General features: G+C 46.3%; 1 protein-coding gene across 1 annotated transcript; it reads right to left on the bottom strand.

The window, feature by feature from the left end:
- Window positions 1-9470: 9470 nt before the first annotated feature.
- lnp1 (leukemia NUP98 fusion partner 1) lies at window positions 9471-58207 on the bottom strand. The gene is made up of 4 exons (XM_041869903.1): window positions 57451-58207; window positions 47001-47246; window positions 23435-23521; window positions 9471-10140 (listed from the first exon to the last, which is right to left on the bottom strand). The coding sequence occupies exons 1-4, from the start codon at window positions 57637-57639 to the stop codon at window positions 9961-9963; spliced, it is 702 nt and encodes a 233-aa protein (XP_041725837.1). The 5' UTR covers window positions 57640-58207; the 3' UTR covers window positions 9471-9960.
- Window positions 58208-72089: the final 13882 nt, after the last annotated feature.

Below are 72089 nucleotides of genomic sequence, written 5' to 3' on the forward strand. Positions count from 1 at the left end.
TGATTTGAAAAGGTGGGGTTGTGTAGTGCTAACCAGGGAAGACCCAACACAACAGGGAACTCAGGGGACAAAATAATAAAAAAGGTGACTTGCTCTCTATGGGTCTCGTGCGTAACCATGGTGACTGGTGCTGTAACTTCCCTATCAACCCTGACCCTAATGCTCGACTGTCAAGTGCTTTGATGGGCAGTGGAATGGATAGAGGGACCAATGGAATACCTAGACTATGCGCTAACGACCTGTCTATAAAGTTTCCAGCTGCACCTGAATCGCCCAGCGCCTTGCACTGAGAAACTACAGTGTAATCAGGGAAGGTGACGTTTATGGTGCCCTGCCTGCCGCCTCCAGACCCGGAAGAACCCTGACAGCAGCTAGCGACCAAATGTCCTCTCTTGCCACAAGAGTGACACTGGAGCTGTCGTCCTCCGTTCTCCCGGGGGGGGGGCCCTCCAGGACGTCCTCTTGCAGCTAACAGGTTGTCCAACCGGATGGCCATGTCCACCAGCTGGTCGAAAGTCAACATGGTATCCCGGCAGGCTAGCTCCCTTCGGATGTCCTCTCGCAGGCAGCACCGGAAACGGTCGATGAGGGCCCGCTCGTTCCACCCGGACCCAGCCGCTAGAGTACGAAACTCCAGGGCAAAGTCCTGCACGGCCCTCGTCCCTTGCCTCAGTTGGACCAGCCGCTCGCCCGCCTCTCCTCCTTTGGGTGATCGAAAACTGCCCGGAAGAGGCGAGCGAACTCCTCTAAATTGTCCAATGCGCCTCCTCCTTCACTCCAGACCGCGTTGGCCCAGTCCAGGGCTTTCCCCGAGAGGCAGGAGACGAGGGTGGACACCTTCTCCCGCTCCGATGGAGCCGGGCTTATGGACGAGAAGTAGATCTCCGGCTGCAGGAGGAATCCCTGGCAGCGGGCAGCTGTCCCGTCATAATCCTTCGGTCGGGAGAGATGAATCCCTCTGGGTGCTGTGGTGTGGGTGGCTGGATCCTGTCGCTCAGCTCAATCCCTCTGGGTGCTGTTGCTCAGCTGGTCCCCACAGGTCGGGTCCTCTCCTCTCCAGGCGTTGGACGACCTGGAGAACCCGATCCATCGCTTCTCCCAAGCTGGCTAACATCGTAGAATGCTCCCGGATCCGTGCCACGACTCCAGGCATGTGCTCTTCTCCTACTGACTCCATGGCGGGTGTGTGATTCTGTGGCAAGTGATTTGAAAGGAGTCAGGCAAAGGAGGGTAAATCACAGAATAAAAGGGTTTATTCCAAAGGCACAGTGGTACGCAGCAATGCGTCAAACACTCCAGTGTGTAATCAGGCGCACTGGTAAACAACAAGGCACCCGGGTGAAACAAAATACATATATAACCCGGCGATACTAAATACATGGAGCTCCACCGAACTAAACTAACCTCCACAATAAACAATCACACACAAAGACAAGGGGGCAGAGGGAACACTTATACAGGTACTAATGAGGGGATGTGAACCAGGTGTGTGTAATAAACAAGACAAAACAAATGGAATGATGAGATGAGATGAGGAGCGGCAGTGGCTAGAAGGCCGGTGACGACGAACGCCTAAGCCTGACCGAACAAGGAGGGGAGGCAGCTTCGGAGGAAGTCGTGACAGGATTGGTCCTAATCTCTCAAAGGCCCTGGGATACAGGTGGACAGGGGTGGTCTGGAAGGAGGAAGTGGTGACAGGATTGGCCCTGGGATACAGGTGGACAGGGGTGGTCTGGAAGGAGGAAGTGGTGACAGGATTGGCCCTGGGATACAGGTGGACAGGGGTTAGGGTTAGGGTTAGGGTCCACCAGGTGGACAGGGGTTAGGGTTAGGGTTAGGGTCCACCAGGTGGACAGGGGTTAGGGTTAGGGTTAGGGTCTGGGTGGTCTGGCAGTCACTGGGACTCAGTAGCAGTGCAAATACCATGGTGTAGCTACTGTATATGGACACTCAATCATTATGGTACTTTCTAATGGTAAGTTTAGAAACATATATTATGATAAATATAATTGAAACTTGTATCTAATTATGGTAAATGGTGAAATAAGTATAGCCATAATGATTGGCTTAGCAGATAATAAGAAAATACGATCTGTATTTACCTGGCTATGTCACGACTTCCGCCGAAGTTGGTGCCTCTCCTTGTGCGGTCGTCGTCATCGGTCTTCTAGCTGCCACCGATCTACGTTTCTTTTTCTATGTTGTTGTGTCTTGATTGTACACACCTGGTTCCCATCACGTATGATTAGTCCCCTATTTAACCCTCTGCCTCCCTCATGGTTTTGGGAATGATTGTTCTTTGTTTGGTGTTGTTACTGTTGTGAGCTGTTATGTTTCCCTGCGTGGAAATTAGATTTTGTTGTTTTCCCGAGTAAAGTTTGTTGTTTACTCAGTTCTGTGTCCTGTGCCTGACTCCATCCTACCGCTGCACACTGACACCTTGACAGGCTAAAAGAGAAGGAATATAATATATATTGTTCACAGCAAAAATGTATTCATTTTAGATGAATTTGTGTGGAAGAAGGACTGGGGGGGTGAAATATACTTCTCCCATGGGCAAAGAAACTATAAAGGGGTGATGATATTAACAATTTTGATCCGAATGTGCAAATCGTTCAAACAGATCTGCAAGGTGGATGGATTCTTTTAAATATATTATTGGACCATAATCAGATTTGGCTCATTAATCTATACAGTCCAAATAATGATAATCCACACTTCTTTGAAAATATATATAATAATTGATCAAGTCTACAAGCAATACAAGACTCTATTATTATGATGGGAGGTTATAATATGGTTTTAAATACCTCAATGGACTGTAAAGGAAATCACACTACAAGCTATCACTCTTATGCACTTAAGGAAATCACGAATATCATGGATATATTGGAACTAGTGGATATATGGAGGCTTAAATATCCTGACCTAGTGAGATATACATGGCGGAGACTCATCATGGATATATTGGAACTAGTAGATATATGGAGGCTTAAATATCCTGACCTAGTGAGATATACATGGCGGAGACTCATCATGGATATATTGGAACTAGTAGATATATGGAGGCTTAAATATCCTGACCTAGTGAGATATACATGGCGGAGACTCATCATGGATATATTGGAACTAGTAGATATATGGAGGCTTAAATATCCTGACCTAGTGAGATATACATGGTGGAGACTCATCATGGATATATTGGAACTAGTAGATATATGGAGGCTTAAATATCCTGACCTAGTGAGATATACATGGCGGAGACTCATCATGGATATATTGGAACTAGTAGATATATGGAGGTATTGACCTAGTGGATATATGGAGGTATTGACCTAGTGGATATATGGAGGTATTGACCTAGTGGATTTATGGAGGTATTGACCTAGTGGATATATGGAGGTATTGACCTAGTGGATATATGGAGGTATTGACCTAGTGGATTTATGGAGGTATTGACCTAGTGGATATATGGAGGTATTGATCTAGTGAGATATACATGGAGGAAGCTCAATCAAGCTCTTGACTACTTTCTTATGTCATTCTCACTGGCACCAAAAGTTTTAAAAAGCGTTGATAGGGGACAGAATGCGGTCACACCATCAAATAATTGGCATAAACACTACCGGTCAAAAGTTTGGGGTCACTTAGAAATGTCCTTGTTATCAAAAGAAAAGCAAATGTTTTGTCCATTAAAATAACATCAAATTGATCAGAAATACAGTGTAGACATTGTTAATGTTGTAAATGGCTATTGTAGCTGGAAAGGGCAGATTTTTTATGGAATATCTACATAGGCGAACGGAGGCCCATTATCAGCAACCATCAGTCCTGTGTTCCAATGGCACGTTGTGTTTGCTAATCCAAGTTTATCACTTTAAAAGGCTAATTGATCATTAGAGAACCCTTTTGCAATGATGTTAGCACAGCTGAAAACTGTTGTGCTGATTAAAGAGGCAATAAAACTGGCCTTCTTGAGACTAGTTGAGTATCTGGAGCATCAGCAATTGTGGGTTCGATTACAGGCTCGAAATGGCCAGAAACAAATAACTTTCTTCTGAAACTCGTCAGTCTATTCTTGTTCTGAGAAATGAAGGCTATTCCATGCGAGAAATTGCTAAGAAACTGAAGATCTCGTACAACGCTGTGTACTACTCCCTTCACAGAACAGGGCAAACTGGCTCTAACCAGACTGGAAAGAGGAGGATAAACGTAAATACTTTACTGGGTTTAACGGAATGTCCAAAGTAACACTAGGGAAACTACAAACACTAGGACTCGAAAACTACTCAGGAGACAAACGCACACGGCAAACAAATCAAGCTTCTGCAAGGGGTAACAGAAACACAACTCTCTTAAAAGGGAATAATAATTAGTAATAGCAAACAGCTGAGTGTCATGATAGTCTCTAGGACGTTCTCTGGTGCCAGGTGGAACCATGACAAAATTATGATAAGTGATATTACGTACTGGATCACAAAAATAATACAACTTTTACATGATCTTGTAGTTTACCAATAAAATGGTCTGACGTTGAAGTGGACTTAGAAAGTTGAATAGAAAGTTATCAAAAATAGATAAGCTCTTTCTACCATGGAAAGGAAAATATTAATATCCCAGATTACCTATTTGCTTATGGACTTGCCTACACCTAGCGACTTGTTTTATAAATTATGTGAGCACATATTTTATAATTTTATTTGGAATGGCAAAGCCAGACAAAATTAAAAGGCCCTATTTTTTATAATGAATATGAATTCAGAGGGCAGAAATGATTAAATATTAAAGCATTAGACCTCTCACTAAAGGCTTCAGTCATACAAAAGTTATACTTACAGTGCATTCGGAAAGTATTCAGACCCCTTGACTTTTTTCCAAATGTTGTTACGTTACAGCCTTTGTAAATAAGGTATCCATTTTTTATTTTTAATACATTTGAAAACATTCCTAAAAATCTGTTTTTGCTTTGTAATTATGGGGCATTGTGTGTAGATTGATGAGGGAAAAAATGATTTTAATTAATTTTAGAATAAGGCTGTAATGTAACAAAATGTGGAAAAAGTCAAGGGGTCTGAATACTTTCCGAATGGGGCCTTTAGTGAGAGGTCACTGTAAATCTGAACTGGTTCTCTAGCAGATTAGTAAGAATGTCTCACCCCGTGTTCTAGAATGGCCTTTTTCCCTTTATTCAGATTAAAACCTCTCACTCACCTCATATTGCTATTTTTAAATCAAGCCATTAAAAAGTTGGATGCAATTTCAGTTTACTCCGCCAGAAAAGACAGAATAAATAATACAACAAATATTATGGTTAAACTCAAATATACAAATTTATTAAAAAAAATAACAAAATGTAATGGTATAATCTCTGTAAATTAATTATGTCATAAATATTACTGTTGGAGTTATGTCACACATGCAGCTAACAATAATATATGGAAATGTCTGCGCTACTCTAAATTACAACCAAAATTACAACCAACTAATTGCAGCATTACGGCTAAAATGGAAGAGGCAAGTGGAAGGAGGAAAAAGTAAGGAACTTGTCTGTAATCCCTGCATTAAAGACCAAAATTGGTTAAAGAAAGTTGTGATCAATAAAAAAGTATACCAGTTTCATTTAAGGACCAAACAATTGACAGCTGTGCCACATAGATTGCAAAATAGTTGGGAAGAGATTTCCGATGTACTGATTCCATGGCAACAGGGTTTATGAACTGACAAAACGACGCCGGAGTCTAAACTTTTTTTATTTGTTGTTTAAATTATCATACAAAATTCTTGCAACCAATAGAATGTTATATATGGGGGATACAACCATCCCAGCTCTGCAGATTTTGCTGCGGAGAGACAGAATCATTAGATCATTTGTTTTGGTACTGTCCAGATGTAGCTTGTTTTTGGTCACAGGTTCAGGAATGGCTGAAGAATTGCAACATTTACCTGGAGCTAACTCTGCAAATAGCACCGCTGGGTGATTTAAAAAGTCAGTCAATCGATCAATAATATAATAATACTCTTAGCAAAAATGTTATCTTTAATTTACAATCTCTAGAAACTATGAGAATAGAAAGGTTCAGAACTTTTGTGAAACATCACTGCACAGTTGGAAAATATATGGCAAATAGAAATCAAAACTGGATGGTGTTCAGAGATAGATGGGAGGGGTTGAGTGGAGCTGAAGGGTGGGACTAAAAATAACAAGATAACTAATGTAAAAAATACTGTGTCCGTAAAATGTATATAGGTTCAGAACTTTTGTGAAACAGCACAGTTGAAAAATATATGGCAAATAGAAATCAAAACTGGATGGTCTTCAGAGATAGCTGAAGGATGGGACTAAAAACAAACAAAAGATAACTATTGTAATTGTAAAATATACTGTGTCCATAAAATGTATATAGTATGTATAAACTGGAAGTAGAAGCCTAAGTGTTGTCCACTAGTTTACTCCAATTATGGCAGGGGTGGTAAGGTTAGGGGGAAATAATAAAGGAACATATATAAATAATAATATATATACAGTAGCAGTCAAAAGTTTGGACACACCTACTCATTCAAGGGTCCTTCTTTATTTTTACTATTTTCTACATTGTAGAACAATAGTGAAGACATCAAAACTATGAAATAACACATATGGAATCATGTAGTAACCAAAAAAGTGTTCAACAAATCAAAATATATGTTATATTTGAGATTCTTCAAATAGACACCCTTTGCCTTGATGACAGCATTGCACACTCTTGGCATTCTCTCAACCAGCTTCATGAGGTAGTCACCTGGAATGCATTTCAATTAACAAGTGTGCCTTGTTAAAAGTTAATTTGTGGAATTTCTTTCCTTTTTAATGCGTTTGAGCCAATCAGTTGTGTTGTGACAAGGTAGAGGTGGCATACAGAAGATAGCCCTATTTGGTAAAAGACCAAGGACCGCCACAGGAAAGGAAGACCCAGAGTTACCTCTGCTGCAGAGGATAAGTTAATTAGAGTTACCAGCCTCAGAAATTGCAGCCCAAATAAATACTTCACAGAGTTCAAGTAACAGACACATCTCAACATCAACTGTTCAGAGGAGACTGTGTGAATCAGGCCTTCATGGTCGAATTGCTGCAAAGAAACCACTACTAAAGGACACCGATAAGAAGAAGAGACTTGCTTGGGCCAAGAAACATGAGCAATGGACATTAGACTGGTGGAAATCTGTCCTTTGGTCTGATGAGTCCAAATTTGAGATTTTTGGTCTTTGTGAGACGCAGAGTAGGTGAAAGGATGATCTCTGCATGTGTGGTTCCCACCATGAAGCATGGAGGAGGAGGTGTGATGGTGTGGGGGTGCTTTGCTGGTGACACTGTGATTTATTTAGAATTCAAGGCACACTTAACCAGCATGGCTACCACAGCATTCTGCAGCGATACGCCATCTCATCTGGTTTGCACTTAGTGGGACTATCATTTGTATTTCAACAGGACAATGAACAAAAACACACCTCCAGGCTGTGTAAGTGCTATTTTACCAAGAAAGAGAGTGATGGAGTGCTGCATCAGAAGACCTGGCCTCCACAATCACCCGACCACAACCCAATTGAAATGGTTTGGGATGAGTTGGACCGCAGAGTGAAGGAAAAGCAGCCAACAAGTGCTCAGCATATGTGGGAACTCCTTCAAGACTGTTGGAAAAGCATTCCAGGTGAAGCTGGTTGAGAGAATGCCAAGAGTGTGCAAAGCTGTCATCAAGGCAAAGGGTGGCTACTTTGAAGAATCTAAAACCTAAAATATATTTTGATAAGTTTAACACTTTTTTGGTTACTACATGATTCCATATGTGTTATTTCATAGTTTTGATGTCTTCACAATTATTCTACAATGTAGAAAATAGTAAAAAAAAAAAAAAAAAAAAGAGTAGGTGTGTCCAAACTTTTGACTGGTACTGTGAACCACTTTGTTCCTTGTAGGATATACTATTTATTAATTTCCAACCATTCATAACACGGCACCATAAACACAAATAAAAAAATGTGCAATCACAACTCAAGTGTTCCTGGCTCTTACGGCTAAATTGAAATGGTAACTAGCTAATTATTAACCAACAAAATAATGGGTCTTTATGAGAGTCACATCACAAACTATTATGGCATGCAATATAGAGTACAGGCTGTAAAACACAAGGTTGGAGTTTACAGGGAAGTATCAAAGTATTCAACAAATAATCTCTAAACATAATTTATACTACAGTAAATATACTTTCTATTTATCAAACTGTACTATTATTATAATACGGTATAAACAACCTTTATACAACCTGTGAGAATGTCAAAGTAAAATGACACAAAGGCAAACTTAATGTAATATTCTCTAGTAAAGCACATTGAGTACCACTACATTTACATAGTACTATTCTCTAGTAAAGCACATTGAATACCACTACATTTACATAGTAATATTCTCTAGTAAAGCACATTGAGTACCACTACATTTACATAGTAATATTCTCTAGTAAAGCACATTGAGTACCACTACATTTACATAGTACTATTCTCTAGTAAAGCACATTGAATACCACTACATTTACATAGTAATATTCTCTAGTAAAGCACATTGAGTACCACTACATTTACATAGTAATATTCTCTAGTAAAGCACATTGAGTACCACTACATTTACATAGTAATATTCTCTAGTAAAGCACATTGAGTACCACTACATTTACATAGTAATATTCTCTAGTAAAGCACATTGAGTACCACTACATTTACATATATTTTAAATATATTTTAAAAAACAATCAGTGGATTACTCAGTGATGTCTGTTGTATCAGTTCTGTATCAGTTCTGTTGTATCAGTTCTGTATCAGTTCTGTTGTATCAGTTCTGTTGTATCAGTTCTGTTGTATCAATTCTGTTGTATCAGTTCTGTATCAGTTCTGTATCAGTTCTGTTGTATCAGTTCTGTATCAGTTCTGTATCATCAGTTCTGTATCAGTTCTGTTGTATCAGTTCTGTATCACGTTGTATCAGTTCTGTTGTATCAGTTCTGTATCAGTTCTGTTGTATCAGTTCTGTTGTATCAGTTCTGTATCAGTTCTGTTGTATCAGTTCTGTTGTATCAGTTCTGTATCAGTTCTGTTGTATCAGTTCTGTTGTATCAGTTCTGTTGTATCAATTCTGTTGTATCAGTTCTGTATCAGTTCTGTATCAGTTCTGTTGTATCAGTTCTGTATCAGTTCTGTTGTATCAGTTCTGTATCAGTTCTGTTGTATCAGTTCTGTTGTATCAATTCTGTTGTATCAGTTCTGTATCAGTTCTGTATCAGTTCTGTTGTATCAGTTCTGTATCAGTTCTGTATCATCAGTTCTGTATCAGTTCTGTTGTATCAGTTCTGTATCAGTTCTGTTGTATCAGTTCTGTTGTATCAGTTCTGTATCAGTTCTGTTGTATCAGTTCTGTTGTATCAGTTCTGTTGTATCAGTTCTGTTGTATCAGTTCTGTATTAGTTCTGTATCAGTTCTGTTGTATCAGTTCTGTATCTTCTTTTTAAACAGACATTATGGATCCATAGTAAGTCTAATCAAGAGAGTTATGTTGAAAGGAAGACATCAACCACTGACAGGTGAAGGATCCATGTTGAAAAGATGCAGTCAAAGACTGGGATCAGACCAGGCCTAGGTTATGTAGACAGAGGGGACCTGAGAACACTGCTCTGAGACACTGTGTGAATACGGGCCCAGACCTTTTGGAAAGTGAGTTCAACTGGTTCACTGTCTATGAGGTTGGAAAGGTCAAAAAGGAGCTGTTTGGTCCAAGGACAGTTGAATGTGTGTTAGGTAACTTTCCCAAAATTGCCAGGTTTTCCAGAAATCCTGGTTGGAGGATCCCCGGAATCCGGAGGACATTAGAAGGAAATCAGGAATCCTCCAACCAGGATTACTGGAAAACCTGGCAATTTTGGAAAAGTTATTTTTTCTTCAGCGTTGTCTCCTAAGGGAGAGTTGGCGTTGGGGGATACGGTAGTCCTCCTGCACCTTGCTGAACGGCCCCTCGACAGAGCTCCGCCTCTCCTCTCCTCCAATCACAGACTTCCTTCTATCACACACTCCGGCTGTGCTCCCGCTCCGGGGACGCCCCGCCTCCGATCTGCTGGCCACCTTCCAGCCAGCCAATCAGAAAACAGGGTTAGTTCTATGCTTTATGATGACAACAAGGCAGTTGGAAGACTTCATGCTGCACTGTGGTGGTGGGGATTAGCATCATCACTGTGGTGGTGGGGATTAGCATCATCAGTGTGGTGGTGGGGATTAGCATCATCAGTGTGGTGGTGGGGATTAGCATCATCAGTGTGGTGGTGGGGATTAGCATCATCAGTGTGGTGGTGGGGATTAGCATCATCAGTGTGGTGGTGGGGATTAGCATCATCACTGTGGTGTTGGGGATTAGCATCATCAGTGTGGTGGTGGGGATTAGCATCATCAGTGTGGTGGTGGGGATTAGCATCATCAGTGTGGTGTTGGGGATTAGCATCATCAGTGTGGTGGTGGGGATTAGCATCATCAGTGTGGTGGTGGGGATTAGCATCATCAGTGTGGTGGTGGGGATTAGCATCATCAGTGTGGTGGTGGGGATTAGCATCATCAGTGTGGTGGTGGGGATTAGCATCATCAGTGTGGTGGTGGGGATTAGCATCATCACTGTGGTGTTGGGGTTTAGCATCATCACTGTGGTGGTGGGGATTAGCATCATTACTGTGGTGGTGGGGATTAGCATCATCAGTGTGGTGGTGGGGATTAGCATCATCAGTGTGGTGTGGATTAGCATCTTCAGCGTGGTGGTTGGGATTAGCATAATCAGTGTGGTGGTTGGGATTAGCATCATCAGTGTGGTGGTGGGGATTAGCATCATCAGTGTGGTGGTGGGGATTAGCATCATCACTGTGGTGTTGGGGATTAGCATCATCAGTGTGGTGGTGGGGATTAGCATCATCAGTGTGGTGGTGGGGATTAGCATCATCAGTGTGGTGTTGGGGATTAGCATCATCAGTGTGGTGGTGGGGATTAGCATCATCAGTGTGGTGGTGGGGATTAGCATCATCAGTGTGGTGGTGGGGATTAGCATCATCAGTGTGGTGGTGGGGATTAGCATCATCAGTGTGGTGTTGGGGATTAGCATCATCAGTGTGGTGGTGGGGATTAGCATCATCAGTGTGGTGGTGGGGATTAGCATCATCAGTGTGGTGTTGGGGATTAGCATCATCAGTGTGGTGGTGGGGATTAGCATCATCAGTGTGGTGGTGGGGATTAGCATCATCAGTGTGGTGGTAGGGATTAGCATCATCAGTGTGGAGGTGGGGATTAGCGTCATCAGTGTGGTGATGGGGATTAGCATCATCAGTGTGGTGGTGGGGATTAGCATCATCAGTGTGGTGGTGGGGATTAGCATCATCAGTGTGGAGGTGGGGATTAGCATCATTACTGTGGTGGGGATTAGCATCATCAGTGTGGTGGTGGGGATTAGCATCATCAGTGTGGTGGTGGGGATTAGCATCATCACTGTGGAGGTGGGGATTAGTGTCATCAGTGTGGTGATGGGGATTAGCATCATCAGTGTGGTGGTGGGGATTAGCATCATTACTGTGGTGGGGATTAGCATCATCAGTGTGGTGGTGGGGATTAGCATCATCAGTGTGGTGGTGGGGATTAGCATCATTACTGTGGTGGGGATTAGTGTCATCAGTGTGGTGATGGGGATTAGCATCATCAGTGTGGTGGTGGGGATTAGCATCATCAGTGTGGTGGTGGGGATTAGCATCATTACTGTGGTGGGGATTAGTGTCATCAGTGTGGTGATGGGGATTAGCATCATCAGTGTGGTGATGGGGATTAGCATCATCAGTGTGGTGGTGGGGATTAGCATCATTACTGTGGTGGGGATTAGCATCATCAGTGTGGTGGTGGGGATTAGCATCATCAGTGTGGTGGTGGGGATTAGCATCATTACTGTGGTGGGGATTAGCATCATCAGTGTGGTGGTGGGGATTAGCATCATCAGTGTGGTGGTGGGGATTAGCATCATTACTGTGGTGGGGATTAGTGTCATCAGTGTGGTGATGGGGATTAGCATCATCAGTGTGGTGGTGGGGATTAGCATCATCAGTGTGGTGGTGGGGATTAGCATCATCACTGTGGTGGTGGGGATTAGCATCATTACTGTGGTGGGGATTAGTGTCATCAGTGTGGTGATGGGGATTAGCATCATCAGTGTGGTGGTGGGGATTAGCATCATCAGTGTGGTGGTGGGGATTAGCATCATCAGTGTGGTGATGGGGATTAGCATCATCAGTGTGGTGGTGGGGATTAGCATAATCACTGTGGTGGGGATTAGCATCATCAGTGTGGTGGTGGGGATTAGCATCATCAGTGTGGTGGTGGGGATTAGCATCATCAGTGTGGTGGTGGGGATTAGCATCATCACTGTGGTGTTGGGTATTAGCATCATCAGTGTGGTGGTGGGGATTAGCATCATCACTGTGGAGGTGGGGATTAGCATCATCACTGTGGAGGTGGGGATTAGCATCATCACTGTGGTGGTGGGGATTAGCATCATCACTGTGGTGGTGGGGATTAGCATCATCACTGTGGTGGTGAGGATTAGCATCATCACTGTGGTGGTGGGGATTAGCATCATCACTGTGGTGGGGATTAGCATCATCAGTGTGGTGGTGGGGATTAGCATCATCAGTGTGGTGGTGGGGATTAGCATCATCACTGTGGTGTTGGGGTTTAGCATCATCACTGTGGTGGTGGGGATTAGCATCATTACTGTGGTGGTGGGGATTAGCATCATCAGTGTGGTGGTGGGGATTAGCATCATCAGTGTGGTGTCGATTAGCATCTTCAGCGTGGTGGTTGGGATTAGCATAATCAGTGTGGTGGTTGGGATTAGCATCATCAGTGTGGTGGTGGGGATTAGCATCATCAGTGTGGTGGTGGGGATTAGCATCATTACTGTGGTGGGGATTAGCATCATCAGTGTGGTGGTGGGGATTAGCATCATCAGTGTGGTGGTGGGGATTAGCATCATCAGTGTGGTGGTGGGGATTAGCATCATCAGTGTGGTGGTGGGGATTAGCATCATCAGTGTGGTGGTTGGGGATTAGCATAATTAGTGTGGTGGTTGGGATTAGTGTCATCAGTGTGGTGATGGGGATTAGCATCATCAGTGTGGTGGTGGGGATTAGCATCATCAGTGTGGTGGTGGGGATTAGCATCATCACTGTGGTGGTGGGGATTAGCATCATTACTGTGGTGGGGATTAGTGTCATCAGTGTGGTGATGGGGATTAGCATCATCAGTGTGGTGGTGGGGATTAGCATCATCAGTGTGGTGGTGGGGATTAGCATCATCAGTGTGGTGATGGGGATTAGCATCATCAGTGTGGTGGTGGGGATTAGCATAATCACTGTGGTGGGGATTAGCATCATCAGTGGGTGGTGGGGGATTAGCATCATCAGTGTGGTGGTGGGGATTAGCATCATCAGTGTGGTGGTGGGGATTAGCATCATCACTGTGGTGTTGGGTATTAGCATCATCAGTGTGGTGGTGGGGATTATTACTGTGGTGGTGGGGATTAGCATCATCAGCGTGGTGGTGGGGATTAGCATCATCACTGTGGTGTGGATTAGCATCTTCAGCGTGGTGGTTGGGATTAGCATAATCAGTGTGGTGGTTGGGATTAGCATCATCAGTGTGGTGGTGGGGATTAGCATCATCAGTGTGGTGGTGGGGATTAGCATCATCACTGTGGTGTTGGGGTTTAGCATCATCACTGTGGTGGTGGGGATTAGCATCATTACTGTGGTGGTGGGGATTAGCATCATCAGTGTGGTGGTGGGGATTAGCATCATCAGTGTGGTGTGGATTAGCATCTTCAGCGTGGTGGTTGGGATTAGCATAATCAGTGTGGTGGTTGGGATTAGCATCATCAGTGTGGTGGTGGGGATTAGCATCATCAGTGTGGTGGTGGGGATTAGCATCATCACTGTGGTGTTGGGGTTTAGCATCATCACTGTGGTGGTGGGGATTAGCATCATTACTGTGGTGGTGGGGATTAGCATCATCACTGTGGTGGTGGGGATTAGCATCATCAGTGTGGTGTGGATTAGCATCTTCAGCGTGGTGGTTGGGATTAGCATAATCAGTGTGGTGGTTGGGATTAGCATCATCAGTGTGGTGGTTGGGATTAGCATCATTCTTTTGGACCAGTTCTGATCATGCTGTGAGAGTGACTTTATTGCAGTAATAATAGTCATTCATCCAGTATGTTTGATGTCCCACATGCTGGTTTACATTGTCATCAGGGGATAGAGGGGACATGCAGGTTGCTGGTGTACACTGTCAGCAGGGTATATAGCAGTGGGGGTCAGCAGGGTGTATAGCAGTGGGGGTCAGCAGGGTGTATAGCAGGGGGTCAGCAGGGTGTATAGCAGTGGCGGTCAGCAGGGTGTATAGCAGTGGGGGTCAGCAGGGTGTATAGCAGTGGGGGTCAGCAGGGTTTATAGCAGTGGGGGTCAGCAGGGTGTATAGCAGTAGGGGTCAGCAGGGTGTATAGCAGTGGGGGTCAGCAGGGTGTATAGCAGTGGGGGTCAGCAGGGTGTATAGCAGGAGGGGTCAGCAGGGTGTATAGCAGTGGGGGTCAGCAGGGTGTATAGCAGTGGAGTAGCAGGGTGTATAGCAGTGGGAGGTCAGCAGGGTGTATAGCAGTGGGGGTCAGCAGGGTGTATAGCAGTGGGGGTCAGCAGGGTGTATAGCAGTGGGGGTCAGCAGGGTGTATAGCAGTGGAGGTCAGCAGGGTGTATAGCAGTGGGGGTCAGCAGGGTGTATAGCAGTGGGGGTCAGCAGGGTGTATAGCAGTGGGGGTCAGCAGGGTGTATAGCAGTGGGGTCAGCAGGGTGTATAGCAGTGGGGGTCAGCAGGGTGTATAGCAGTAGGGGTCAGCAGGGTGTATAGCAGTGGGGGTCAGTGTGTTTAAGACAAGTGAGGACCATTTTCTATTTCTATTGCAGCATATTGGATGACTCTCATTCATATTCCATCCACCCAGTTCAATGTAACAGCGATAGGTTTAGGCTACTACATGAAACTCTAATTTTCCCTTTACCCATCATGAGGTTGCTACATCCTAGCCTATGAATGAAAGTTTACAACGTAGTTGCACAGGTCGAGAGACACATTAGAGGTGACAGACAGTGACACATGGACAGACAGTGACATTCAATGCCGCCTTGTTTCTATTGGACAAATTCAGGTATGTTTATCCCCTTTTTGTTCCGTTTGCTTCCGTTTAAGAAACGTTTTTCAACAGATTTGGCAGAATGAATACAGCCCTGATCACGGGTAAACACAGTTCACTTTCATAGCAGCCAAGTTGTATTCCTTCTCGCATCTATGCGATCTCCTCCTCTCACCTCGTCCCTTCACTTGTGGACTTCAATGCACATCAGCTGTATGTGACCAGGAGAAAAAAACCTTTCCAATCCAAACCGCTGCACACAGCCTACATCGCTGTCACCATATTAGCTAAAGTAACGTCATAGTCAGCATGGCTAATATAACTAACACGTTAGTAAACCCGCTATAATCATGCAATAACGTTAGTGTACAGTCAGTAAGCAGTTACACCGGCGGGCCCCGGTGGCAATACATTAGTAATACTAAAAGCTTACCTTGACTTGGAAGAGTTCCAGTGTCGTGTTGGAAAGTCAAAGCCAGCTAGCTAACATAGCATCTCTCTGTTTGAGCAGGGTGTTTCAGTAGGCTAAACTAACTAGCTGCATTTGCTAGCTAAGTGAAACTGAAAGTGAAAAAAAAGTAAGAAATCTCTCTCTCCATTTCTCTCTTACTTCTCCTTCATTTAGGAATAAATTATTTGTTCAAAACTGTTCAAACTTGTCTTTCTCTCTCTTTGAGTCAACTACTCACCACATATTATACACTGCAGTGCTAGCTAGCTGTAGCTTATGCTTTCAGTACTAGATTCATTCTCTGATCCTTTGATTGGGTGGACAACATGTCAGTTCATGCTGCAAGAGCTCTGATAAACTGGAGGACGTCCTCCGGAAGTTGTCATAATTACTGTGTAAATCTATGGAAGCGGGTGAGAACCATGAACCTCCTAGGTTTTGTATTGAAGTCAATGTACCCAGAGGAGGATGGAAGCTAGCTGTCCACCGGCTACACCATTGTGCTACCCTACAGAGTGCTGTTGAGGCTACTGTAGACTTTCTTTGCAAAATAGTGTTTTAATCCGCTTTTGGTGACATGTTTAACATATGTCTACCCCCCCCAAAAAATTGTAAAGTGGTTATCCCACTGGCTATAGGGTGAATGCATCAATTTGTGAGTCGCTCTGGACTAGAGCGTCTGCTAAATGACGTAAATGTGCCCTTGAGCAAGGCACTTAACCCTAATTGCTCCTGTAAGTCGCTCTGGATAAGAGCGTCTGCTAAATGACTTAAATGTAAAAAAATGTAATATATATATATATTATTTTTTTATTGACTGAGGAGGATGGTCCTCCACTTCCTCCTCTGAGGAGCCTCCACTGGTGTACTGTACAGAGGGTATAGAGGGGACATAAAGGTTGCTGGTGTACACTGGGGATAGAGGGCAGGTTAGTGGTAGGGTCAGGATTATCGGAGTGGGTATACAGTACAGAGGGGATAGAGGGCAGGTTAGTGGTAGGGTCAGGATTACAGAGGGGATAGAGGGCAGGTTAGTGGTAGGGTCAGGATTACAGAGGGGATAGAGGGCAGGTTAGTGGTAGGGTCAGGATTACAGAGGGGATAGAGGGCAGGTTAGTGGTAGGGTCAGGATTACAGAGGGGATAGAGGGCAGGTTAGTGGTAGGGTCAGGATTACAGAGGGGGATAGAGGGCAGGTTAGTGGTAGGGTCAGGATTACAGAGGGGATAGAGGGCAGGTTAGTGGTAGGGTCAGGATTACAGAGGGGATAGAGGGCAGGTTAGCGGTAGGGTCAGGATTATCGGAGTGGGTATACAGTACAGAGGGGATAGAGGGCAGGTTAGTGGTAGGGTCTGGATTACAGAGGGGATAGAGGGCAGGTTAGTGGTAGGGTCAGGATTACAGAGGGGATAGAGGGCAGGTTAGTGGTAGGGTCAGGATTACAGAGGGGGATAGAGGGCAGGTTAGTGGTAGGGTCAGGATTACAGAGGGGATAGAGGGCAGGTTAGTGGTAGGGTCAGGATTACAGAGGGGATAGAGGGCAGGTTAGCGGTAGGGGTCAGGATTATCGGGTGGGTATACAGTACAGAGGGGATAGAGGGCAGGTTAGTGGTAGGGTCAGGATTATCGGAGTGGGTAGACAGTACAGAGGGGATAGAGGGCAGGTTAGTGGTAGGGTCAGGATTACAGAGGGGATAGAGGGCAGGTTAGTGGTAGGGTCAGGATTATCGGAGTGGGTATACAGTACAGAGGGGATAGAGGGCAGGTTAGTGGTAGGGTCAGGATTATCGGAGTGGGTATACAGTACAGAGGGGATAGAGGGCAGGTTAGTGGTAGGGTCAGGATTACAGAGGGGATAGAGGGCAGGTTAGTGGTAGGGTCAGGATTACAGAGGGGATAGAGGGCAGGTTAGCGGTAGGGTCAGGATTATCGGAGTGGGTAGACAGTACAGAGGGGATAGAGGGCAGGTTAGTGGTAGGGTCAGGATTACAGAGGGGATAGAGGGCAGGTTAGTGGTAGGGTCAGGATTATCGGAGTGGGTAGACAGTACAGAGGGGATAGAGGGGACATGCAGGTTGCTGGTGTACACTGGGGATAGAGGGCAGGTTAGTGGTAGGGTCAGGATTACAGAGGGGATAGAGGGCAGGTTAGTGGTAGGGTCAGGATTACAGAGGGGATAGAGGGCAGGTTAGTGGTAGGGTCAGGATTATCGGAGTGGGTAGACAGTACAGAGGGGATAGAGGGCAGGTTAGTGGTAGGGTCAGGATTATCGCAGTGGGTAGACAGTACAGAGGGGATAGAGGGCAGGTTAGTGGTAGGGTCAGGATTACAGAGGGGATAGAGGGCAGGTTAGTGGTAGGGTCAGGATTATCGGAGTGGGTAGACAGTACAGAGGGGATAGAGGGCAGGTTAGTGGTAGGGTCAGGATTACAGAGGGGATAGAGGGCAGGTTAGTGGTAGGGTCAGGATTATCGGAGTGGGTAGACAGTACAGAGGGGATAGAGGGCAGGTTAGCGGTAGGGTCAGGATTATCGGAGTGGGTAGACAGTACAGAGGGGATAGAGGGCAGGTTAGTGGTAGGGTCAGGATTACAGAGGGGATAGAGGGCAGGTTAGTGGTAGGGTCAGGATTATCGGAGTGGGTAGACAGTACAGAGGGGATAGAGGGCAGGTTAGTGGTAGGGTCAGGATTATCGGAGTGGGTAGACAGTACAGAGGGGATAGAGGGCAGGTTAGTGGTAGGGTCAGGATTACAGAGGGGATAGAGGGCAGGTTAGTGGTAGGGTCAGGATTATCGGAGTGGGTAGACAGTACAGAGGGGATAGAGGGCAGGTTAGTGGTAGGGTCAGGATTATCGGAGTGGGTAGACAGTACAGAGGGGATAGAGGGCAGGTTAGTGGTAGGGTCAGGATTACAGAGGGGATAGAGGGCAGGTTAGTGGTAGGGTCAGGATTATCGGAGTGGGTAGACGGTACAGAGGGGATAGAGGGCAGGTTAGCGGTAGGGTCAGGATTATCGGAGTGGGTAGACAGTACAGAGGGGATAGAGGGCAGGTTAGTGGTAGGGTCAGGATTACAGAGGGGATAGAGGGCAGGTTAGTGGTAGGGTCAGGATTACAGAGGGGATAGAGGGCAGGTTAGTGGTAGGGTCAGGATTACAGAGGGGATAGAGGGCAGGTTAGCGGTAGGGTCAGGATTATCGGAGTGGGTAGACAGTACAGAGGGGATAGAGGGCAGGTTAGTGGTAGGGTCAGGATTACAGAGGGGATAGAGGGCAGGTTAGTGGTAGGGTCAGGATTACAGAGGGGATAGAGGGCAGGTTAGTGGTAGGGTCAGGATTATCGGAGTGGGTATACAGTACAGAGGGGATAGAGGGCAGGTTAGTGGTAGGGTCAGGATTACAGAGAGGATAGAGGGCAGGTTAGTGGTAGGGTCAGGATTACAGAGGGGATAGAGGGCAGGTTAGTGGTAGGGTCAGGATTACAGAGGGGATAGAGGGCAGGTTAGCGGTAGGGTCAGGATTACAGAGGGGATAGAGGGCAGGTTAGTGGTAGGGTCAGGATTACAGAGGGGATAGAGGGCAGGTTAGTGGTAGGGTCAGGATTACAGAGGGGATAGAGGGCAGGTTAGTGGTAGGGTCAGGATTACACTGGGGATAGAGGGCAGGTTAGTGGTAGGGTCAGGATTATCGGAGGGGATAGAGGGCAGGTTAGTGGTAGGGTCAGGATTACACTGGGGATAGAGGGCAGGTTAGTGGTAGGGTCAGGATTATCGGAGTGGGTATACAGTACAGAGGGGATAGAGGGCAGGTTAGTGGTAGGGTCAGGATTACAGAGGGGATAGAGGGCAGGTTAGTGGTAGGGTCAGGATTACAGAGGGGATAGAGGGCAGGTTAGTGGTAGGGTCAGGATTATCGGAGTGGGTAGACAGTACAGAGGGGATAGAGGGCAGGTTAGTGGTAGGGTCAGGATTACAGAGGGGATAGAGGGCAGGTTAGTGGTAGGGTCAGGATTACAGAGGGATAGAGGGCAGGTTAGTGGTAGGGTCAGGATTACAGAGGGGATAGAGGGCAGGTTAGTGGTAGGGTCAGGATTACAGAGGGGATAGAGGGTTAGTGGTAGGGTCAGGATTATCGGAGTGGGTATACAGTACAGAGGGGATAGAGGGCAGGTTAGTGGTACGGTCAGGATTATCGGAGTGGGTAGACAGTACAGAGGGGATAGAGGGGACATGCAGGTTGCTGGTGTACACTGGGGATAGAGGGCAGGTTAGTGGTAGGGTCAGGATTATCGGAGTGGGTAGACAGTACAGAGGGGATAGAGGGCAGGTTAGCGGTAGGGTCAGGATTACAGAGGGGATAGAGGGCAGGTTAGTGGTAGGGTCAGGATTACAGAGGGGATAGAGGGCAGGTTAGTGGTAGGGTCAGGATTATCGGAGTGGGTAGACAGTACAGAGGGGATAGAGGGCAGGTTAGCGGTAGGGTCAGGATTATCGGAGTGGGTAGACAGTACAGAGGGGATAGAGGGCAGGTTAGTGGTAGGGTCAGGATTACAGAGGGGATAGAGGGCAGGTTAGTGGTAGGGTCAGGATTACAGAGGGGATAGAGGGCAGGTTAGTGGTAGGGTCAGGATTACAGAGGGGATAGAGGGCAGGTTAGTGGTAGGGTCAGGATTACAGAGGGGATAGAGGGCAGGTTAGTGGTAGGGTCAGGATTACAGAGGGGATAGAGGGCAGGTTAGTGGTAGGGTCAGGATTACAGAGGGGATAGAGGGCAGGTTAGTGGTAGGGTCAGGATTACAGAGGGGATAGAGGGCAGGTTAGTGGTAGGGTCAGGATTACAGAGGGGATAGAGGGCAGGTTAGTGGTAGGGTCAGGATTATCGGAATGGGTAGACAGTACAGAGGGGATAGAGGGCAGGTTAGTGGTAGGGTCAGGATTATCGGAGTGGGTAGACAGTACAGAGGGGATAGAGGGCAGGTTAGTGGTAGGGTCAGGATTATCGGAGGGGTAGACAGTACAGAGGGGATAGAGGGCAGGTTAGTGGTAGGGTCAGGATTACAGAGGGGATAGAGGGCAGGTTAGTGGTAAGGGTCAGGATTATCGGAGTGGGTAGACAGTACAGAGGGGATAGAGGGCAGGTTAGTGGTAGGGTCAGGATTACAGAGGGGGATAGAGGGCAGGTTAGTTGTAGGGTCAGGATTATCGGAGTGGGTAGACAGTACAGAGGGGATAGAGGGCAGGTTAGTGGTAGGGTCAGGATTACAGAGGGGATAGAGGGCAGGTTAGTGGTAGGGTCAGGATTACAGAGGGGATAGAGGGCAGGTTAGTGGTAGGGTCAGGATTACAGAGGGGATAGAGGGCAGGTTAGTGGTAGGGTCAGGATTATCGGAGTGGGTAGACAGTACAGAGGGGATAGAGGGCAGGTTAGCGGTAGGGTCAGGATTATCGGAGTGGGTAGACAGTACAGAGGGGATAGAGGGCAGGTTAGTGGTAGGGTCAGGATTACAGAGGGGATAGAGGGCAGGTTAGTGGTAGGGTCAGGATTGGAGTGGGTAGACAGTACAGAGGGGATAGAGGGCAGGTTAGCGGTAGGGTCAGGATTATCGGAGTGGGTAGACAGTACAGAGGGGATAGAGGGCAGGTTAGTGGTAGGGTCAGGATTATCGGAGTGGGTAGACAGTACAGAGGGGATAGAGGGCAGGTTAGTGGTAGGGTCAGGATTACAGAGGGGATAGAGGGCAGGTTAGTGGTAGGGTCAGGATTATCGGAGTGGGTATACAGTACAGAGGGGATAGAGGGCAGGTTAGTGGTAGGGTCAGGATTACAGAGGGGATAGAGGGCAGGTTAGTGGTAGGGTCAGGATTACAGAGGGGATAGAGGGCAGGTTAGTGGTAGGGTCAGGATTACAGAGGGGATAGAGGGCAGGTTAGTGGTAGGGTCAGGATTACAGAGGGGATAGAGGGCAGGTTAGTGGTAGGGTCAGGATTATCGGAGTGGGTAGAGGGCAGGTTAGTGGTAGGGTCAGGATTACAGAGGGGATAGAGGGCAGGTTAGTGGTAGGGTCAGGATTATCGGAGTGGGTAGACAGTACAGAGGGGATAGAGGGCAGGTTAGTGGTAGGGTCAGGATTACAGAGGGGATAGAGGGCAGGTTAGTGGTAGGGTCAGGATTATCGGAGTGGGTATACAGTACAGAGGGGATAGAGGGCAGGTTAGTGGTAGGGTCAGGATTATCGGGTGGGTATACAGTACAGAGGGGATAGAGGGCAGGTTAGTGGTAGGGTCTGGATTACAGAGGGGATAGAGGGCAGGTTAGTGGTAGGGTCAGGATTACAGAGGGGATAGAGGGCAGGTTAGTGGTAGGGTCTGGATTACAGAGGGGATAGAGGGCAGGTTAGTGGTAGGGTCAGGATTATCGGAGTGGGTAGACAGTACAGAGGGGATAGAGGGCAGGTTAGTGGTAGGGTCAGGATTATCGGAGTGGGTATACAGTACAGAGGGGATAGAGGGCAGGTTAGTGGTAGGGTCAGGATTACAGAGGGGATAGAGGGCAGGTTAGTGGTAGGGTCAGGATTACAGAGGGGATAGAGGGCAGGTTAGTGGTAGGGTCAGGATTACAGAGGGGATAGAGGGCAGGTTAGTGGTAGGGTCAGGATTAGGAGTGGGTAGACAGTACAGAGGGGATAGAGGGCAGGTTAGTGGTAGGGTCAGGATTATCGGAGTGGGTAGACAGTACAGAGGGGATAGAGGGCAGGTTAGTGGTAGGGTCTGGATTACAGAGGGGATAGAGGGCAGGTTAGTGGTAGGGTCAGGATTATCGGAGTGGGTAGACAGTACAGAGGGGATAGAGGGCAGGTTAGTGGTAGGGTCAGGATTACAGAGGGGATAGAGGGCAGGTTAGTGGTAGGGTCAGGATTACAGAGGGGATAGAGGGCAGGTTAGTGGTAGGGTCAGGATTACAGAGGGGATAGAGGGCAGGTTAGTGGTAGGGTCAGGATTATCGGAGTGGGTAGAGGGCAGGTTAGTGGTAGGGTCAGGATTACAGAGGGGATAGAGGGCAGGTTAGTGGTAGGGTCAGGATTATCGGAGTGGGTAGACAGTACAGAGGGGATAGAGGGCAGGTTAGTGGTAGGGTCAGGATTACAGAGGGGATAGAGGGCAGGTTAGTGGTAGGGTCAGGATTACAGAGGGGATAGAGGGCAGGTTAGCGGTAGGGTCAGGATTACAGAGGGGATAGAGGGCAGGTTAGTGGTAGGGTCAGGATTACAGAGGGGATAGAGGGCAGGTTAGTGGTAGGGTCAGGATTATCGGAGTGGGTAGACAGTACAGAGGGGATAGAGGGCAGGTTAGTGGTAGGGTCTGGATTACAGAGGGGATAGAGGGCAGGTTAGTGGTAGGGTCAGGATTATCGGAGTGGGTAGACAGTACAGAGGGGATAGAGGGCAGGTTAGTGGTAGGGTCAGGATTACAGAGGGGATAGAGGGCAGGTTAGTGGTAGGGTCAGGATTACAGAGGGGATAGAGGGCAGGTTAGTGGTAGGGTCAGGATTACAGAGGGGATAGAGGGCAGGTTAGTGGTAGGGTCAGGATTACAGAGGGGATAGAGGGTTAGTGGTAGGGTCAGGATTATCGGAGTGGGTATACAGTACAGAGGGGATAGAGGGCAGGTTAGCGGTAGGGTCAGGATTATCGGAGTAGGTTGTGACTTCACCTCTTTGTGGAAGCGGTGTGAGCATTGCAACTCCTGGACTCCTCCTCCTCCTCCGTTACACATGTCTTCATGGTTGTCCACATCCCTCTGGAATGGATTAGAATTACATTAGCCTTTTCCTTCTTTAAAATGTTCAATACAACATCATATTGCAAATTAGCATGAAAGTATCACTGTATTTTTATTTTTAATTATTAGGGATCCCCATTAGCTCTGCCAAGGCAGAGCAGCGCTTTATTATGGACAGACTTCTCCCCATTTTAGCTACTGTTGCATCAATATGTTTTGACCGTGACAGTTTACAATCCAGGGTTACTCCAAGCAGTTTAGTCACCTCAACTTGCTCAATTTCCACATTATTCCTTACGAGATGTAGTTGAGGTTTAGGGTTTAGTGAATGATTTGTCCCACATACAATGCTTTAAGTTTTGGAAATATTTAGGACTAACTTATTCCTTGCTACCCATTCCGAAACTAACTAGAGTTCTTTGTTAAGTGTTGCAGTTATTTCAGTCGCTGTAGTAGCTGACGTGTATAGTGTTGAGTCATCCATAAACATAGACACACTGGCTTTACTCAAAGCCAGTGGCATGTCATTAGTAAAGATGGAAAAAAGTAAGGGGCCTAAACAGCTACCCTGGGGAATTCCTGATTCTACCTGGATTATGTTTGAGAGGCTTCCATTAAAGAACACCCTCTGTGTTCCATTAGACAAGTAACTCTTTATCCACATTATAGAAGGGGGTGTAAAGCCATAACACATACGTTTTTCCAGCAGCAGACTATGATCGATAATGTCAAAAGCTGCACTGAAGTCTAACAAAACAGCCCCCACTATCTATTTTATCATACATTTCTCTCAGCCAATCATCAGTCCTTTGTATAAGTGCTGTGATGTTGAGTGTCCTTCCCTATAAGCATGCTGAAAGTCTGTTGTCTGTGAAATAGCATTGTATCTGGTCAAACACAATTTATTCCAGAAGTTTACTAAGGGTTGGTAACAGGCTGATTGGTCGGCTAATGAGCCAGTAAAGGTTGCTTTACTATTCTTGGGTAGTGGAATTACATTTGCTTCCCTCCAGGCCTGAGGGCACACACTTTCTAGTAGGCTTAAATTGAAGATATGGCAAATAGGAGTGGCAATATCGTCCGCTATTATCCTCAGTCATTTTCCATCCAAGTTGTCAGACCCCGGTGGCTTGTAATTGTTGATAGACAACAATAATTCCACACTCACTTTACGGATTCAAAATTACAATGCTTGTTTTTCATAATTTGGTCAGTTATACTTGGATGTGTAGTGTCAGCGTTTGTTGCTGGCATGTCATGCCTAAGTTTGCTTATCTTGCCAATGAAGAAGTCATTAAAGTAGTTGGCAATATCAGTGGGTTTTGTGATGAATGAGCCATCTGATTCAATGAATGATGGAGCCGAGTTTGCCTTTTTCCCCAAAATTTCATTTAAGGTGCTCCAAAGCTTTTTACTCTTTATATAATTTATTTTTGTTTCATAGTATAGTTTATTTTTATTTAGTTTAGTCACATAATTTCTTAATTTGCAATACGTTTGCCAATCAGTTGGGCTGCCAGACTTATTTGCCATACCTTTTGCCTCACCCCTCTCAACCACACAATTTTTCAATTCCTCATCAATCCAAGGGGATTTAACAGTTTTTACAGTCATTTTCTTAATGGGTGCATGCTTATTAGTAACTGGAATAAGCAATTTCATAAATGTGTTAAGTGCAGCATCTGGTTGCTCCTCATTACACACCACAGACCAGCAAATATTATTTACATCATCAACATAGGAATCACTACAAAACGTATTGTATGACCTCTTATACACTATATTAGGCCCAGCCTTTCCTAGATATGGCTACTATATTGTGATCACTACATCCGATGGATTTGGATACTGCATTCAATCAAATTTCTGCAGCATTAGTAAAAATATGATCAATACATGTTGATGATTTCATTCCTGTACTGTTTGTAACTACCCTGGTAGGTTGATTGATAACCTGAACCAGGTTGCAGGCACTGGTTACAGTTTTTTCTTGAGTGGGCAGCTTGATGAGAGCCAGTCAATATTTAAATCACCCAGAAAATATACTTCTCTGTTGATATCACATACATTATCAAGCATTTCACACATATTATCCAGTTCAAATCAAATCAAATCAAATGACTGACTGTTAGCACTTGGTGGTCTATAGCAGCTTCCCACAATAATGGGTTTTAGGTAAGGCAGATGAACCTGTAGTCATATTACTTCAACAGTATTTAACATTAGATCGTCTCTAAGCTTTACAGGAATGTGGTTCTGAATATAAACCGCAACACTGCCCCCATTGGCATTTCTGTATTTTCTGTAGATGTTATAACCATGTATTGCTACCACTGTATCAAAGGTATTATCTAAGTGAGTTTCAGAGAGAGTCAGAATATGACTGTCATCTGTTACAAGCAAGTTATTGACTTCATGAACCTTGTTTCTCAGGCTGCATATGTTAATATGGGCTTTTGTTAGCACTTTTCTGGGTTGCTTGATTATATAAATTGCTTTACTGGGAAGCTTATCAGAAGTAGACTTGCTCATGTTGTTTATATGGAACAGTGTCCTGTCATTGATGGAACATTGCCCAGTCATTGATGGATCAGACGCTAGTCATTGATGGAACATTGCCCTGTCATTGATGGATCAGACGCCAGTCATTGATGGAACAGTGCCCTGTCATTGATGGAACAGTGCCCAGTCATTGATGGAACAGTGCCCTGTCATTGATGGAACAGTGCCCTGTCATTGATGGAACAGTGTCCTGTCATTGATGGAACATTGCCCAATCATTGATGGATCAGACGCCAGACATTGATGGAACAGTGCCCTGTCATTGATGGATCAGACGCCCAATCATTGATGGATCAGTGCCCTGTCATTGATGGAACAGTGCCCAGTCATTGATGGAACAGTGCCCAGTCATTGATGGAACAGTGCCCTGTCATTGATGGAACATTGCCCTGTCATTGATGGAACATTGCCCAATCATTGATGGATCAGACGCCAGACATTGATGGAACAGTGCCCTGTCATTGATGGATCAGACGCCCAATCATTGATGGATCAGTGCCCTGTCATTGATGGAACAGTGCCCTGTCATTGATGGATCAGACGCCAGTCATTGATGGAACATTGTCCTGTCATTGATGGATCAGTGCCCTGTCATTGATGGAACATTGCCCAGTCATTGATGGATCAGACGCCAGTCATTGATGGAACATTGCCCTGTCATTGATGGATCAGTGCTCTGTCATTGATGGATCAGACGCCAGTCATTGATGGAACATTGTCCTGTCATTGATGGATCAGTGCCCTGTCATTGATGGAACATTGCCCAGTCATTGATGGATCAGACGCCAGTCATTGATGGAACATTGTCCTGTCATTGATGGATCAGTGCCCTGTCATTGATGGAACATTGCCCAGTCATTGATGGATCAGATGCCAGTCATTGATGGAACAGTGCCCTGTCATTGATGGATCAGTGCCCTGTCATTGATGGATCAGACGCCAGTCATTGATGGAACATTGTCCTGTCATTGATGGAACATTGCCCTGTCATTGATGGATCAGACGCCAGTCATTGATGGAACATTGTCCTGTCATTGATGGAACATTGCCCTGTCATTGATGGATCAGACGCCAGTCATTGATGGAACATTGTCCTGTCATTGATGGAACATTGCCCTGTCATTGATGGATCAGACGCCAGTCATTGATGGAACATTGTCCTGTCATTGATGGATCAGTGCCCTGTCATTGATGGAACATTGCCCAGTCATTGATGGATCAGACGCCAGTCATTGATGGAACATTGCCCTGTCATTGATGGATCAGTGCCCTGTCATTGATGGAACATTGCCCAGTCATTGATGGATCAGACGCCAGTCATTGATGGAACATTGCCCAGTCATTGATGGAACATTGCCCTGTCATTGATGGATCAGACGCCAGTCATTGATGGAACATTGCCCTGTCATTGATGGATCAGACGCCAGTCATTGATGGAACATTGCCCTGTCATTGATGGATCAGACGCCAGTCATTGATGGAACATTGCCCTGTCATTGATGGATCAGTGCCCTGTCAATGATGGAACATTGCCCTGTCATTGATGGAACAGTGTCCTGTCATTGATGGAATATTGCCCTGTCATTGATGGATCAGATGCCAGACATTGATGGAACAGTGCCCTGTCATTGATGGATCAGACGCCCAATCATTGATGGATCAGTGCCCTGTCTTGATGCGTGCCGTCATTGATGGAACAGTGCCCTGTCATTGATGGAACAGTGCCCTGTCATTGATGGATCAGTGCCCTGTCATTGATGGAACGGTGCCCAGTCATTGATGGAACAGTGCCCTGTCATTGATGGATCAGACGCCAGTCATTGATGGAACATTGCCCTGTCATTGATGGATCAGACGCCAGTCATTGATGGAACATTGCCCTGTCATTGATGGATCAGATGCCAGTCATTGATGGAACATTGCCCTGTCATTGATGGAACATTGCCCTGTCATTGATGGAACAGTGTCCTGTCATTGATGGAACATTGCCCTGTCATTGATGGATCAGATGCCAGACATTGATGGAACAGTGCCCTGTCATTGATGGATCAGACGCCCAATCATTGATGGATCAGTGCCCTGTCATTGATGGAACAGTGCCCTGTCATTGATGGAACATTGCCCTGTCATTGATGGATCAGACGCCAGTCATTGATGGAACAGTGCCCTGTCATTGATGGATCAGTGCCCTGTCATTGATGGAACATTGCCCAGTCATTGATGGAACATTGCCCTGTCATTGATGGATCAGTGCCCTGTCATTGATGGAACAGTGCCCTGTCATTGATGGATCAGACGCCAGTCATTGATGGAACAGTGCCCTGTCATTGATGGATCAGTGCCCTGTCATTGATGGAACATTGCCCTGTCATTGATGGAACAGTGCCCTGTCATTGATGGAACAGACGCCCAATCATTGATGGATCAGTGCCCTGTCATTGATGGAACAGTGCCCTGTCATTGATGGATCAGACGCCAGTCATTGATGGAACATTGTCCTGTCATTGATGGATCAGTGCCCTGTCATTGATGGAACATTGCCCAGTCATTGATGGATCAGACGCCAGTCATTGATGGAACATTGCCCTGTCATTGATGGATCAGTGCTCTGTCATTGATGGATCAGACGCCAGTCATTGATGGAACATTGTCCTGTCATTGATGGATCAGTGCCCTGTCATTGATGGAACATTGCCCAGTCATTGATGGATCAGACGCCAGTCATTGATGGAACATTGTCCTGTCATTGATGGATCAGTGCCCTGTCATTGATGGAACATTGCCCAGTCATTGATGGATCAGATGCCAGTCATTGATGGAACAGTGCCCTGTCATTGATGGATCAGTGCCCTGTCATTGATGGATCAGACGCCAGTCATTGATGGAACATTGTCCTGTCATTGATGGAACATTGCCCTGTCATTGATGGATCAGACGCCAGTCATTGATGGAACATTGTCCTGTCATTGATGGAACATTGCCCTGTCATTGATGGATCAGACGCCAGTCATTGATGGAACATTGTCCTGTCATTGATGGACAACATTGCCCTGTCATTGATGGATCAGACGCCAGTCATTGATGGAACATTGCCCTGTCATTGATGGATCAGTGCCCTGTCATTGATGGAACATTGCCCAGTCATTGATGGATCAGGCGCCAGCTGATCATTGATGGAACATTGCCCTGTCATTGATGGATCAGACGCCAGTCATTGATGGAACATTGCCCTGTCATTGATGGATCAGACGCCAGTCATTGATGGAACATTGCCCTGTCATTGATGGATCAGGCGATGCCCTGTCAATGATGGAACATTGCCCTGTCATTGATGGAACAGTGTCCTGTCATTGATGGAACATTGCCCTGTCATTGATGGATCAGATGCCAGACATTGATGGAACAGTGCCCTGTCATTGATGGATCAGACGCCCAATCATTGATGGATCAGTGCCCTGTCATTGATGGAACAGTGCCCAGTCATTGATGGAACAGTGCCCTGTCATTGATGGAACAGTGCCCTGTCATTGATGGATCAGTGCCCTGTCATTGATGGAACAGTGCCCAGTCATTGATGGAACAGTGCCCTGTCATTGATGGATCAGACGCCAGTCATTGATGGAACATTGCCCTGTCATTGATGGATCAGACGCCAGTCATTGATGGAACATTGCCCTGTCATTGATGGATCAGATGCCAGTCATTGATGGAACATTGCCCTGTCATTGATGGAACATTGCCCTGTCACTGATGGAACAGTGTCCTGTCATTGATGGAACATTGCCCTGTCATTGATGGATCAGATGCCAGACATTGATGGAACAGTGCCCTGTCATTGATGGATCAGACGCCCAATCATTGATGGATCAGTGCCCTGTCATTGATGGAACAGTGCCCTGTCATTGATGAACATTGCCCTGTCATTGATGGATCAGACGCCAGTCATTGATGGAACAGTGCCCTGTCATTGATGGATCAGTGCCCTGTCATTGATGGAACATTGCCCAGTCATTGATGGAACATTGCCCTGTCATTGCTGGATCAGTGCCCTGTCATTGATGGAACAGTGCCCTGTCATTGATGGATCAGACGCCAGTCATTGATGGAACAGTGCCCTGTCATTGATGGATCAGTGCCCTGTCATTGATGGAACATTGCCCTGTCATTGATGGAACAGTGCCCTGTCATTGATGGAACAGTGCCCTGTCATTGATGGAACAGTGCCCTGTCATTGATGGATCAGACGCCAGACATTGATGGATCAGTGCCCTGTCATTGATGGATCAGACTCCCAATCATTGATGGATCAGACGCCAGACATTGATGGAACATTGCCCTGTCATTGATGGATCAGACGCCAGTCATTGATGGAACATTGTCCTGTCATTGATGGATCAGTGCCCTGTCATTGATGGAACATTGCCCAGTCATTGATGGATCAGACGCCAGTCATTGATGGATCAGTGCCCTGTCATTGATGGAACAGTGCCCTGTCATTGATGGATCAGACGCCAGTCATTGATGGAACATTGCCCTGTCATTGATGGATCAGACGCCAGTCATTGATGGAACATTGCCCTGTCATTGATGGATCAGACGCCAGTCATTGATGGAACAGTGCCCTGTCATTGATGGAACAGTGCCCTGTCATTGATGGAACAGTGCCCTGTCATTGATGGATCAGACGCCTGTCATTGATGGAACAGTGCCCTGTCATTGATGGATCAGATGCCCAATCATTGATGGAACAGTGCCCAGTCATTGATGGAACAGTGCCCTGTCATTGATGGATCAGTGCCCTGTCATTGATGGATCAGTGCCCTGTCATTGATGGATCAGTGCCCTGTCATTGATGGAACATTGCCCTGTCATTGATGGATCAGATGCCAGACATTGATGGAACAGTGCCCTGTCATTGATGGATCAGTGCCCTGTCATTGATGGAACAGTGCCCTGTCATTGATGGATCAGACGCCCAATCATTGATGGATCAGACGCCAGTCATTGATGGAACAGTGCCCTGTCATTGATGGAACAGTGCCCAGTCATTGATGGATCAGTGCCCAGTCATTGATGGAACAGTGCCCTGTCATTGATGGAACAGTGCCCTGTCATTGATGGAACAGTGCCCAGTCATTGATGGATCAGTGCCCAGTCATTGATGGAACAGTGCCCTGTCATTGATGGAACATTGCCCTGTCATTGATGGAACAGTGCCCTGTCATTGATGGAACAGTGCCCAGTCATTGATGGATCAGTGCCCAGTCATTGATGGAACAGTGCCCTGTCATTGATGGAACATTGCCCTGTCATTGATGGAACATTGCCCAATCATTGATGGATCAGACGCCAGACATTGATGGAACAGTGCCCTGTCATTGATGGAACATTGCCCAATCATTGATGGATCAGACGCCAGTCATTGATGGAACAGTGCCCTGTCATTGATGGATCAGACGCCCAATCATTGATGGATCAGACGCCAGTCATTGATGGAACAGTGCCCTGTCATTGATGGAACAGTGCCCTGTCATTGATGGAACATTGCCCAATCATTGATGGATCAGACGCCAGTCATTGATGGAACAGTGCCCTGTCATTGATGGATCAGACGCCCAATCATTGATGGATCAGACGCCAGTCATTGATGGAACATTGCCCTGTCATTGATGGATCAGTGCCCTGTCATTGATGGAACATTGCCCAGTCATTGATGGAACATTGCCCAGTCATTGATGGAACATTGCCCTGTCATTGATGGATCAGTGCCCTGTCATTGATGGAACATTGCCCTGTCATTGATGGAACATTGCCCTGTCATTGATGGAACAGTGTCCTGTCATTGATGGAACATTGCCCAATCATTGATGGATCAGACGCCAGACATTGATGGAACAGTGCCCTGTCATTGATGGAACAGTGCCCAGTCATTGATGGAATAGTGCCCTGTCATTGATGGAACAGTTCCCAGTCATTGATGGAACATTGCCACGTCATTGATGGAACATTGCCCTGTCATTGATGGATCAGACGCCAGTCATTGATGGAACATTGCCCAGTCATTGATGGAACAGTGCCCAGTCATTGATGGATCAGACGCCAGTCATTGATGGAACATTGCCCAGTCATTGATGGAACAGTGCCCTGTCATTGATGGATCAGACGCCAGTCATTGATGGAACAGTGCCCTGTCATTGATGGAACAGTGCCCTGTCATTGATGGAACAGTGCCCTGTCATTGATGGAACATTGTCCTGTCATTGATGGAACATTGCCCTGTCATTGATGGATCAGACGCCTGTCATTGATGGATCAGACGCCAGTCATTGATGGAACAGTGCCCTGTCATTGATGGAACAGTGCCCTGTCATTGATGGAACAGTGCCCTGTCATTGATGGAACAGTGCCCAGTCATTGATGGAACAGTGCCCTGTCATTGATGGAACAGTGCCCTGTCATTGATGGAACAGTGCCCTGTCATTGATGGATCAGAGCCCTGTCATTGATGGAACATTGCCCAGTCATTGATGGAACATTGTCCAGTCATTGATGGATCAGACGCCTGTCATTGATGGATCAGACGCCTGTCATTGATGGATCAGACGCCAGTCATTGATGGAACATTGCCCTGTCATTGATGGAACAGTGCCCTGTCATTGATGGATCAGACGCCTGTCATTGATGGAACATTGCCCTGTCATTGATGGATCAGACGCCAGTCATTGATGGAATAGTGCCCAGTCATTGATGGAACAGTGCCCTGTCATTGATGGAACATTGCCCTGTCATTGATGGATCAGACGCCAGTCATTGATGGAACATTGCCCTGTCATTGATGGATCAGACGCCAGTCATTGATGGAATAGTGCCCAGTCATTGATGGAACAGTGCCCAGTCATTGATGGAACATTGCCCTGTCATTGATGGATCAGGCGCCTGTCATTGATGGAACAGTGCCCTGTCATTGATGGATCAGTGCGCCAGTCATTGATGGAACAGTGCCCAGTCATTGATGGAACAGTGCCTGTCATTGATGGAACATTGCCCTGTCATTGATGGATCAGCGCTAGTCATTGATGGAACATTGCCCTGTCATTGATGGATCAGACGCCAGTCATTGATGGAACAGTGCCCTGTCATTGATGGAACAGTGCCCAGTCATTGATGGAACAGTGCCCTGTCATTGATGGAACAGTGCCCTGTCATTGATGGAACAGTGTCCTGTCATTGATGGAACATTGCCCAGTCATTGATGGATCAGACGCCAGTCATTGATGGAACAGTGCCCTGTCATTGATGGAACAGTGCCCTGTCATTGATGGAACAGTGCCCAGTCATTGATGGAACAGTGCCCTGTCATTGATGGAACATTGCCCTGTCATTGATGGAACATTGCCCAGTCATTGATGGATCAGGCGCCAGACATTGATGGAACAGTGCCCTGTCATTGATGGATCAGATGCCCAGTCATTGATGGATCAGTGCCCTGTCATTGATGGAACAGTGCCCTGTCATTGATGGATCAGACGCCAGTCATTGATGGAACATTGTCCTGTCATTGATGGATCAGTGCCCTGTCATTGATGGAACATTGCCCAGTCATTGATGGATCAGACGCCAGTCATTGATGGAACATTGCCCTGTCATTGATGGATCAGTGCCCTGTCATTGATGGATCAGACGCCAGTCATTGATGGAACATTGTCCTGTCATTGATGGATCAGTGCCCTGTCATTGATGGAACATTGCCCAGTCATTGATGGATCAGACGCCAGTCATTGATGGAACATTGTCCTGTCATTGATGGATCAGTGCCCTGTCATTGATGGAACATTGCCCAGTCATTGATGGATCAGATGCCAGTCATTGATGGAACAGTGCCCTGTCATTGATGGATCAGTGCCCTGTCATTGATGGATCAGACGCCAGTCATTGATGGAACATTGCCCTGTCATTGATGGATCAGTGCCCTGTCATTGATGGAACATTGCCCAGTCATTGATGGATCAGACGCCAGTCATTGATGGAACATTGCCCAGTCATTGATGGAACATTGCCCTGTCATTGATGGATCAGACGCCAGTCATTGATGGAACATTGCCCTGTCATTGATGGATCAGACGCCAGTCATTGATGGAACATTGCCCTGTCATTGATGGATCAGACGCCAGTCATTGATGGAACATTGCCCTGTCATTGATGGATCAGTGCCCTGTCAATGATGGAACATTGCCCTGTCATTGATGGAACAGTGTCCTGTCATTGATGGAACATTGCCCTGTCATTGATGGATCAGATGCCAGACATTGATGGAACAGTGCCCTGTCATTGATGGATCAGACGCCCTATCATTGATGGAACAGTGCCCTGTCATTGATGGATCAGTGCCCTGTCATTGATGGAACAGTGCCCAGTCATTGATGGAACAGTGCCCTGTCATTGATGGATCAGACGCCAGTCATTGATGGAACATTGCCCTGTCATTGATGGATCAGACGCCAGTCATTGATGGAACATTGCCCTGTCATTGATGGATCAGATGCCAGTCATTGATGGAACATTGCCCTGTCATTGATGGAACATTGCCCTGTCATTGATGGAACAGTGTCCTGTCATTGATGGAACATTGCCCTGTCATTGATGGATCAGATGCCAGACATTGATGGAACAGTGCCCTGTCATTGATGGATCAGACGCCCAATCATTGATGGATCAGTGCCCTGTCATTGATGGAACAGTGCCCTGTCATTGATGGAACATTGCCCTGTCATTGATGGATCAGACGCCAGTCATTGATGGAACAGTGCCCTGTCATTGATGGATCAGTGCCCTGTCATTGATGGAACATTGCCCAGTCATTGATGGAACATTGCCCTGTCATTGATGGATCAGTGCCCTGTCATTGATGGAACAGTGCCCTGTCATTGATGGATCAGACGCCAGTCATTGATGGAACAGTGCCCTGTCATTGATGGATCAGTGCCCTGTCATTGATGGAACATTGCCCTGTCATTGATGGAACAGTGCCCTGTCATTGATGGAACAGTGCCCTGTCATTGATGGAACAGTGCCCTGTCATTGATGGATCAGACGCCAGACATTGATGGATCAGTGCCCTGTCATTGATGGATCAGACTCCCAATCATTGATGGATCAGACGCCAGACATTGATGGAACATTGCCCTGTCATTGATGGATCAGACGCCAGTCATTGATGGAACATTGTCCTGTCATTGATGGATCAGACGCCAGTCATTGATGGAACATTGTCCTGTCATTGATGGATCAGTGCCCTGTCATTGATGGAACATTGCCCAGTCATTGATGGATCAGACGCCAGTCATTGATGGAACATTGCCCTGTCATTGATGGATCAGTGCTCTGTCATTGATGGATCAGACGCCAGTCATTGATGGAACATTGTCCTGTCATTGATGGATCAGTGCCCTGTCATTGATGGAACATTGCCCAGTCATTGATGGATCAGACGCCAGTCATTGATGGAACATTGTCCTGTCATTGATGGATCAGTGCCCTGTCATTGATGGAACATTGCCCAGTCATTGATGGATCAGATGCCAGTCATTGATGGAACAGTGCCCTGTCATTGATGGATCAGTGCCCTGTCATTGATGGATCAGTGCGCCAGTCATTGATGGAACATTGCCTGTCATTGATGGAACATTGCCCTGTCATTGATGGATCAGTGCGCCAGTCATTGATGGAACATTGTCCTGTCATTGATGGAACATTGCCCTGTCATTGATGGATCAGACGCCAGTCATTGATGGAACATTGTCCTGTCATTGATGGAACATTGCCCTGTCATTGATGGATCAGACGCCAGTCATTGATGGAACATTGTCCTGTCATTGATGGAACAGTGCCCTGTCATTGATGGAACATTGCCCAGTCATTGATGGATCAGACGCCAGTCATTGATGGAACATTGCCCTGTCATTGATGGATCAGTGCCCTGTCATTGATGGAACATTGCCCAGTCATTGATGGATCAGACGCCAGTCATTGATGGAACATTGCCCAGTCATTGATGGAACATTGCCCTGTCATTGATGGATCAGACGCCAGTCATTGATGGAACATTGCCCTGTCATTGATGGATCAGACGCCAGTCATTGATGGAACATTGCCCTGTCATTGATGGATCAGACGCCAGTCATTGATGGAACATTGCCCTGTCATTGATGGATCAGTGCCCTGTCAATGATGGAACATTGCCCTGTCATTGATGGAACAGTGTCCTGTCATTGATGGAACATTGCCCTGTCATTGATGGATCAGATGCCAGACATTGATGGAACAGTGCCCTGTCATTGATGGATCAGACGCCCAGTCATTGATGGATCAGTGCCCTGTCATTGATGGAACAGTGCCCAGTCATTGATGGAACAGTGCCCTGTCATTGATGGAACAGTGCCCTGTCATTGATGGATCAGTGCCCTGTCATTGATGGAACAGTGCCCAGTCATTGATGGAACAGTGCCCTGTCATTGATGGATCAGACGCCAGTCATTGATGGAACATTGCCCTGTCATTGATGGATCAGACGCCAGTCATTGATGGAACATTGCCCTGTCATTGATGGATCAGATGCCAGTCATTGATGGAACATTGCCCTGTCATTGATGGAACATTGCCCTGTCATTGATGGAACAGTGTCCTGTCATTGATGGAACATTGCCCTGTCATTGATGGATCAGATGCCAGACATTGATGGAACAGTGCCCTGTCATTGATGGATCAGACGCCCAATCATTGATGGATCAGTGCCCTGTCATTGATGGAACAGTGCCCTGTCATTGATGGAACATTGCCCTGTCATTGATGGATCAGACGCCAGTCATTGATGGAACAGTGCCCTGTCATTGATGGATCAGTGCCCTGTCATTGATGGAACATTGCCCAGTCATTGATGGAACATTGCCCTGTCATTGATGGATCAGTGCCCTGTCATTGATGGAACAGTGCCCTGTCATTGATGGATCAGGCGCCAGTCATTGATGGAACAGTGCCCTGTCATTGATGGATCAGTGCCCTGTCATTGATGGAACATTGCCCTGTCATTGATGGAACAGTGCCCTGTCATTGATGGAACAGACGCCCAATCATTGATGGATCAGTGCCCTGTCATTGATGGAACAGTGCCCTGTCATTGATGGATCAGACGCCAGTCATTGATGGAACATTGTCCTGTCATTGATGGATCAGTGCCCTGTCATTGATGGAACATTGCCCAGTCATTGATGGATCAGACGCCAGTCATTGATGGAACATTGCCCTGTCATTGATGGATCAGTGCTCTGTCATTGATGGATCAGACGCCAGTCATTGATGGAACATTGTCCTGTCATTGATGGATCAGTGCCCTGTCATTGATGGAACATTGCCCAGTCATTGATGGATCAGACGCCAGTCATTGATGGAACATTGCCCTGTCATTGATGGATCAGTGCCCTGTCATTGATGGAACATTGCCCAGTCATTGATGGATCAGATGCCAGTCATTGATGGAACAGTGCCCTGTCATTGATGGATCAGTGCCCTGTCATTGATGGATCAGACGCCAGTCATTGATGGAACATTGTCCTGTCATTGATGGAACATTGCCCTGTCATTGATGGATCAGACGCCAGTCATTGATGGAACATTGTCCTGTCATTGATGGAACATTGCCCTGTCATTGATGGATCAGACGCCAGTCATTGATGGAACATTGTCCTGTCATTGATGGAACATTGCCCTGTCATTGATGGATCAGACGCCAGTCATTGATGGAACATTGTCCTGTCATTGATGGATCAGTGCCCTGTCATTGATGGAACATTGCCCAGTCATTGATGGATCAGACGCCAGTCATTGATGGAACATTGCCCTGTCATTGATGGATCAGTGCCCTGTCATTGATGGAACATTGCCCAGTCATTGATGGATCAGACGCCAGTCATTGATGGAACATTGCCCAGTCATTGATGGAACATTGCCCTGTCATTGATGGATCAGACGCCAGTCATTGATGGAACATTGCCCTGTCATTGATGGATCAGACGCCAGTCATTGATGGAACATTGCCCTGTCATTGATGGATCAGACGCCAGTCATTGATGGAACATTGCCCTGTCATTGATGGATCAGTGCCCTGTCAATGATGGAACATTGCCCTGTCATTGATGGAACAGTGTCCTGTCATTGATGGAACATTGCCCTGTCATTGATGGATCAGATGCCAGACATTGATGGAACAGTGCCCTGTCATTGATGGATCAGACGCCCAATCATTGATGGATCAGTGCCCTGTCATTGATGGAACAGTGCCCAGTCATTGATGGAACAGTGCCCTGTCATTGATGGAACAGTGCCCTGTCATTGATGGATCAGTGCCCTGTCATTGATGGAACAGTGCCCAGTCATTGATGGAACAGTGCCCTGTCATTGATGGATCAGACGCCAGTCATTGATGGAACATTGCCCTGTCATTGATGGATCAGACGCCAGTCATTGATGGAACATTGCCCTGTCATTGATGGATCAGATGCCAGTCATTGATGGAACATTGCCCTGTCATTGATGGAACATTGCCCTGTCATTGATGGAACAGTGTCCTGTCATTGATGGAACATTGCCCTGTCATTGATGGATCAGATGCCAGACATTGATGGAACAGTGCCCTGTCATTGATGGATCAGACGCCCAATCATTGATGGATCAGTGCCCTGTCATTGATGGAACAGTGCCCTGTCATTGATGGAACATTGCCCTGTCATTGATGGATCAGACGCCAGTCATTGATGGAACAGTGCCCTGTCATTGATGGATCAGTGCCCTGTCATTGATGGAACATTGCCCAGTCATTGATGGAACATTGCCCTGTCATTGATGGATCAGTGCCCTGTCATTGATGGAACAGTGCCCTGTCATTGATGGATCAGACGCCAGTCATTGATGGAACATTGCCCTGTCATTGATGGATCAGTGCCCTGTCATTGATGGAACATTGCCCTGTCATTGATGGAACAGTGCCCTGTCATTGATGGAACAGTGCCCTGTCATTGATGGATCAGACGCCAGACATTGATGGATCAGTGCCCTGTCATTGATGGATCAGACTCCCAATCATTGATGGATCAGGCGCCAGACATTGATGGAACATTGCCCTGTCATTGATGGATCAGACGCCAGTCATTGATGGAACATTGTCCTGTCATTGATGGAACAGTGCCCTGTCATTGATGGAACATTGCCCAGTCATTGATGGATCAGACGCCAGTCATTGATGGATCAGTGCCCTGTCATTGATGGAACATTGCCCTGTCATTGATGGATCAGACGCCAGTCATTGATGGAACATTGCCCTGTCATTGATGGATCAGACGCCAGTCATTGATGGAACATTGCCCTGTCATTGATGGATCAGACGCCAGTCATTGATGGAACATTGCCCTGTCATTGATGGAACAGTGCCCTGTCATTGATGGAACATTGCCCTGTCATTGATGGATCAGACGCCTGTCATTGATGGAACATTGCCCTGTCATTGATGGATCAGATGCCCAGTCATTGATGGAACAGTGCCCAGTCATTGATGGAACAGTGCCCTGTCATTGATGGATCAGTGCCCTGTCATTGATGGATCAGTGCCCTGTCATTGATGGATCAGTGCCCTGTCATTGATGGAACATTGCCCTGTCATTGATGGATCAGTGCCTGTCATTGATGGAACAGTGCCCTGTCATTGATGGATCAGTGCCCTGTCATTGATGGAACAGTGCCCTGTCATTGATGGATCAGACGCCCAATCATTGATGGATCAGACGCCTGTCATTGATGGAACAGTGCCCTGTCATTGATGGAACAGTGCCCAGTCATTGATGGATCAGTGCCCAGTCATTGATGGAACAGTGCCCTGTCATTGATGGAACAGTGCCCTGTCATTGATGGAACAGTGCCCAGTCATTGATGGAACAGTGCCCAGTCATTGATGGAACAGTGCCCTGTCATTGATGGAACATTGCCCTGTCATTGATGGAACAGTGCCCTGTCATTGATGGAACAGTGCCCAGTCATTGATGGATCAGTGCCCAGTCATTGATGGAACAGTGCCCTGTCATTGATGGATCATTGCCCTGTCATTGATGGAACATTGCCCAGTCATTGATGGATCAGACGCCAGACATTGATGGAACAGTGCCCTGTCATTGATGGAACATTGCCCAGTCATTGATGGATCAGACGCCAGTCATTGATGGAACAGTGCCCTGTCATTGATGGATCAGACGCCCAATCATTGATGGATCAGACGCCAGTCATTGATGGAACAGTGCCCTGTCATTGATGGAACAGTGCCCTGTCATTGATGGAACATTGCCCATGTCATTGATGGATCAGACGCCAGTCATTGATGGAACAGTGCCCTGTCATTGATGGATCAGACGCCCAGTCATTGATGGATCAGGCGCCAGTCATTGATGGAACATTGTCCTGTCATTGATGGATCAGTGCCCTGTCATTGATGGAACATTGCCCAGTCATTGATGGAACATTGCCCAGTCATTGATGGAACATTGCCCTGTCATTGATGGATCAGTGCCCTGTCATTGATGGAACATTGCCCTGTCATTGATGGAACATTGCCCTGTCATTGATGGAACAGTGCCCTGTCATTGATGGAACATTGCCCAGTCATTGATGGATCAGACGCCAGACATTGATGGAACAGTGCCCTGTCATTGATGGAACAGTGCCCAGTCATTGATGGAATAGTGCCCTGTCATTGATGGAACAGTTCCCAGTCATTGATGGAACATTGCCACGTCATTGATGGAACATTGCCCTGTCATTGATGGATCAGACGCCAGTCATTGATGGAACATTGCCCAGTCATTGATGGAACAGTGCCCAGTCATTGATGGATCAGACGCCAGTCATTGATGGAACATTGCCCAGTCATTGATGGAACAGTGCCCTGTCATTGATGGATCAGACGCCAGTCATTGATGGAACAGTGCCCTGTCATTGATGGAACAGTGCCCTGTCATTGATGGAACAGTGCCCTGTCATTGATGGAACATTGTCCTGTCATTGATGGAACATTGCCCTGTCATTGATGGATCAGACGCCTGTCATTGATGGATCAGACGCCAGTCATTGATGGAACAGTGCCCTGTCATTGATGGAACAGTGCCCTGTCATTGATGGAACAGTGCCCTGTCATTGATGGAACATTTCCCAATCATTGATGGAACAGTGCCCAGTCATTGATTGAACAGTGCCCAATCATTGATTGAACAGTGCCCTGTCATTGATGGATCAGAGCCCTGTCATTGATGGAACATTGCCCAGTCATTGATGGAACATTGTCCAGTCATTGATGGATCAGACGCCTGTCATTGATGGATCAGACGCCAGTCATTGATGGAACATTGCCCTGTCATTGATGGAACAGTGCCCTGTCATTGATGGATCAGACGCCTGTCATTGATGGAACATTGCCCTGTCATTGATGGATCAGACGCCAGTCATTGATGGAATAGTGCCCAGTCATTGATGGAACAGTGCCCTGTCATTGATGGAACAGTGCCCTGTCATTGATGGATCAGCGCCCAATCATTGATGGATCAGACGCCAGTCATTGATGGAACAGTGCCCTGTCATTGATGGAACAGTGCCCAGTCATTGATGGATCAGTGCCCAGTCATTGATGGAACAGTGCCCTGTCATTGATGGAACAGTGCCCTGTCATTGATGGAACAGTGCCCTGTCATTGATGGATCAGTGCCCAGTCATTGATGGAACAGTGCCCTGTCATTGATGGAACAGTGCCCTGTCATTGATGGAACAGTGCCCAGTCATTGATGGAACAGTGCCCAGTCATTGATGGAACAGTGCCCTGTCATTGATGGAACAGTGCCCTGTCATTGATGGAACAGTGCCCAGTCATTGATGGAACAGTGCCCAGTCATTGATGGAACAGTGCCCTGTCATTGATGGAACATTGCCCTGTCATTGATGGAACAGTGCCCTGTCATTGATGGAACAGTGCCCAGTCATTGATGGATCAGTGCCCAGTCATTGATGGAACAGTGCCCTGTCATTGATGGAACATTGCCCTGTCATTGATGGAACATTGCCCAGTCATTGATGGATCAGACGCCAGACATTGATGGAACAGTGCCCTGTCATTGATGGAACATTGCCCAATCATTGATGGATCAGACGCCAGTCATTGATGGAACAGTGCCCTGTCATTGATGGATCAGACGCCCAATCATTGATGGATCAGTGCGCCAGTCATTGATGGAACAGTGTCCTGTCATTGATGGAACATTGCCCAGTCATTGATGGATCAGACGCCTGTCATTGATGGAACATTGCCCTGTCATTGATGGATCAGACGCCAGTCATTGATGGAATAGTGCCCAGTCATTGATGGAACAGTGTCCTGTCATTGATGGAACATTGCCCAGTCATTGATGGATCAGACGCTAGTCATTGATGGAACATTGCCCTGTCATTGATGGATCAGACGCCAGTCATTGATGGAACAGTGCCTTGTCATTGATGGAACAGTGCCCAGTCATTGATGGAACAGTGCCCTGTCATTGATGGAACAGTGCCCTGTCATTGATGGAACAGTGTCCTGTCATTGATGGAACATTGCCCAATCATTGATGGATCAGACGCCAGACATTGATGGAACAGTGCCCTGTCATTGATGGATCAGACGCCCAATCATTGATGGATCAGTGCCCTGTCATTGATGGAACAGTGCCCAGTCATTGATGGAACAGTGCCCAGTCATTGATGGAACAGTGCCCTGTCATTGATGGAACATTGCCCTGTCATTGATGGAACATTGCCCAATCATTGATGGATCAGACGCCAGACATTGATGGAACAGTGCCCTGTCATTGATGGATCAGACGCCCAATCATTGATGGATCAGTGCCCTGTCATTGATGGAACAGTGCCCTGTCATTGATGGATCAGACGCCAGTCATTGATGGAACATTGTCCTGTCATTGATGGATCAGTGCCCTGTCATTGATGGAACATTGCCCAGTCATTGATGGATCAGACGCCAGTCATTGATGGAACATTGCCCTGTCATTGATGGATCAGTGCTCTGTCATTGATGGATCAGACGCCAGTCATTGATGGAACATTGTCCTGTCATTGATGGATCAGTGCCCTGTCATTGATGGAACATTGCCCAGTCATTGATGGATCAGACGCCAGTCATTGATGGAACATTGTCCTGTCATTGATGGATCAGTGCCCTGTCATTGATGGAACATTGCCCAGTCATTGATGGATCAGATGCCAGTCATTGATGGAACAGTGCCCTGTCATTGATGGATCAGTGCCCTGTCATTGATGGATCAGACGCCAGTCATTGATGGAACATTGTCCTGTCATTGATGGAACATTGCCCTGTCATTGATGGATCAGACGCCAGTCATTGATGGAACATTGTCCTGTCATTGATGGAACATTGCCCTGTCATTGATGGATCAGACGCCAGTCATTGATGGAACATTGTCCTGTCATTGATGGAACATTGCCCTGTCATTGATGGATCAGACGCCAGTCATTGATGGAACATTGTCCTGTCATTGATGGATCAGTGCCCTGTCATTGATGGAACATTGCCCAGTCATTGATGGATCAGACGCCAGTCATTGATGGAACATTGCCCTGTCATTGATGGATCAGTGCCCTGTCATTGATGGAACATTGCCCAGTCATTGATGGATCAGACGCCAGTCATTGATGGAACATTGCCCAGTCATTGATGGAACATTGCCCTGTCATTGATGGATCAGACGCCAGTCATTGATGGAACATTGCCCTGTCATTGATGGATCAGACGCCAGTCATTGATGGAACATTGCCCTGTCATTGATGGATCAGACGCCAGTCATTGATGGAACATTGCCCTGTCATTGATGGATCAGTGCCCTGTCAATGATGGAACATTGCCCTGTCATTGATGGAACAGTGTCCTGTCATTGATGGAACATTGCCCTGTCATTGATGGATCAGATGCCAGACATTGATGGAACAGTGCCCTGTCATTGATGGATCAGACGCCCAATCATTGATGGATCAGTGCCCTGTCATTGATGGAACAGTGCCCTGTCATTGATGGATCAGTGCCCTGTCATTGATGGAACAGTGCCCTGTCATTGATGGATCAGTGCCCTGTCATTGATGGAACAGTGCCCAGTCATTGATGGAACAGTGCCCTGTCATTGATGGATCAGACGCCAGTCATTGATGGAACATTGCCCTGTCATTGATGGATCAGACGCCAGTCATTGATGGAACATTGCCCTGTCATTGATGGATCAGATGCCAGTCATTGATGGAACATTGCCCTGTCATTGATGGAACATTGCCCTGTCATTGATGGAACAGTGTCCTGTCATTGATGGAACATTGCCCTGTCATTGATGGATCAGATGCCAGACATTGATGGAAAAGTGCCCTGTCATTGATGGATCAGACGCCCAATCATTGATGGATCAGTGCCCTGTCATTGATGGAACAGTGCCCTGTCATTGATGGAACATTGCCCTGTCATTGATGGATCAGACGCCAGTCATTGATGGAACAGTGCCCTGTCATTGATGGAACATTGCCCTGTCATTGATGGAACATTGCCCAGTCATTGATGGAACATTGCCCTGTCATTGATGGATCAGTGCCCTGTCATTGATGGAACAGTGCCCTGTCATTGATGGATCAGACGCCAGTCATTGATGGAACAGTGCCCTGTCATTGATGGATCAGTGCCCTGTCATTGATGGAACATTGCCCTGTCATTGATGGAACAGTGCCCTGTCATTGATGGAACAGTGCCCTGTCATTGATGGAACAGTGCCCTGTCATTGATGGATCAGACGCCAGACATTGATGGATCAGTGCCCTGTCATTGATGGATCAGACTCCCAATCATTGATGGATCAGACGCCAGACATTGATGGAACATTGCCCTGTCATTGATGGATCAGACGCCAGTCATTGATGGAACATTGTCCTGTCATTGATGGATCAGTGCCCTGTCATTGATGGAACATTGCCCAGTCATTGATGGATCAGACGCCAGTCATTGATGGATCAGTGCCCTGTCATTGATGGAACAGTGCCCTGTCATTGATGGATCAGTGCCCTGTCATTGATGGAACAGTGCCCTGTCATTGATGGATCAGACGCCAGTCATTGATGGAACATTGCCCTGTCATTGATGGATCAGACGCCAGTCATTGATGGAACAGTGCCCTGTCATTGATGGAACAGTGCCCTGTCATTGATGGAACAGTGCCCTGTCATTGATGGATCAGACGCCTGTCATTGATGGAACAGTGCCCTGTCATTGATGGATCAGATGCCCAATCATTGATGGAACAGTGCCCAGTCATTGATGGAACAGTGCCCTGTCATTGATGGATCAGTGCCCTGTCATTGATGGATCAGTGCCCTGTCATTGATGGATCAGTGCCCTGTCATTGATGGAACATTGCCCTGTCATTGATGGATCAGATGCCAGACATTGATGGAACAGTGCCCTGTCATTGATGGATCAGACGCCCAATCATTGATGGATCAGTGCCCTGTCATTGATGGATCAGTGCCCTGTCATTGATGGATCAGACGCCTGTCATTGATGGAACATTGCCCTGTCATTGATGGAACAGTGCCCTGTCATTGATGGAACAGTGCCCAGTCATTGATGGAACAGTGCCCTGTCATTGATGGATCAGTGCCCTGTCATTGATGGAACAGTGCCCTGTCATTGATGGATCAGACGCCCAATCATTGATGGATCAGACGCCAGTCATTGATGGAACAGTGCCCTGTCATTGATGGAACAGTGCCCAGTCATTGATGGATCAGTGCCCAGTCATTGATGGAACAGTGCCCTGTCATTGATGGAACAGTGCCCTGTCATTGATGGAACAGTGCCCAGTCATTGATGGATCAGTGCCCAGTCATTGATGGAACAGTGCCCTGTCATTGATGGAACATTGCCCTGTCATTGATGGAACAGTGCCCTGTCATTGATGGAACAGTGCCCAGTCATTGATGGATCAGTGCCCAGTCATTGATGGAACAGTGCCATGTCATTGATGGAACATTGCCTTGTCATTGATGGAACATTGCCCAATCATTGATGGATCAGACGCCAGACATTGATGGAACAGTGCCCTGTCATTGATGGAACATTGCCCAATCATTGATGGATCAGACGCCAGTCATTGATGGAACAGTGCCCTGTCATTGATGGATCAGACGCCCAATCATTGATGGATCAGACGCCAGTCATTGATGGAACAGTGCCCTGTCATTGATGGAACAGTGCCCTGTCATTGATGGAACATTGCCCAGTCATTGATGGATCAGACGCCTGTCATTGATGGATCAGACGCCTGTCATTGATGGATCAGACGCCAGTCATTGATGGAACAGTGCCCTGTCATTGATGGAACAGTGCCCTGTCATTGATGGATCAGTGCCCAGTCATTGATGGAACATTGCCCTGTCATTGATGGATCAGTGCCCTGTCATTGATGGATCAGACGCCTGTCATTGATGGATCAGACGCCAGTCATTGATGGAACATTGCCCTGTCATTGATGGATCAGTGCCCTGTCATTGATGGATCAGACGCCTGTCATTGATGGATCAGACGCCAGTCATTGATGGAACATTGCCCTGTCATTGATGGAACAGTGCCCTGTCATTGATGGAACAGTGCCCAGGCATTGATGGAACATTGCCCAATCATTGATGGAACAGACGCCTGTCATTGATGGATCAGATGCCAGTCATTGATGGTTAACACTGGCCATTTGCCACCTGTCCATATATATTCAGCCCTATATATCCCTCTACTGGCTCTCTACATGGACATTACCTTCTTGTTGTGGAGCCTCATTCTCCTATTGAAGGATTCTGCCAGCTCTGGGATGGTGGTGATGCGGGTCTCTGGGATGGCTGATTTGACCCTGTTGTTTTCGTCGGAGGACACACGGCGAGCTCGGGGGTGGTTCCTTACCTCTGACCCTTTCTTCTCCAGGGATTTCATGTGGACGGGCGTAGGCGCCATGCCGTCGGCACCTGCTGCATGGAGATGACTCAGCTGCATGACGTTTAGTTGGGACTGAGGAGAGCAGAGAAGGTTTAGGGTTTGCTGCTTATGTCAGAGAGTTGGTTCAAGTCACTTTGCTTCCTGGGTCAGTCATTGTGCACAGGGATAGGGTTAGGGTTAGTTCTTGTACACAGTCAGTTTATACCCATGGTGAATATAGAACACGTGTCAATATTGACATCGACTCTTCGTTCTTTAATACTGTTAATCTAGACCACTGTCTAAAAAAAGACCTCCCATTAAAAAGACCTCCCATTGCATTTCACAATGGATTCATGTTCATTAATATTGATTTCCCATCAACCAGTTGATTACCTCAGGGTGTTGACAACATGTGTGAGTAAGGTACAGTTAGGAATATATCTACTGTTCCCTGAAGGAGGGAACGCATTATAACTATGGCAACGACCAACCCTATTCACCTGAAGAAAACTAAAATCATGCCCAACAGGCCAATGGATGCTGAGCCCGCCTTCAGAAGCCCCGCCTTCCTGGCTACAATACAGGTAAACAGAACGTGCTGCAACTTGTCTATGCACACTGACTGCCCAAGCCATAGACCCCACGGTTCCAAGAACAATACTTACCTTGCGAGCATGAAATGTCAGAACTCGTACAAGGAACTGCATGTCCAAAACAACAAAACACCTGAGGTGACTTGGTAAAGCGCACACGTGCACTGCATAGCATCGACCAGAGCTATGAACCACGGCAGCCCGAGGCGCAAACCCACAGGGAAACTGTGGTAACCCTGATAAATGCGCACTCTGAGTGCTGCCGCACATTAAGGCAGCCAAAGGCTTAACCCCACAGGGAAACTGTGGTAACCCAGACAAAACGCTTCCTAACATCGACCGTGGCGGCCGAAGTCCATTGACCCTATCCGTTCCAAAAAGGCTCAGAAACCAAAGGAGTCTGGGATGCCAGAACTCACACAAGGAACCGCAAGTCCAAAACAACCGGGCACCTGCTGTGACTTGATAATGCGCTTCATCAATAAACCACGGCAGCCCAAGGCTCAAACCCACAGGGAACTGTGGCAACCCGGATAAATGCGCAACACCCACTCCCCAACACCCACTCCCCAACACCCACTCCCAGATCCAGCCATAAGAACACTATGAGCCACACTGGGAGCAGTTACATCCAAGCGATAAAACCTCACCAAGGCATGTGGGGAACCCAACTCGCTGCAGCCCAGATATCACCAATCGTCATTTCCCTGAATAATGCCCAATAAGCCGCCACACCCCTAGTGGAGTGAACACGCACACCGCTAGGCAACCCTTGTCCTTTGCTGTCATATGCCAGGGAGATAGCCTCCACAATCCAATGAGAAAGATGCTGCTTACCCCTACCCCGAGCTGGATTAGTGAAACAGACAAAAAGCTGGTCACAAACGTGGATATCGTTGGTCCTATCCATATACATGCGTGGATATCGTTGGTCCTATCCATATACATGCGTGGATATCGTTGGTCCTATCCATATTCATGCGTGGATATCGTTGGTCCTATCCATATACATCGTAAAGCGCGCACCAGACACAGGCCACTGGAAGCAAACAGAGGAGGTGAAAAAGGGAATAGCTTGAAAGCCATCAAACCCACAGATCCCATATCTTCAGTGGATGCGCCTGGGACAATATATCCCGACCACATGGAACCCCCCAATGGTCCCCGCCCAACGGGCAGATGATCTCCGTGAACCAGGGTTGTCTGTGCCAATAGGGATACACCAAAATCAACAACAGACCCTCCTGCGTGGCAGTGTGGCACTCCACATGTTCCCTGGACTCCGCTATGACCAGCCAATCGTCCAGATAGGCCAATACTCTGATCACCAGGCACCGCACCGGTGCCAATGTTGCCTCCATCACCATAGAAAAGGAGTGGGCAATAGGGAGATGGGGAGGAAGTATAGGACGTGAAAATATGTATCCTTCAGATCTATGGATGTGAACCAATCGCTGGGACACACCGACTGCAATAGCTGGCGACATGTGAGCATTTTGAAATTGCAAACTTGAGGATGGGATGCAACATTCCATCGCTCTTGGGAACTAAGAAGTACCGGCTGAACCAACTGCTCTGTACTTCTGACACAGGGACCACCTGAACAACCTGCTTTTGAAGGAGAGAGGAAATCTCTCAAGACAGGCGCTAGGACCTTGGGGACCACTGACGTAATGACGCCATGAAAACTGATCATGCCCACCACTGGACGGAGCTTGCTGCCAGTATTCCTACATTATGTCCTGAAGGGGCAGAGCGCCACCCTGAGGACTGGGACCACCACTGTGTGTCTGAAGGGGAGGAAGGAACTGTGCGTTCTGATACCCGGCCAACCAGTAACCGGGTTCGGGGACCTCGGCAACCAGTAACCGGGTTCGGGGACCTCGGCAACCAGTAACCGGGTTCGGGGACCTCGGCAACCAGTAACCGGGTTCGGGGACCTCGGCAACCAGTAACCGGGTTCGGGGACCTCTGCAACCAGTAACTTGCCCACATTGACCGAGCCACTTGGGAGCATGGTTGCCACAGTAAATGTTTGGGCCCCTGAGCCAAACAACCTTGTTGGCGAAACAGGCTCATCCAAATACATCCGTCTGTCGCTCTCAGGAATCACGAGAACCGGCGCAGTTAATTCAGAAGCACAGTGCTAGGATTAGCCCCCTTGTTAGCGTCATGAAAACGGTATTCACCGAATCCAAAGCCGGGGCTTCAGGCTGTGTCACGTTGGTTGAATGTCGGGACGGACCAAGGCGCAGCGTGATATACGTACATGTTTATTAACTGATAAACACAACGACAAAACAATAAACCAACGATACGTGACGTCCTAAGGTAACACACAACAAACCTCACACGGAACAAGATCCCACAACCCACTAGTGCCAATAGGCTGCCTAAGTATGGTCCCCAATCAGAGACAACGAGCGACAGCTGCCTCTGATTGGGAACCACACCGGCCAACATAGATCTACACATAATAGATCGACAAACATAGAAAACACACAACAAAGAATATACACACCCTGACTCAACATTTAAGCGTCCCCTGAGTCAGGGCGTGATAGGCTGCTCCAGACTGATGAAAGCCCTCCAGAGCCAATCAAAGGCCCGGAATCCGGACTCTGAACACTGCCAGAAAAACTCGGCTGGGATGACACCCCTATCAACTCCGACCACCAATGTTCCTCACAATGTCAGCCTGACTCCCAATGGAAGTTGAACACAGCCGGAGACAATGGTCACACGAGCTGGTCCAAACCAAGGCCTGCTGAGCGTGTTTCCACCCCTGGCAACAGGACAGCACCTTCGGGTCGGAGGTTCAAACTCAACTGGTTAGCCTTTCTGAACTTACTCTTACCACTGGCAAGACAAGCAGAGCAAAAAGTAGTTCGCTGCTTGACACGTTCTTCCTTTAGGCGAGCTGAAGATCGAAGAATTTAGGAAATGGATGTGAGCCGATATTATAGCCAGGAAGGTGTGGCTTTCGAGGGCGGGTTCGGCATCCATTGGCCCGTTGGCAGTGCTTTCAGTTTGCTTCAGGTGAATAGGATTGGTCGTTGATTCCCAACAGTATGTTATACCGAGTGACCAACTGAAAGGGAACTGACCAGTTGATTACCTCAGGGTATTGACAATTGGTGTGAGTAACTGACCACAATATCAATATCAATATCAATACTTTACAATATAAATATCAATACAATATCAATATCAATACTTTACAATATAAATATCAATACAATATCAATATCAATACAATATCAATAAAACCATGTGTTAGATGTTGATCCATATAAGAGAGTAATTTGGTCAACAGGAGGTTTAGGGTCATTATCATCATAGCTGCTTTGACTTTGTCCACAAATCTCTGATGGCAAACGTGCTTTATTGCCAGAAGTGTTACATTTTACATTTTCTGTCATTTATCAGACACTCTTATCCAGAGCGACTTACAGTAGTGATTGCATACATTTTTCGTAGTTTTTCATACTGGTCCCACATGGGATTCAAACCCACAATCATGGCATCCTTCTCTCTGTCTGTCTGTGAGTCTTTCTCTCTTGATGCAGTACCCCTCTCCTTCTCTCTCTCTGTCACTGGGCAGCTCACGGCTATGCTTCCCTTTGTAGTCTGTAATAGTTTTCAAGCCCTGCCACATCCGACGAGCGTCAGAGCCGGTGTAGTATGATTCAATCTTAGTCCTGTATTGACTCTTTGCCTGTTTGATGGTTCGTCGGAGGGCATAGCGGGATTTCTTATAAGCGTCCGGGTTAGAGTCCCGCTCCTTGAAATCGGCAGCTCTACCGTTTAGCTCAGTGCGGATGTTTCCTGTAATTCATGGCTTCTGGTTGGGGTATGTACGTACGGTCACTGTGGGGACGACGTCATCGATGCACTTATTGATGAAGCCAGTGACTGATGTGGTGTACTCCTCAATGCTATCTGAAGAATCCCGGAACATATTCCAGTCTGTGCTGGCAAAACAGTCCTGTAGCTTAGCATCTGCATCATCTGACCACTTTTTTATTAACCGAGTTACTGGTGCTTCCTGCTTTAGTTTTTGCTTATAAGCAGGAATCAGGAGGATAGAGTTATGGTCAGATTTGTCAAATGGAGGGCGAGGGAGAGCTTTGTATGCGTCTCTGTGTGTGGAGTAAAGGCGGTCTAGAGTTTTTTTCCCTCTGGTTGCACATTTAACATGCTGGTAGAAATTAGGTAGAAATTAGCTACTGTTGTATCAATATGTTTTGACCATGACAGTCTACAATCCAGGGTTACTCCAAGCAGTTTAGTCTCCTCAACTTGCTCAATTTCCACATTATTTATTACAAGATGTAGTTAAGGTTTAGGGTTTAGTGAATGATTTGACCCAAATACAATGCTTTTAGTTTTGGAAATATTCAGGACTAACTTATTCCTTGCCACCCATTCTGAAACTAACTGCAGCTCTTTGTTAAGTGTTGGTGTCATTTCAGTCGCTGTGGTAGCTGACGTGTATAGTGTTGAGTCATCCGCATACATAAACACACTGGCTTTGAGTCAAAGAACACCATCTGTGTTCTGTTAGACGGGTAACTGTGTATCCACAATATAGCAGGTGGAATAAAGCCTTAACAAATATGTTTTTCCAGCAGCAGACTATGATCGATAATGTCAAAAGCCGCACTGAAGTCTAACAAAACAGCCCCCACAATCTTTTTATCATAAATTTCTCTCAGCCAATCATCAGTCATTTGTGTAAGTGCTGTGCTTGTTGAATGTCCTTCTCTATAAGAATGCTGAATGTTTGTTGTCAATTTGTTTACTGTAAGATAGCATTGTATCTGGTCAAACACAATTTTTTCCAATAGTTTACTAAGGGTTGGTAACAGGCTGATTGGTCGGCTATTTGAGCCAGTAAAGGGGGCTTTACTATTCTTAGGTAGTGGAATTACTTTTGCTTCCCTCCAAGCCTGGGGGCTCACACTTTCTAGTAGGCTTAGATTGAAGATATGGTAAATAGTAGTGGCTATTATATACAATATCGACCGGTATCATCCTCAGTAATTTTCCATCCAAGTTGTCAGACCCTGGTGTCTTGTCATTGTTGATAGACAACAATACTTTTTTCACCTCTTCCACACTCACTTTATGGAATTCAAAATTACAATGCTTGTAGGGGGGTATACAGAACATAGCCCTATTTGGTAAAATACCAAGTCTATATTATGGTAAGAACAGCTCAAATAAGCAAAGAGAAACGACAGTCCATCATTACTTTTAAGACATGAAGGTCGGTCAATATGGAACATTTCAAGAACTTTGAAAGTTTCTTCAAGTGCAGTCGCAAAAACCATCAAGCGCTATGATGAAACTGGCTCTCATGAGGACCGCCACAGGAATGGAAGACCCAGAGTTACCTCTGCTGCAGAGGATAAGTTCATTAGAGTTACCAGCCTCAGAAATTGCAGCCCAAATAAATGCTTCACAGAGTTCAAGTAACAGACACATCTCAATATCAACTGTTCAGAGGAGACTGTGTCAGGCCTTCATGGTCGAATTGCTGCAAAGAAACCACTATTAAAGGCCACCAATAAGAAGAAGAGACTTGCTTGGCCCAAGAAACACGAGCAATGGACATTAGACCAGTGGAAATGTGTCCTTTGGTCTGGAGTCCAAATTTGAGATTTTTGGTTCAATCCTTCTGTCTTTGTGAAACGTGGTGTGGATGAACGGATGATCTCCGCATGTGTATTTCCCACCGTAAAGCATGGAGGAGGAGGTGTTATGGTGTGGGCGTGGCTACCACAGCATTCTGCAGCAATACGCCATCCCATCTGGTTTGGGCTTAGTGGGACTATCATTTGTTTTTCAACAGGACAATGACCCAACACACCTCCAGGCTGTGTAAGGGCTATTTGACCAAGAAGGAGAGTGATGGAGTGCTGCATCAGATGACCTGGCCTCCACAATTACCTGACCTCAACCCAATTGAGATGGTTTGGGATGAGTTGGACCGCAGAGTGAAGGAAAAGCAGCCAACAAGTGCTCAGCACATGTGGGAACTCCTTCAAGACTGTTGGAAAAGCATTCCAGGTGAAGCTGGTTGAGAGAATGCCAAGAGTGTGTAAAGCTGTCATCAAGGCAAAGGGTGGCTACTTTGAATTTTTTTTAATCTAAAACATATTTTTATTTGTTTAACACTTTTTTGGTTACTACATGGTTCCATTGTTTTGATGTCTTCACTATTATTCTACAGAAAATAGTAAAAACAAAGAAAAACCTGGACTGGGTAGGTTTGTTCAAACTTTTGATTGGTACTGTAGGTAGTAACGTTAGCATAGGGTGTATATATGTGTGTGTGTGTGTGTGTGTGTGTGTATGTGTGTGTGTGTGTGTGTGTGTGTGTGTGTGTGTGTGTGTGTGTGTGTGTGTGTGTGTGTGTGTGTGTGTGTGTGTGTGTGTGTGTGTGTGTGTGTATGTGTGTGTGTGTGTGTGTGTGTGTGTGTGTGTGTGTGTGTGTGTGTGTGTGTGTGTGTGTGCGTGTGTGCGTGCGCGTGCGTGCGCGTGTGCGTGTGCGCGTGCGCGTGTGTGTGTGTGTGTGTGGTATCTGTTAGATATTGGGGGCTTCCTGTTATGTGCTTTTGTATGTATGTTATTGCTGTATAAGTGAATTAGCCAGCATGCTCTAGATGTAATGTATGTTATTGCTGTAAAGGTGAGTTAGCTAGCATGCTCTAGATGTAATGTATGTTATTGCTGTATAAGTGAGTTAGCTAGCATGCTCTAGATGTAATGTATGTTATTGCTGTATAAGTGAGTTAGCTAGCATGCTCTAGATGTAATGTATGTTATTGCTGTAAAGGTGAGTTAGCTAGCATGCTCTAGAGGTAATTAGCCCCTGCTAATTATACAGAGTTGTTGTTACAGATTCATACTATCGACAGCCATCAACATCATAGAGCCTTGCACATCTAATGTGCTATCTCATATTCTTTGTCAGAATAAACTACAAATCAACTGGGACCAATGGCTGGCTTTCTTTAATAAACAACACAACACATCTGTTACATATGTGTGCCGTGCATGGGTGATACCGTGGGTGGGTGTTTGTGTGATGTAGAGTTGAAGCAGAGCACTCTGATAAACGTCCATCACCTCTAACACCCTGTAGCAGCATTCTGATGTCAGTCATTCTGTTTGTCACGTGATCTAATTTCCCCCTTCACTTTACACACTGCATAGATCTTAGGACACGTACAACATTATTCCAGTAACCATTTTGTGGAGCACAAACTGACACATATTCAACATGTGGTAGGTACAGTACTTCCCCTAAGCCTGGGGTTATGGTGTATGTCACGGTTTCTGCCGAGGCTGCTCCTTCTCCTTGTTCGGGCAGGCTTCGGCGGTCGTCGTCCCCGGAGTACTAGCTGCCACCGTTCGTTGTTTCTGTGTTCGTTTGGTTTGGTCTGTTTTGTACACCTGTTTCTCATTTTGTCTTGATTATGTGTCCTTTAAGTTCTTGTTGTTTCTGTCTTGTGGTTGTGTGTAGTTGTTCGTTGTCAGCAGGTGATTCATTGTCTAGTTTGTGCTCATTTTCTCTAGTGAGAGTTCCGCACATTTGTGCGTGTTGGTTATTTACGCTTAGTGCGTTATTTTCCTTGTGCCTCCGGCTCTGTTTATAGCCGTTCATTCTGTGGACTCTATTAAATCATTTTGGACTACTTCTGCATCCTGCATCTGATTTCCACACCACCCCTACGCCAGCTCTGACAGTGTATTATAAAGATACAGTGGGGGAAAAAAAGTATTTAGTCAGCCACCAATTGTGCAAGTTCTCCCACTTAAAGAGATGAGAGAGGCCTGTAATTTTCATCATAGGTACACGTCAACTATGACAGACAAATTGAGAAAAAAATTCCTGAAAATCACATTGTAGGATTTTTAATGAATTTATTTGCAAATTATGGTGGAAAATAAATATTTGGTCACCTACAAACAAGCAAGATTTCTGGCTCTCACAGACCTGTAACTTCTTCTTTAAGAGGCTCCTCTGTCCTCCACTCATTACCTGTATTAATGGCACCTGTTTGAACTTGTTATCAGTATAAAAGACACCTGTCCACAACCTCAAACAGTCACACTCCAAACTCCACTATGGCCAAGACCAAAGAGCTGTCAAAGGACACCAGAAACAAAATTGTAGACCTGCACCAGGCTGGGAAGACTGAATCTGCAATAGGTAAGCAGCTTGGTTTGAAGAAATCAACTGTGGGAGCAATTATTAGGAAATGGAAGACATACAAGACCACTGATAATCTCCCTCGATCTGGGGCTCCACGCAAGATCTCACCCCCGTGGGGTCAAAATGATCACAAGAACGGTGAGCAAAAATCCCAGAACCACACGGGGGGACCTAGTGAATGACCTGCAGAGAGCTGGGACCAAAGTAACAAAGCCTACCATCAGTAACACACTACGCCGCCAGGGACTCAAATCCTGCAGTGCCAGACGTGTCCCCCTGCTTAAGCCAGTACATGTCCAGGCCCGTCTGAAGTTTGCTAGAGTGCATTTGGATGATCCAGAAGAGGATTGGGAGAATGTCATATGGTCAGATGAAACCAAAATAGAACGTTTTGGTAAAAACTCAACTTGTCGTGTTTGGAGGACAAAGAATGCTGAGTTGCATCCAAAGAACACCATACCTACTGTGAAGCATGGGGGTGGAAACATCATGCTTTGGGGCTGTTTTTCTGCAAAGGGACCAGGACGACTGGTCCGTGTAAAGGAAAGAATGAATGGGGCCATGTATCGTGAGATTTTGAGTGAAAACCTCCTTCCATCAGCAAGGGCATTGAAGATGAAACGTGGCTGGGTCTTTCAGCATGACAATGATCCCAAACACACCACCTGGGCAACGAAGGAGTGGCTTCGTAAGAAGCATTTCAAGGTCCTGGAATGGCCTAGCCAGTCTCCAGATCTCAACCCCATAGAAAATCTTTGGAGGGAGTTGAAAGTCCGTGTTGCCCAGCGACAGCCCCAAAACATCACTGCTCTAGAGGAGATCTGCATGGAGGAATGGGCCAAAATACCAGCAACAGTGTGTGAAAACCTTGTGAAGACTTACAGAAAACGTTTGACCTGTGTCATTGCCAACAAAGGGTATATAACAAAGTATTGAGAAACTTTTGTTATTGACCAAATACTTATTTTCCACCATAATTTGCAAATAAATTCATTAAAAATCCTACAATGTGATTTTCTGATTTTTCTTTCTAATTTTGTCTGTCATAGTTGACGTGTACCTATGATGAAAATTACAGGCCTCTCTCATCTTTTTAAGTGGGAGAACTTGCACAATTGGTGGCTGACTAAATACTTTTTTCCCCCACTGTAAACTGCACATCCTCTATTGTTCATGATTTTTCAGTCATCGTCCATAGCAGGGGCTTTTATCCAGCCCTCCACACAGTCCCTCTCTCTTAGTCACCCCCAGCCCTCCACACAGTCCCTCTCTCTTAGTCACCCCCAGCCCTCCACACAGTCCCTCAGCCCTCCACACAGTTCCAACCTACAGCCAGCTAGTCACCCCCAGCCCTCCACACAGTTCCAACCTACAGCCAGCTAGTCACCTCCAGCCCTCCCTCCACAGGCAGCCAAACAGTGCCGACCCTCCACACATCTCCAACCCTCCACATAGTGTCCACCCAGGTCCTTACCATACAGGGGAGCGAGGCTCGGCGTTCAGTCTGCGACCGTGCTGGTCTCTTGAAGCTGCGTTTCCTCTCTGTAGTCCTGTTGCCTCCCTCTCCAGCACCGTGGCCCCAGTAGCTGCTCATCCAGTTGGTGAAGTTCCCATCATCATCCTCGTCTTCATTGGAGAAGGCCGGGAGCAGCCTCAGAGCCATGGTGGCAGGCAGCGAGTGGGTGGGGAGCAAAATAAGAAAAGAGAGAGAGGTATCCTTCTCTTAGTTGCTCCTGGTCTGGTCGGACGGTGCTGGGCTCTGGGCTCTGGGCTCTGGGCCGTGTCAGGCTCCTGGTCTGGTCGGACGGTGCTGGGATCTGGGCTCTGGGCTCTGGGCCGTGTCAGGCTCCTGGTCTGGTCGGACGGTGCTGGGATCTGGGCTCTGGGCCGTGTCAGGCTCCTGGTCTGGTCGGACGGTGCCGGGCTCTGGGCTCTGGGCCGTGTCAGGCTCCTGGTTCAGGCTGCTCTCTGCTGTGTTCTTTGTGTTTCCAAGCTGAAAGTCTACTGATCTGGGCTGGGCTGTCTCTCCGTTCAGACTGCTCTGGGCCGTGTGATGTGCTCCCAAACTGCCAGTCTATTGACCACTACACTGATGAGACCTCAGACCTCCCAACACACTGTCCCAGAAACCAGAGGTAAAGTTACTCAACTTCCATCCCTGCAGTCCTCTAACCTTCGTCAGTGTAGTTCGGTATTCTCAGCTAAGACAAAAATAAACCACACAGCTTCACCCCGTGAAACCAGTGAATCCTCTGTATTATTATCTCTGTTTAGCATCGCTGTGGGAGAGTGAGAGGGAGGGAGGAGGGGGGGTTGGGTAGTGCTGCTTTTAATCTTTCCATCACAGACCCAGGCCCTGAGGGGTGGGCAGCCCAGAAACTCCACATTTCCCATACTTTCCACTGGCTGGGCTCATCAAACCAAACCTGTCAATAGTTATGGAGCGCAGGCTACTCTGTCTCCCCTGTGCTGTTGTTGTGCTGGTGGCCTGGGGCGGTGGAATACAGGTCAGTGTGGGAGTGACAGTAGAAGGGCAGAAGGGGGACTTTTGCTAGGGCCTACCCTGGCCCTATCAGATCATCCTTTCTACCAGGCTGCAGTACCAGGCTGCAGTACCAGGCTGCTAGGGCACTGACTCAATACTTGCATAACCCCGGTTCTCTGATAATATTATATATAATAAAGTCCTCTGTAGGAGAGGAGGGGGCCTACCCTGGCCCTATCAGATCATCCTTTCTACCAGGCTGCAGTAAGTAAGTCTGGATAGATACAGGGAGGGGGCTCTCTCGGGACAGAGCAACCAACGCCATGATATCTGTCTGGACAGAGCAACCAACGCCATGATATCTGTCGGGACAGAGCAACCAGCGCCATGATATATCTCGGGACAGAGCAACCAGCGCCATTATTTCGCTCGGGACAGAGCAGCCAGCCACATTATTTTGCTCGGGACAGAGCAGGAATGCACCATGAAATATGTCTCGGGACAGAGCAGCCAGCGACATGAATATCTCTCGGGACAGAGCAGCCAGCGCCATGATATATCTCGGGACAGAGCAGCCAGCGCCATAATATATCTCGGGACAGAGCAGCCAGCGCCATGATATATCTCGGGACAGAGCAGCCAGCGCCATTATTTTGCTCGGGACAGAGCAGCCAGCGCCATGATATCTCTCGGGTCAGATTAACCAGCACCATGATATCTCTCGGGACAGAGCAACCAGCGCCATTATATCTCTCGGGACAGGGCAACCAGTGTACACATGAGGTCAATTCCTCTGTAGGAGAGGGCCCTTCCATGCCTGGTTTAATGAGACATGTCCCAAAAACAGTACCCAATAGGTAAAGTCCTCCGTAGGAGAGGGCCCTTCCAGACCTGGTTTAATGAGACATATCCCAAAAACAGTACCCAGACATAACGTTTTCCTTGATGGCCAAAAAGCTCAATTTTTGTCTCATCTGACCAGAGAACCTTCTTCCATATGTTTGGGGAGTCTCCCACATGCCTTTTGGCGAACACCAAACGTGTTTGCTTATTATTTTCTTTAAGCAATGGCTTTTTTCTGGCCACTCTTCCGTAAAGCCCAGCTCTGTGGAGTGTACGGCTTAAAGTGGTCCTATGGACAGATACTCCAATCTCCGCTGTGGATCTTTGCAGCTCCTTCAGGGTTATCTTTGGTCTCTTTGTTGCCTTTCTGATTAATGCCCTCCTTGCCTGGTCTGTGAGTTTTGGAGAGCTGCCCTCTCTTTGCAGGTTTGTTGTGGTGCCATATTCTTTCCATTTTTTAATAATGGATTTAATGTTGCTCCGTGGGATGTTTAAGGTTTCTGATATTTTTATAACACAACCCTGATCTGTACTTCTCCACAACTTTGGCCCTGACCTGTTTGGGCGGCAGGTAGCTTAGTGGTTAAGAGCGTTGTGCCAGTACCCGAAAGGTCGCTGGTTCTAATCCCCGAGCCGACTAGGTGAAAAATCTGCCGAAGTGCCCTTGAGCAAGGCAATTAACCCTAATTGCTCCTGCAAGTCGCTCTGGATAAGAGCGTCTGCTAAATGACTAAAATGTAAATGTTTGGAGAGCTCCTTGGTCTTCATGGTGCCACTTGCTTGGTGGTGCCCCTTGCTTAGTGGTGTTGCAGACTCTGGGGTCTTTCAGAACAGGTTTATATATACTGAGATCATGTGACACTTAGATTGCACACAGGTGGACTTTATTTAACTAATTATGTGACTTCTGAAGGTAATTGGTTGCACCAGATCTTATTTAGGGGCTTCATAGCAAAGGGGGTGAATACATATGCACGCACCACTTTTCCATTATTTATTTTTTAGAATTGTTCGAAACAAGTTATTTTTTTCATTTCACTTCACCAATTTGGACTATTTTGTGTATGTCCATTACATGAAATCCAAATAAAAATCCATTTAAATTACAGGTTGTAATTAAACAAAATAGGAAAAACGCCAAGGGGGATTAATACTTTTGCAAGGCACTGTATCTATCCTATGTTATCATGATTTGTTATAAGAGATATTATACTTTAGTAATCCACAATGACCTGGTGATGTAAAAGTCTAATAATGACATTATCTTCCATATTCCTGCAGACACCCTACAACTGGAGATTCCTTAAAAACTATTGCCTACAGTTACCGTGTAGGGCACTGCAAGGTTGGGTGACCAGGGCCATCTGGGACTGCCTCCTGGGGGTATTCAGGTGTGTGAAGGCTTCCTGTGTCCTGCATAACTTCATGAAGATGGACATGAGGACCAGGATGGGCCTGCAGGATACTACCAGGTTGGGGGCCAACAACGCAGCACGGGACACAAATCACGTGCACGAGACCTTCACCTCCTACTTCTTCAAAGAGGGTGCTGTTCCCTGGCAACACCTTGTTTTACATTTACATTTAAGTCATTTAGCAGACGCTCTTATCCAGAGCGACTCACAAATTGGTGCATTCAACTTAGGATAGCCAGTGGGACAACCACCACTGGGGGAGGGGGGGTGTAGAAGGATTACTGTTATACTATTGTGCTATAGACTTGACTATGCTCAACCAAAGGCTCTTTTAACCTCTACGGGATCGGTGTCCCGTATACGGGACGGTTGAGCTAACGTGCGCTAATGTGATTAGCATGACTGTTGTAAGTAACAGCAAACTTTCCAGGACATAGACATGTCTTATATGGGCAGAAAGCTTACATTCTTGTTAATCTAACTGCACTGTCCAATTTACAGTAGCTATTACAGTGAAAAAATACCATGCTATTGTTTGAGGAGAGTGCACAACAACAAAGAACTTATCACGGCAACTGGTTTAATACATTCACCTCTGAAGGTAAATAATGTACTTAAATTCAGTCATCTTGCTCTGATTTCTCATCCTAAGGGTCCCAGAGATAAAATGTAGCATAGTTTTGTTTGACAAAATCAATTTTTATATTAATATGTAGGCACTGGGTTGTACAGTTTGAACCCCTGCTGTCTCTGGCTCCACACCCACCCCGCCCGGCCATCTAGATGTGTGAAAGTTAGTGTATAAGCTAATGATCCATCATCCATATCATTTTTGTATGTTCTCTATAGTTATGTACTTTAAAATGTATCAATTGACCAATTAGGCACATTTGGGCAGACTTGATACAAAATAGTCCAGTATTGCAATGCTTCACTGGATCAATCTGAAACTTTGCACACACACTGCTGCCATCTAGTGGCCAAAATCTAAAATGTGCCTGAGCTGCAATATTATATTATGGCCTTTCTGTTGCATTTCAAAGATGATGGAACAAAACAAAAATACAATAGAAAACGCTTGTTATTTTGTTTGTATTATCTTTTACCAGATCTAATGTGTTATATTCTCCTACATTCATTTCACATTTCCACAAACTTTCAAATGGTATCAAGGATATAAATATCCTTGTTTCAGGTCCTGAGCTACAGGCAGTTAGATTTGGGTATGCCATTTTAGGCGAAAATTGGAAAAAAAGGGTCCGATCCTTAAGAGGTTTTAAGAGCCACCCACATTGCAATAAGAGTATTCTTCCATTTATGTCAACTGCAGTTATTCAATTCCCATTTTCTCTCCCTTTGATTTCTACTTAAGGTGTGGGTGCTGTTCAGGTGAGGGTGCTGTTCAGGTGAGGGTGCTGTTCAGGTGAGGGTGCTGTTCAGGTGAGCGTGCTGTTCAGGTAAGGGTGATGTCTGTACAAAAACAAAACACGCTCTTTTAAGAGTCACCCATATTGAAAAAATATAGAACAATTAGACACCCTATAACCCACAGCTACACACTGGTGTATCAATCTGACTGATGGATTGTGTTGTGCGGTAAGCAGGCTCAGGTGTATAACTGTGGCTCCTTCCACCTTCAGAGAACAGGCCAGAGGACCAACCATGGAGAATAGTAAGACACTCCATTATTTATAGAACTACGCTGTATTGTTTGTCCTCGTGTGTCTGCATGTTTTTCAGTATGAAGTACCCTGCAGCCACTCAGTACTGTGGAAGGTGAGGCCACACACACAAACACACAGATTCCTGTTGAACATTGTCTCTTTAACTACCTTATTTTCTCAACAACAGTCTCTCTCCTTCACTTCATCCCTCTCCCCCCTTCTCTCTAAATCCTCTAGGTTATATCAGCTGTGTTAGTGGACCCCTCCCCTTCTCCCTAAATCCTCTAGGTTATATCAGCTGTGTTAGTGGACCCCTCCCCTTCTCTATAAATCCTCTAGGTTATATCAGCTGTGTTAGTGAACCCCTCCCCTTCTCTATAAATCCTCTAGGTTATATCAGCTGTGTTAGTGGACCCCTCCCCTTCTCTATAAATCCTCTAGGTTATATCAGCTGTGTTAGTGGACCCCTCCCCTTCTCCCTAAATCCTCTAGGTTATATCAGCTGTGTTAGTGGACCCCCTCCCCTTCTCCCTAAATCCTCTAGGTTATATCAGCTGTGTTAGTGAACCCCTCCCCTTCTCCCTAAATCCTCTAGGTTATATCAGCTGTGTTAGTGGACCCCTCCCCTTCTCCCTAAATCCTCTAGGTTATATCAGCTGTGTTAGTGAACCCCTCCCCTTCTCCCTAAATCCTCTAGGTTATATCAGCTGTGTTAGTGGACCCCTCCCCTTCTCCCTAAATCCTCTAGGTTATATCAGCTGTGTTAGTGGACCCTCCCCTTCTCCCCTAAATCCTCTAGGTTATATCAGCTGTGTTAGTGGACCCCTCCCCTTCTCCCTAAATCCTCTAGGTTATATCAGCTGTGTTAGTGGACTCCCCCCCTTCTCCCTAAATCCTCTAGGTTATATCAGCTGTGTTAGTGGACCCCTCCCCTTCTCCCTAAATCCTCTAGGTTATATCAGCTGTGTTAGTGGACCCCTCCCCTTCTCTATAAATCCTCTAGGTTATATCAGCTGTGTTAGTGAACCCCTCCCCTTCTCCCTAAATCCTCTAGGTTATATCAGCTGTGTTAGTGGACCCCTCCCCTTCTCTATAAATCCTCTAGGTTATATCAGCTGTGTTAGTGGACCCCTCCCCTTCTCTATAAATCCTCTAGGTTATATCAGCTGTGTTAGTGAACCCCTCCCCTTCTCCCTAAATCCTCTAGGTTATATCAGCTGTGTTAGTGGACCCCTCCCCTTCTCTATAAATCCTCTAGGTTATATCAGCTGTGTTAGTGGACCCCTCCCCTTCTCTATAAATCCTCTAGGTTATATCAGCTGTGTTAGTGGACCCCTCCCCTTCTCCCTAAATCCTCTAGGTTATATCAGCTGTGTTAGTGGACCCCTCCCCTTCTCCCTAAATCCTCTAGGTTATATCAGCTGTGTTAGAGGACCCCTCCCCTTCTCCCTAAATCCTCTAGGTTATATCAGCTGTGTTAGAGGACCCCTCCCCTTCTCCCTAAATCCTCTATCAGCTGTGTTTTTTTTAATGTTTTTTTTAGGGGGTGATCAGCTTTAATATTGTAGATAGATTGTAACTTCCACCAATGCAATTGTCTGCATCACTTCCAATATGTAATTTTTTCTGTTTTTGTCTCGCATATATATATATATACACTGCTCAAAAAAATTAAGGGAACACTTAAACAACACAATGTAACTCCAAGTCAATCACACTTCTGTGAAATCAAACTGTCCACTTAGGAAGCAACACTGATTGACAATACATTTCACATGCTGTTGTGCAAATGGAATAGACAACAGGTGGAAATTATAGGCAATTAGCAAGACACCCCAATAAAGGACTGGTTTCGCAGGTGGTGACCACAGACCACTTCTCAGTTCCTATGCTTCCTGGCTGATGTTTTGGTCACTTTTGAATGCTGGCGGTGCTTTCACTCTAGTGGTAGCATGAGACGGAGTCTACAACCCACACAAGTGGCTCAGGTAGTGCAGCTCATCCAGGATGGCACATCAATGCGAGCTGTGGCAAGAAGGTTTGCTGTGTCTGTCAGCGTAGTGTCCAGAGCATGGAGGCGCTACCAGGAGACAGGCCAGTACATCAGGAGACGTGGAGGAGGCCGTAGGAGGGCAACAACCCAGCAGCAGGACCGCTACCTCCGCCTTTGTGCAAGGAGGAGCAGGAGGAGCACTGCCAGAGCCCTGCAAAATGACCTTCAGCAGGCCAAAAATGTGCATGTGTCTGCTCAAACGGTCAGAAACAGACTCCATGAGGGTGGTATGAGGGCCCGACATCCACAGGTGGGGGTTGTGCTTACAGCCCAACACCGTGCAGGACGTTTAGCATTTGCCAGAGAACACCAAGATTGGCAAATTCGCCACTGGCGCCCTGTGCTCTTCACAGATGAAAGCAGGTTCACACTGAGCACATGTGACAGACGTGACAGAGTCTGGAGACGCCGTGAAGAACGTTCTGCTGCCTGCAACATCTTCCAGCATGACCGGTTTGGCGGTGGGTCAGTCATGGTGTGGGGTGGCATTTCTTTGGGGGGGCCGCACAGCCCTCCATGTGCTCGCCAGAGGTAGCCTGACTGCCATTAGGTACCGAGATGAGATCCTCAGACCCCTTGTGAGACCATATGCTGGTGCGGTTGGCCCTGGGTTCCTCCTAATGCAAGACAATGCTAGACCTCATGTGGCTGGAGTGTGTCAGCAGTTCCTACAAGAGGAAGGCATTGATGCTATGGACCGCCCGTTCCCCAGACCTGAATCCAATTGAGCACATCTGGGACATCATGTCTCGCTCCATCCACCAACGCCACGTTGCACCACAGACTGTCCAGGAGTTGGCGGATGCTTTAGTCCAGGTCTGGGAGGAGATCCCTCAGGAGACCATCCGCCACCTCATCAGGAGCATGCCCAGGCGTTGTAGGGAGGTCATACAGGCACGTGGAGGCCACACACACTACTGAGCATCATTTTGACTTGTTTTAAGGACATTACATCAAAGTTGGATCAGCCTGTAGTGTGGTTTTCCACTTTAATTTGGAGGGTGACTCCAAATCCAGACCTCCATGGGTTGATACATTTGATTTCCATTGATAATTTTTGTGTGATTTTGTTGTCAGCACATTCAACTATGTAAAGAAAAAAGTATTTAATAAGATTATTTCATTCATTCAGATCTAGGATGTGTTGTTTAAGTGTTCCCTTTATTTTTTTGAGCAGTGTATATATATACACACACATACACACACATACATAGAGTGGGGAGAACAAGTATTTGATACACTGCCGATTTTGCAGGTTTTACTACTTACAAAGCATGTAGAGGTCTGTAATTTTTATCATAGGTACACTTCAAATGTGAGAGACGGAATCAAAAATCCAGAAAATCACATTGTATGATTTTTAAGTAAATCATTTGCATTTTATTGCGAGGGAGATTGACAGTCTTTTGTGTTTCTTCCATTTGTGAATAATCACACCAACTGTTGTCACCTTCTCACCAAGTTGCTTGGCGATGGTCTTGTAGCCCATTCCAGCCTTGTGTAGGTCTACAATCTTGTCCCTGACATCCTTGGAGAGCTCTTTGGTCTTGGCCATGGTGGAGAGTTTGGAATCTGATTGATTGATTGCTTCTGTGGACAGGTGTCTTTTATACAGGTAACACGCTGAGATTAGGAGCACTCCCTTTAAGAGTGTGCTCCTAATCTCAGCTTGTTACCTGTATAAAAGACACCTGGGAGCCAGAAATCTTTCTGATTGAGAGGGGGTCAAATACTTATTTCCCTCATTAAAATGCAAATGAATTTATAACATTTTTGACATGCGTTTTTCTGGATTTTTTTGTTGTTATTCTGTCTCTCACTGTTCAAATAAACCTACCTTTAAAATTATAGACTGATCATTTCTTTGTCAGTGGGCAAACGTACAAAATCAGCAGGGGATCAAATACTTTTTCCCTCACTGTAAGTGCTTTTGACTCACTGCTTTAGGATATCGATATGACAAACTCCCTTTATATAGTTCAACAACAAGTCCCCCCCTCCCAGCTGTGTCCTCCATGCTCCATTTGCTCATCAGGCTGGCCTGTCTGCCAGTCCCAGCGTTATCTGATTGAACAGGGTGGTGGGTGGTGGGTGGTGGGTGGTGGCCTGGCCCACCTGTTCTGGGGTTCTGGTCTATAGATCTGTTCTGTCTGGTCGGAGCTCTGACAGCCCATCCATAACTCAAGCCAGATCCAATCCCAGCAAACATGTCCACATTGGCATGATGTGGGCCCAATGGGGGTTAAAGCAATGGACCCATGTAGGCTGCTCACATTGGACCGATGCACCTTTCCTCATCAGCTCCACACTGGCCCCAAGGCAGGTGGCCCCAAGGGCAGGCCTCACTTCTCCTGAAATAAGCCCACCCCACTGGTTAAATCTATGTTTTTTCCATGTCATTTCCACAAAATGAACGGCATTGTATCTGAAAGGCAACAAAGTACCTATCATATACATATTTATCTTACTTTCTCTTATGTCACATGCAGTTTTTAAAGACTTCATCATTAGCACTGTACAAGATACAATTATGTGGACATCACACAACAGAACACTTCAACTGGAACGACAGTCTCAGTAATGGAAATACCTTGTAACTTAGAGCTATAAGATTCTATCTGAAAAAAATATGATTCTGAGATAATTGGCTTTAAAGTCCCCAACCCTCATTGGTTAGAATGGTGTCAGCTATTTTTTATCTTGTAATTTAACATCATGAATTGGGGTTAATGCAAACCACGCCCTCAAACATTCTAATGAGCCCCCGACTCTACGTTATGACATAGCTGGGCTTGGTGCACTAGCCGTGTTGGGCTGGTGTGGACTAGCCCATGTTGGGCTGGTGTGGTCTAGCCTGTGTTGGGCTGGTGTGGGCTTGTTTTGGGCTAGCGTGTGCTGGGCTTGGTGTGGGCTTGTTTTGGGCTAGCGTGTGCTGGGCTTGGTGTGGGCTTGTTTTGGGCTAGCGTGTGCTGGGATTGGTGTGGGCTTGTTTTGGGCTAGCCTGTGCTGGGCTTGGTGTGGGCTAACCTGTGCTGGGCTTGTTTTTGGGCTAGCGTGTGCTGGGCTTGGTGTGGGCTTGTTTTGGGCTAGCCTGTGCTGGGCTTGGTGTGGGCTAGCCCGTGTTGGGCTTGGTGTGGGCTAGACTGTGTTAGGGTGATGTGGGCTAGCCTATGCTGGGCTTCGTGTGGCCTAGCCTGTGATGAGCTTGGTGTAGGCTAGCCTGTGTTGGGCTTGGTGTGGGCTAGCTTGTGTTATGCTGGTGTGGGCTAGCCTGTGCAGGGCTGGAATGGGCTAACCTTTGCTGGGCTTGGTGTGGGATTGGTGTGGGCTAACATGTGCTGGGCTTGGTGTGGGCTTGCTGTGGGCTAACCTGTGCTGGGCTTGGTGTGGGCTAGCGTGTGCTGGGCTTGCTGTGGGCTAGTGTGTGCTGGGCTTGGTGTGGGCTAGCGTGTGCTGGGCTTGGTGTGGGCTAGCGTGTGCTGGGCTTGGTGTGGCTAGCGTGTGCTGGGCTTGGTGTGGGCTAGCGTGTGCTGGGCTTGGTGTGGGCTAGTCTCTGTTGGGCTGGTGTGGGCTGGTTGAGGGCTAGCTTGTTTTGGGTTGGTGTAGGATAGCCTGTGTTGGGCTGATGTGGGATTGCTGTGGGCTATCCCCTGCCAACCTTGCCCACCAACAGTGGGCCCTACCAACTATAGCTCAGTCGGTAGTGCATGGCGCTTGCAACGCCAGGGTTGTGGGTTCGTTTCCCACGGGGGGCCAGTATGAAAATGTATGCACTCACTAACTGTAAGTCGCTCTGGATAAGAGCGTCTGCTAAATGACTAAAATGTAAATGTGTGATCTAGATGTAGTTCAACTAGTAATTGAACTATATTTTGCAGTAGCTTGTTGGTAGTTGAACTAAATTCAAATCTAGGTTGTGTTTTCAGTAGTTAATTACTTTTTTTGCCATGTAGTGGTGTAGCTAACTACTGGAACTACACTCTACTTTTTTTGCAACATAGTTTTTGTGTTTAATAGGCTAAATTACACATTCTGTCAACATATGACGCCTAAGTGATCTGTTTTTGCCATTTTAAGTGTATGACATTTCAGATTTACATATGATAATTTTTCACAAAGTAGTTTGGATGTACTGAACTACTTTTTCAAAAGAACTTTAGTTAAGTAAACTGTATGTTTCTTAAGGGTAGCTTTAGTGTAGCTTATCTTCTTCCAGTGTGAAGTAACTGGTAGTTTGGTAAACTATATTGTCAGAGTAGCTTCCCCAACATGCCCACCCATATGGGGCCTTGTTTGCTGGGAATACGTGTCAAATCAAGATTTATAGTCCAAGTGTTGCAATAGATTGGCCAGTTATGGTCACATTAAAATCAACAACTTGACAGAGAGAAACGCACATGAGAGCGCACCCACAAGCATTCACACACACGGTCTTAGACCCCTGTTCGGGTCATAGTGGGCCGTCTATGTATAATATCTATATGTTTCTAGGGGACAGGTGAGGACTAAGGCTCTCTGTGACTTGTGATACTTAGTAAAGTTGAAGTAGAGAAGCATCTTTCCAAATCTCCTGAGCCTCCTTCACCAGCAACTATCTCGCTAGCAATAGCTGAAGTCAAGACTATTCACTACCAATAGGTCAAGTCAAGACACTTCACTACCAATAGGTCAAGTCAAGACACTTCACTACCAATAGGTCAAGTCAAGACACTTCACTACCAGTAGGTCAAGTCAAGACACTTCACTACCAATAGGTCAAGTCAAGACACTTCACTACCAATAGGTCAAGTCAAGACACTTCACTACCAATAGGTCAAGTCAAGACACTTCACTACCAATAGGTCAAGTCAAGACACTTCACTAGCATTAGCTGAAGTCAAGACACTTCACTACCAATAGGTAAAGTCAAGACACTTCACTACCAATAGGTCAAGTCAAGACACTTCACTACCAATAGGTCAAGTCAAGACACTTCACTACCAATAGGTCAAGTCAAGACACTTCACTACCAATAGGTCAAGTCAAGACACTTCACTACCAATAGGTCAAGTCAAGACACTTCACTACCAATAGGTCAAGTCAAGACACTTCACTACCAATAGGTCAAGTCAAGACACTTCACTACCAATAGGTCAAGTCAAGACACTTCACTACCAATAGGTCAAGTCAAGACACTTCACTACCAATAGGTCAAGTCAAGACACTTCACTACCAATAGGTCAAGTCAAGACACTTCACTACCAATAGGTCAAGTCAAGACACTTCACTACCAATAGGTCAAGTCAAGACACTTCACTAGCAATAGGTCAAGTCAAGACACTTCACTACCAATAGGTCAAGTCAAGACACTTCACTACCAATAGGTCAAGTCAAGACACTTCACTACCAATAGGTCAAGTCAAGACACTTCACTACCAATAGGTCAAGTCAAGACACTTCACTACCAATAGGTCAAGTCAAGACACTTCACTACCAATAGGTCAAGTCAAGACACTTCACTACCAATAGGTCAAGTCAAGACACTTCACTACCAATAGGTCAAGTCAAGACACTTCACTAGCAATAGGTCAAGTCAAGACACTTCACTACCAATAGGTCAAGTCAAGACACTTCACTACCAATAGGTCAAGTCAAGACACTTCACTAGCAATAGGTCAAGTCAAGACACTTCACTACCAATAGGTCAAGTCAAGACACTTCACTACCAATAGGTCAAGTCAAGACACTTCACTACCAATAGGTCAAGTCAAGACACTTCACTACCAATAGGTCAAGTCAAGACACTTCACTACCAATAGGTCAAGTCAAGACACTTCACTACCAATAGGTCAAGTCAAGACACTTCACTACCAATAGGTCAAGTCAAGACACTTCACTACCAATAGGTCAAGTCAAGACACTTCACTACCAATAGGTCAAGTCAAGACACTTCACTAGCAATAGGTCAAGTCAAGACACTTCACTACCAATAGGTCAAGTCAAGACACTTCACTACCAATAGGTCAAGTCAAGACACTTCACTAGCAATAGCTGAAGTCAAGACACTTCACTACCAATAGGTCAAGTCAAGACACTTCACTACCAATAGGTCAAGTCAAGACACTTCACTAGCAATAGGTCAAGTCAAGACACTTCACTAGCAATAGCTGAAGTCAAGACACTTCACTACCAATAGGTCAAGTCAAGACACTTCACTACCAATAGGTCAAGTCAAGACACTTCACTAGCATTAGCTGAAGTCAAGACACTTCACTACCAATAGGTCAAGTCAAGACACTTCACTACCAATAGGTCAAGTCAAGACACTTCACTACCAATAGGTCAAGTCAAGACACTTCACTACCAATAGGTCAAGTCAAGACACTTCACTAGCAATAGGTGAAGTCAAGACACTTCACTACCAATAGGTCAAGTCAAGACACTTCACTACCAATAGGTCAAGTCAAGACACTTCACTACCAATAGGTCAAGTCAAGACACTTCACTACCAATAGGTCAAGTCAAGACACTTCACTACCAATAGGTCAAGTCAAGACACTTCACTAGCAATAGGTCAAGTCAAGACACTTCACTACCAATAGGTCAAGTCAAGACACTTCACTACCAATAGGTCAAGTCAAGACACTTCACTACCAATAGGTCAAGTCAAGACACTTCACTACCAATAGGTCAAGTCAAGACACTTCACTACCAATAGGTCAAGTCAAGACACTTCACTACCAATAGGTCAAGTCAAGACACTTCACTACCAATAGGTCAAGTCAAGACACTTCACTACCAATAGGTCAAGTCAAGACACTTCACTACCAATAGGTCAAGTCAAGACACTTCACTACCAATAGGTCAAGTCAAGACACTTCACTAGCAATAGGTCAAGTCAAGACACTTCACTACCAATAGGTCAAGTCAAGACACTTCACTAGCAATAGGTCAAGTCAAGACTCTTCACTACCAATAGGTCAAGTCAAGACACTTCACTACCAATAGGTCAAGTCAAGACACTTCACTACCAATAGGTCAAGTCAAGACACTTCACTACCAATAGGTCAAGTCAAGACACTTCACTAGCATTAGCTGAAGTCAAGACACTTCACTACCAATAGGTCAAGTCAAGACACTTCACTACCAATAGGTCAAGTCAAGACACTTCACTACCAATAGGTCAAGTCAAGACACTTCACTACCAATAGGTCAAGTCAAGACACTTCACTACCAATAGGTCAAGTCAAGACACTTCACTACCAATAGGTCAAGTCAAGACACTTCACTACCAATAGGTCAAGTCAAGACACTTCACTACCAATAGGTCAAGTCAAGACACTTCACTACCAATAGGTCAAGTCAAGACACTTCACTACCAATAGGTCAAGTCAAGACACTTCACTACCAATAGGTCAAGTCAAGACACTTCACTACCAATAGGTCAAGTCAAGACACTTCACTACCAATAGGTCAAGTCAAGACACTTCACTACCAATAGGTCAAGTCAAGACACTTCACTAGCATTAGGTCAAGTCAAGACACTTCACTACCAATAGGTCAAGTCAAGACACTTCACTACCAATAGGTCAAGTCAAGACACTTCACTACCAATAGGTCAAGTCAAGACACTTCACTACCAGTAGGTCAAGTCAAGACACTTCACTACCAATA

The sequence above is a fragment of the Coregonus clupeaformis genome, unplaced genomic scaffold (genome assembly GCF_020615455.1).
Source record: "Coregonus clupeaformis isolate EN_2021a unplaced genomic scaffold, ASM2061545v1 scaf1043, whole genome shotgun sequence".
Classification (NCBI taxonomy): Eukaryota; Metazoa; Chordata; class Actinopteri; order Salmoniformes; family Salmonidae; genus Coregonus; species Coregonus clupeaformis.

Bases quoted from the DNA above. Each gene is read 5' to 3' on its own strand.
- lnp1 (XM_041869903.1), bottom strand. From the start codon at position 57,639: ATGGCTCTGAGGCTGCTCCCGGCCTTCTCCAATGAAGACGAGGATGAT. The intron at 47,247-57,450 runs GTAAGGACCTGG...TGCTCTCCTCAG, and splicing joins GAGCCTCGCTCCCCTGTATG to TCCCAACTAAACGTCATGCA. The intron at 10,141-23,434 runs GTGAAGTCACAA...GCTGGCTGGAAG, and splicing joins CACACCGCTTCCACAAAGAG to GTGGCCAGCAGATCGGAGGC.